A 57,756-nucleotide genomic window follows, 5' to 3' on the forward strand; every position below is an offset into this window, starting at 1 on the left:
CTGGTTATACAGCGACTCAGCTTCAACAGCATGGAAGATGTTTATTGAGTAAGCATCCTCCATATATCATGGCAAAAATGACAGTAGGATACTTATCTAAAGTCAAGTTCAGTATGCTTCAAGATAAAAGTCCTTAGAATCTCAGTTTCCTTCTTTTATTGGGGTGAATTCCAGTGCTTTCTGATGCTGGAAAAGCCTCTGAGATAAGTACCTCTAAACAGCATAAACTTTCTTTCAGGAGAGCAGGTTTGGAAGGGTATCAGCCAGAAGAAACACTTCTCATTGTGTGTTTGTGATTAAGCATAGGAATAACGGGAATGTGGATCAGTTACACAATATTTTTTAGGTTTAGTAGCATAAAAATTAAGCAAAACTGGGGATCAGGTAGACTAGTCTCACTGCTTAGAGACTCCAGCATATTCAGGTGCAATGGTCCCATCTCATACACCCATGGAGTCCATCAGGATGTGAGTAAAACATCTCTGGTATCAACACACAAAACAAGAAATAAGTAGAGGTAGCCATAAAATAATTCCATTCAAGGCAATTTATTAGATTTCAAGTTGTGATCATGTCCTATAGTGGAATAAAAAGCACCATGTTCCTAATACCCTTGTGAAAATGTACCTTGTCAAAATGTTCAAGTTCTGCTTGACAACTTCAGGCTTTCCTTTCTTAAGCTGCCTTTCTTGCTCCCTCTAAACCAAGCTTACAGTGACATGATCACAGCAGGATCAGACAAACCTTTCAGGTAAATTCCCTATAAAAATTAGCAAATTCTGGAACATTTCAGCTCTCGTGAAACTGCACTTCTGTGAAAACACATTTGTTAAAAGATTCATAACCAGGTGCTGCAGTTGAGTATTCTTTGGGATCACTCACACACTGAGAGAGCTGCTGTTACACAGGACCCTGACTTCTGAGCTCCTCACAGCTGAGAAGACCTTAGGGAGCTGTTCATAAAGGTTTGATACTCGGCAGCGCCAAGTGTAAGCATTCAGTGCCGAGCCCCAGAAAGGAATTTGTGATGCCAGATTAAGCACCGAAGTTTCCTGGGCAGTGCAGGAGTCTCGAGGTGGATTTCGCGCTGCCAGGCATGGCAGGGGCAAGGTGCCCGTGCTGCCCAGCGGGAAATGATGAGGAGAGGAATGCATCAGAGAGCCTCTCCTCCCAGAGGGCCCCTCTTAGGGCCACAGGCAGGGAGATGGGCTGGGAAACCCATCTCCATCCTTTTGAATCGAGACACATGGCTCATTCCTAGTAACCAGCAGGACGTGGCAGAGCATCATTTAGGTGTCTTGGTGGTTCAAAACTGCCTATCTGAGCTACCTTCCATAGAAAAGAAGGCATAAACCAGTGAAAATTTGATGTGGAATGCAACTTAGGAGCGATGGGAGCCTGACCTGGGAAGGTTTACCTGATGCACTCACTGGATAAGGAAGCACAGACAGAGCTCCAGGAGCAAGAACTGGATGTTCCTAATTCCAGTCCTGGAGTCAGGGCGCCTGCAGATAGGTGTGGTGAAGCTGAGCACTGCCACACCTAGGGCCACTCCTGGATCTGGCCCTCATTGCTCTGCGCACACACACTGACAACAGCATGCCCTAGATTAGCCACACTTGCTTCCACGTGGTGTAACTGAAAGGATTTTAAAATAATATGTGTTTTTCTTCACCTGTGCTGTTTGCTTGCTTACTTACCAGAATCAGACTGGAAAATTAAAGTAGTCAGGCAACTTTTTAGATGCCTATGCAGTCTAACCTTTTTTTAGATGTCTATGCAGTCATCACAGTCAGAATGTATAGCTTTACAGAAATTATATATTATTGTGTCTGTATGTGTATTTACATGTTTGAAATGGCTTCCCTTTTAATAAAAACGTTTAATAAAACAGAAACTTTTTCAATAGTTTTAGCTTATACAAGAGTTTTCATTTTATCTAAACTCAGAAGCCAGAGCAATTTTCAGTACTCAACAGGCTAGATTCTCTAGCAAACTCCCTATTTCTTGGTTATTAAAGTTTACAATATATTTGAGTGTATCATATTTGAACTCTGTTCTGATTCTGCTAACACCTAAATGCACACTTAAGACTAAGCATGCACCTTTAATGCTTAAGACATGTGCATCAGGATGCATGCCTGCTTAATGGCTGCAACACATTATTTCTGCAGCATGTAATGGTAGCAGACCAGGTTACTTGAGTCAAGGATCAGGCCCCCAGCTACAATGTTAGAGATGGCAGGAGGTGAGCACAAATTTTTGGTTTTTCAGAATCCTAATTACCTGATCACTAACCAAATTGTGACACAGTTTTTTTAAATGTCACAAGCAGAGGTTAAAAGTTTTAACTTCAATAAAAATATTTTATCAGAATGAGCATGATGGTGTTTTGTCAGAGTTCTGAATGAAACTGTAGCGTGGGTAAACTTACTTATTTTGTTCCCAGAACTTTATTCCTTACATTATCTTCTAGGTAAGAAGATACAAAGTTCACAATTTATAGAGACTTACTGGATTTTAAATAGCTATCTAGCATACCGTCACCTGATGGTCTTCACCCATTTCTCTGTTTGGGACATAGAACTTAACTAAAAACAGGACATACAAGCTGCACTAAACTCAGTGAAACTATGCAATGCAAATGTTTTCCACATGAGGGAAGAGGTGGCCTTCCCTACTCTTACAGCGCTGTCTTTTATATTTTTCTCGGGACGTAAGTGAATGGTGGAAAAGCAGAGTAAGGAGGAGGCATACTCTACCCTCATAAATATTTGCTTTTCATCGATCCGTTTTTCTGCTTTGAGACTGTCATTATACCCGGCGTTATTTTAAGAAAAAGAAGACCGCGCTCAAATGACAGCAGAGCGATCAAGAAAAAGTCAGTCATGCACCGGGTGAACTCCGCGGTTTACGGTCCTCGTAGCCCGGGGTTTACCCGTCTCTTTTCTCCTCAGCACCTTTCCTAACTGAGAGGACCCCGACTTCTTCCAGCCATATCCCGCCCGGGCATCCCGCTCCGCGGAGGAGCATCGGCCCCCTCCGTCCGCCCCGCGCCCCCCGCGCCGGGCACGGACCGCCCCAGCGCGGCTCTGCGCGCCGGCCCGGGCAGCGGCGGCCCGGCCAGGTACCGGCACGGAGGGAGGGTCGCCCACGGCCCCGCTCACCGATCTTGGCGAGGGAGGCCAGCAGGATCCAGAGGGTGATCTCGAAGGGGATTTGCACGTGGGGGTAGTCCAGGGTGAAGACGTGGAGCCGCGTCTCCTCGAAAGCGGTGCCGCTGGGGCTCGGAGGGGTGCCGGTGCCCATCGCCGCGGCGCCGGGCAGCTGCCCCTCCGAGGTGGCCCGCGCCTCCGCCGCGCCGGCCGCCAGCGCCGCCAGCACGGGCAGCAGCGCGGGCACCGGCAGCAGAGGCGCGGCGGGGCGCGGGGGGCCGCGGCCGCCCATGGAGTCCCGGCTGCGCTGCCCTACGGCCCCGCGCCGGCCGCCGCCACCATCCCCGCGCCGCGGGCACCTGCCGCCGCCGCCGCGGCCCCGCCTCCTCCCCGGTGACTGGGCGAGTCCCGGCCGGCGCCGCCAGCTGCCCGCGGCGCTCCGCTTCCCCCGGGCCGCCCCCGGGGCCGCCCCCGCGGGGCCAAGCTGCGGGGCGGCCCCGCCGCAGTCGCCCCCGCCGCCCCCGCCGCCCCCGGGTCCGGCCGGCCGCCGGCGGGGCAGCGCCCGGGCGGGACCCTGCCCCCGTGCCCCCGTGCCCCCGGTCCCAGCCGCGCCAGGCGCTGCGGCGTGAGCGGGGACCCCGGCACCGGCTCCTGCCCCCCAGCACCTGCGGGGATGAACGGGGCTGCGCAGGTGTAGGCAGAGCCGGGGCTGTTCCTCTAACTGCAGGTTACTCTAAGAGATGTATGAGCAGTCCTATAAATGCATACATATATAGTTACATAAACTAATCTGAAGTGTTAACACACTCTGTATGGATACGCCTGCGGATACACATAGAGTCTTTAAATATATGAATCTAAACGCAATTTAGGGACTTTATATGTATGCATGTACATCTGTTAACGTACGTGTAAATGTATACACATGTGTGTGTATATATATGCATATGAATGTTTTTATATATACATTAATGTTTACATATGTATGTGTGTATAAGCATATGTATTTTGCCATTACCAAACGCAGAAAAGGTGTTTCTACCACATATATGAAAGATAGCATATTGTTCAGAATTACTAATTAAAACTCTGTTAATTTGGAGAGTTAAAAGAATGCACACTGTATACACATATTATATATGTATATGCCTAATATAGAATATAGGTATTTTATATTATATATAATTAGTATATTATATATTCAATATATAAAATCATATATAGTACATTGTCCATATGTTTCCACCTCTCAAACATGTGATAGGCACAATCTGATTTCTGTTAATTAAGAGATACACATTCTATTAATTCAGGCAGTTAAAATTGCACACTGTATAGGCATATATAACTGCTCATACATATATTCTTATATATGTGTATATAAATATACGACTGATAATATATATGTGTGTGTCAGCGTGTGTTGTAAGTATTGAATGTGTGACTGCCAAAAGCCTGTTTCTAAAGGCACTACGATCTGATTCCATCAGATACTAAGCACCAGGTTTCTGTATTTCCTGAAAGAATGAATCTCACCCGTGATTTACTCATGACTTCACCACTTATGAGTAAGACGGTATTCCAAAGCTCAAACTCATAAAATCTTTAGAACACACCATTCTGCATGCCTCTATAGCAAAGCATGTCTTTCTTGGCTTCCAATAAAACTAAACCAGGAAGTAAGAGTTCTTTTTTTCCACAAATTTATCAGTGGCTACTGTTTCTCTAGGGTGTTAAAGTTCAGAATCAATTAGCTGAATATCTGTAATTGTCATTTACCCTCAGAACCTGAAAAACAGGCACTATGATTTTAATGACAAATTTTAAAACATGATATTAATAAAAAAATTTCTTTATTTATCTACAATTCAGTCAGGAAAACATGTTTTAATATCAAACCAGTATATACATCATCAAACTCTCTAGCTTGATGCAATATCTTCATATCTTCATTTATTTGTTTTATTAGATTCTCTGATAGAAGACAAAAACATAAACATTGCCAATTCTAAGGACATTTCCTTTATATGGAAAAGGAATATAAGAAGAAAATGGCCTTTCATTTTTGAATCTCCTTGTCCCAGTCAGACCATCCATAAGAAGAGAAGTCTAACCCTCAGGTGAAGGTGATAGCACTATTTATCATAAATAATAACTTGAATTCAGTCTAAAATTACAAGATCTGTAATGGTACTTGCATGTCTCATTTTATGACCTTTTCTGCAGATGAAGAAAACCTTTCTGAAAAATAAGGTTATGAAAGCATCAATACCTACTCTCCTAGGATCCCTTCTAGTTATCTGCCTGCAGGATGCTGCGCTGAACTGAGAATTTTCTTCAGCTCTGTCAAGTATTGAATAGAGCAAGCTGTCCCATCGAACCCTTTCTCTAATATCACCTCATAATTCTGATCTGCACTGGAATTCATATCCCATCCAATAAAACAGCCAAAATACACTCTAGAGCAGGGAACTGAGCTCCTGTGCAGCAGCCCTGCAGGTGCACCAGCCACCAGACCAATGTTTGGACATTTGTGAACGGCCTGAGGAATTTCACTTTGCCATAAGAGGGGAAGGAAGACTATGAGTGGGAAAAGTCTGAGTCATACAAAAGTGGAGGAAGGTCCCTTCTCATGGAAAATGTTCGTCATTGCTGCCCTGTTCATTACAGGCAGTGAGGGATGACAGAACACGGCTGCTGCATGCTGGCAGAGACACAGAGATGCCTCAGCACCCAGGTCATGTGCTTTTAGTCACAAAGTTTCATTCACACACGGGAAAATGGACCCTTCCTTGAGGCACCATCCAGATATTTGCCATTATTTGTCCTCTTGCTCTCCTCAACTCCAAAAATAAAAGGGCACAGACAGCAGAAATCCTTCTAGCTCTGGCACTGCTGTGGGTCTGGTTAATAGGCTAACTTTCTTTTTATATTAAGAAAATGAGAAGTTGGTAAATGGGAATAAAAAAAAAAATGAGGGAAAGATGTCATTAGCCTTGATGTCTCTTGAGCCTGGAGACTTACATGCCAGTAATAAAAAGGGAAATAAGGCATTGACACAGACCCCAAAACCCAGAGACAATAAAGAAAGTGGGAATTGAGATTAATTATGAGAGATGATAGTCTATTATTAAACCAAACTAATATATATTATGGATGGATTGTATAAATGAGACTATCCACCATTTGAACAGGAATTGCTCTTACAGAATAGAATGATGCAGCAGCGCAGTGGACCCTATTAGACTTGGGACCTAGATGAAATGGTTGCAGTGAAACTCAGCATGGTATGAGGTTCTGAAGCGCTTTTGAAGATTCTGTCAATATTTTGACACATGCCACTTTTCATTGCCACCAGCCCTGGTCCCACAGATGCTGAGGGTTTTGCCATGGGTGGAAGGTAGTTGAATCCAGGCAGAGCTTTGCCTAAGACAGCAGAATGGGGTATGATATTCCTATTAGCTCAGCCTCACCTAGGTAGGCTGTATGAGACAGCAGCAACAGCTTCACTTCCCTCCACTGCCCTTCACACCGTGCCCAGCCCTGCAGGTGTCTCTGCAAGAAGAAGCTTCTCCTGAAGCCATCTCCATACAGAAAAAAATATCCCTGAGCTTCATGCTGCCCAAGAAGGGGAGGGAGGGGGCTCAGGGAGGGCTATAGGGGAGACGTGAAGGTGTGTTCCTGGCGCCGCGGTGTCTCGTCATGGCTCTGCGCCTGACAGCTCAATGCATCTGCTTCCACTTGAGAACAATTTTCTGTCAGGTCGCTCCGCACCATTTCAGTGATAGCACAAACAGAGAGCACGTACGCCGCACTTGCCTGATTCCAGCTGATCCATAGAGGACCTTCCCACAGAGCCCCCAGCGCTGCCTCCCTGCCCGGCTGCGCCGCGCCATCTGCGCCCGGTGCGCTTTCATCTCTCTAATTCTGCTCGCAGGCACTGTCTGCTTTACCAGATACAGTGCTAACAGCATTTCACGTGACAAAGTGCATGTTATTTCATACATCAAGATGCTCACTCACATGATTCAGTTTGTTTACCTTTGAATCCTTTTATTGATTATTACTGGAAATTGCTACCAGAGCAAGGGACTGCCCAGGGTACCCACAGAGTGCTGTTTGGGAAAGGGAGGCATTGGCAAATACTCTGCACAGGTTTGCAGCAGCTTGAGTGGTTCATACAGGTGTTAGGACAGTTTTGCTTTACTTTTGTTGGAGTAGGCACTGGGACTTTCTCATTGTAAGCATGGCTTTGAGTTACAGGGTTGTATGTCATCTGTGTTTATTAATCCAGCTTTATCTCTTTAGTAGGGAAGATCAGTCTATTGCTATTATACTTTTTTTTTTCACAATGAAAAGTAAAATAAGTAATTTGAAAAAAATTATAATTTTGACTGTATCATAAATTTAGCTCCATATTTTAGGGATTCCCTAAAAATTATGAAGCCATATTTTTATACTTGTTGTTCTAACCTGTCTTGGTCATCAGAGAAGCATTCTGGAATGTTAATGTGACTATTTCACTCACTGGATCCTCTACAAGAAATGTTTTAGGTCTTCTCTTGTAATTACGATCAAAAATCAAAATGATTGGAGAGGAAATCATAAATATAATAACAAATGTTTGTCCATAATTTTCATTGCTGTTCTAGTTTGACAGAAAATTTCAGCAGATAAAAAAAATTTTAAAAGTTATATTCTATTGCTGATGTTTTATTTTGATGGAAATTAGCCCTGTGCAGAGAATTTTACTCTTGCATACTTCTTGAACTTTCCCTGACACAGTCCATATAGCAGTATTGTAAAATCTGTGCTCCTTGTTCAGAAGAAAAGTATAAATTTCACCATTCTTTCTAGTAAGTTCTCCAAAAGAGCCAAAAACTTTTTCCAGTTTTCCCCAAAAGCATTTTCCCCTAGTGCACAGGAGACAAACACAGACTACCTTTCTGAAATACATAAGTGTGGTACTAAAATAAATTTGTAAAAAAGTCTAGTATTTCCATTAGAAAAAGGAAGAAAGTTTCTGGGCTGTATCAGGCAGAGAGATGGCTCATCTTGACATCTGCAGCTGTATGGGAATCACAAGTCACAAGTCCATCAGCAGTCCATTGAGGATGGACAGACCTTTCCAGGACTGCTTAGCAACCACCCCCATAAACCAGGTCCACCAGAGGCATTATACTTTGCTCATGTGGACACTTTAATGGCAGCAATTTAGCTCTGCAGGCCTGAACTTTGGTTATCATTTTAAGGTCCTTGCTCTGTTAGCAGTTGTGTCCGCACATCTTGTTTGATTTAACTGGAAAGAGTGGAGAAAGGGGACAGGTACCATCAGCCATCTAATATTCCAGGACTCCAGGAATGGTAGAAGCAGCAGATTGCCTGGCTTTAGATGCAGAACATGAGGGAAGGAGCATAACTACTTTTTTATAACCTTAAAAAGCAGCCCCATAAATGAAGTGCTGAATTCAGAGAGATGAGCTCTGCTTTTCTGGGCTTTCCTTAGGGCACACTCAGCAGCAGCCACAGCACCAGTCACAGCTGTTCCAGCGTGAAGCCCTGAGGGAGCAACGTGTTGCTGCTTCTGTGGATTACAGGCAACCACCTCCCCAAAGCCAGGACTAATCTGGGTATCAGAGTAATTGCACCCATGTGAACACTCTCCTAAAGACTTTTCCTAAAGCTTTCCCCAGCCAGCAGGTGTGTACACAGCACTCTGCTCACCATGAGTAAGCATCTCCAGCAGATCCAGCCAGGAAGCTCTGGAGAGCCTTTTGTGCCTCACACCAAATAACAGAGGGGTTTTAGCAGTGCTGCAGGGCATCAGAATTAAATATCATCCCAAAGAACAAAAAAGGAACCTGTCATAAACTACTGCAGGAGGGCTAAGTGATGTTTCTAGCTCCAGAAGGACATATATAACCCAGGAAGACTAATAACCCATGAAGTTAATTTCTGCTATTGCTTCAAAGTGAAGTGCCCTTCTGTTCATAAGGCAGGCAAAATCAAGAAGAGTCGCCCAGAGAGTGATTGTACTGTTTTTCCTTTTATTACTTCTTTCCAGGAGATCTGGATATCACTGAAAAATTACATTGTTGGGCACATTTGCTGAAAGTCTAGAATTCAACATGACATGCTGGTCTCCTTCTCTTAAGTCTTAGAACAATCTAATTGCTTAATAGCTAAGCAACATGTTTAATGTTTAAACAGTAAATCCCCTCTTTAGCTCACTCTGCACCAGGACACTTAGTCATGGAATGATTTCTGAGGCTGTGTCCCCATGCTGGCTGTCAAAAGTAGCCACTGTTCTCAAGCTTAGCACCTGCCACGGCCATGAATACAGAAATACTAATTTAAATGTTTAACTTCAGGGGCAAAAAAAGTTAATGACTAAAAGAACACTTCCAGCGTTCTTACAATGCCATCAACAACAATGAGAATTTTCCTTTGAAAGCAGAGTTTGATAGATTATGGCAGATATGATAAACATATTTCTTAACTCTTTCCCATGAATTCAAGTTGGAGGGCTGAAATTGGAGGGTGAAGTGATTCCTTGAGTGCTATAATCCATATTTACAACTCTGACAACCTTTGAAGCATAGAGGTGTAGCCTCTGTTTGCAAAGGGCAAGGTAAAGACTGACCCAAAGCTACATTTCTGACTCACTCTTTGCCACGAGATTAATGGCACAAGTGTGCTGGCCAAGTGTGGCTTTCAAAATGCTGAGGCGTTCTGGATTTCTTCCCTGAAAAAGTTTCATTTAAAAATAAATGCTACAATGTTTCCCAAGCAGTTCTGAAGCACGCAAAAAATGTGTCCAGGCTGTGCTCAGTCTTGTAGCAAATCAACTACCATCTTATCCTCAGCACAGCCTAACCTCTGCTTCCCTTTCACCAACAATGAGCTGGCTTGAATAGGTATCGTAGGTCACATTTAGGCCCTTGATAAAGACTTCTCTAAGAAGACTCAGATCTCAAGCAGGAGTCTAGAAATGTCTCCTGGGATGCCTACAGAATACCACTCTGTAGCAGTGCTGAAGGTCAGTTGATAACAGTAGCTGGAACAGCATTAATATGTGGTATGGGGAGCTGTTCATCTCATGGCCCCTTTCTCATCTATACCTTGTTTCTGACATGTGCTTGTTTCTCCTCCTCACCCCTAAAACCCACCTGCAATATACAAATAAATGCACCCAGTGCTTCCTCTGGTCATCACTAGCTACAAGGAGCCATCCTATAGCAAAGGCATAAAAAACTGCCTTAGATTCTCTACAAACCTCAAAGCTGACTCTGTCTAGAGTGATGCTGTACATATCCCACTGAAGCCAGGGAAGTGTTCCTGACAGCTGAAGTAGCCCCAACACAAAGAAGGTGTTTTGAATTTTGAATTGGGCTGAAAAGTAGTTTGTGAATTGCTGCTAATGAATTAAGTGTCTGTACACTAATACTGTGTATGCAGGACTTAAATAGTGAGCATTTGTTGTCTAGAAAAAAAATTAACCTAGAATAGCTGGCAATTTTTATAGACTGTATGACTTTTCTGTTAGGATTCAGAAAGCTGCATTTCAAGAATTGATTCATTCTTCTTTTCATTGGCTTGTGTTTTGCTTATCTCTACTCAGTTTTCCCTTACTTATTTCTCTTTATCCAGCCTACCCCATGAAGCCATTTATCCATCTCTTATGTCACTATATTTTCACTGCAGAAGGTTCATAAACCCTTGCAGAATCTGTGAGTGCTTATCTCAGCTGCTTGGCTCTATGACCAATAGGCAGCTGGTGTGAACATAGGTTTTCCACTTGACTTGGTGGAGTTTGGCTTTAAGTTTTATACAGAATGTTATGTGTGGTTTGTTTTCAAGAAAAAATTAGTCCAGTTCATTGTTCCTATGATTCATGTGAAAAAATAAATCTTTTTCACCTCTTCACATAATCCTGTCCTTGGGAAAGTTAGCACAAAACAATCAGGTACAAAATTAAAGAGAATCATTCATTCATTCAAGAAGACATATCATGGGAAAATCCATCCTTCCCACCACTTTGTGAAGAGGAGGTGTGTTTGGGAGAATAGCCAATGAGTCTGTGAGAGTCAGAAGAAAGCCTCTGATTTGAAGACACCCTAAATTTAGAGTCAAGAGGACTACAGCTGTTAAATTCTAACTCTGCACGCCAGAGACAAAGGGTACAACATTCAGCTGCACGAGAAACCCTCCCCAGCCTACAGCCTGGATTTTAGCACTTGTGAAGTGGAATAGCATCAGCATGGGGTTAAGAGAGCAAAGCTGCAGTGCTTAGAGCACACAGCAGCCAGGCATCAAAATCTTTTTCTTTCCTAGAAAGAGCCTTCTCCTTATTTCAAAGATGGTATTATCGAACCCTATGACTCATTTAACATTCCAAAAGAGTATCAAGAAATAGGTACAACATTTTCATTATCAGAGTTTTCCAAATCAAAAAAAGAAAAGTGATAGCAAAAATTGCTGATATTCTGAAACTTCTCAAAGAATTTATATGGCATTTTAAACCGGGAAGATGCATAAAGGAGCTTTCAGGAATGGAAAATGTGGACACTTCTTTGGAAAGCTTTGAGAAGAGTGGAAATTTTTGTTAATAAACTAATGATCGCTCACTGGTATAGAAACAAATTGGATACATTGGCATAATGAGGAAGATGTCAGATTTTCTTTGTCTCAGTGAAATTATTTCAGTTAACTTTCTCAGCATTTGACAAACTTTTTAAATGCAAGATATACATAACATACCACTGAAAAGATCTGATGAATATTTTCAGTATTGACAATCCTTTGGTAATCACAGTATCACTGGTTCCCATACCCTCTTCATCTATCTATACCCTGCTTTTGATTGTACACAAATGCTAATAGTTTAGTAGAGAACAAATTTACTGCTTCTTCATTGACTAACAGACAGCCTCTTTTCCTTTTATATATATTTTGTATCTATATCAATACATTTACACACAAGCACACATGCACATATACTTGCACATATATATGAGTATGATTTAATTTATATTTTATATATCTTCCATGTAATTAGCTCTAATAAGGAGTCTTAAGTTTGAAATTATTTTTCCCCTTTTCCATGAAATAGAATCTGCTGCTGTATTTATAAATCATTTCAGCTAGGCATCGATACTTAAATGTTAAAGTTCTCAACTTCATTGCAAGCATTTAAAAGTGATAAAAAAGCAGTAGGATTTGATCCCACAATTAATTACACATGGGCACCAAAATGTAAACAAACTTTTTGATCAGAGAAAAGGCTGCGCAGGGAATAAAACAGCAAACAAGCAAACAAAAAAAAGCCTAGGAAGAAAAAAAATAAAAACAACAACAACAACAACAAAAAAAAAAAAAAAAAAAAAAAAAAAAAAAAAAAAACCAAACCAAAAAAACCCTGCACACTGAAGAAAACCATCCTAAGCACCCTAGCAGAAAAGTGCAGAGGAATGGTAAAATGTGCCCAATGCCAACAACAAACAAATCTGCTTGCAGAAGCCATGTTAGGATAGCATTACTTTATTGAAAAGATTGTATCCATTTCCTTGTAATTTAACCTGCCTCTGATTGCTTTCTTATGCAACAGTCTCTCCTGGAGCATTGCGTCATGGAAAAAAAAGGTGGAGCAGTTATATTCATAGTCATTAACTACCAGTATTTTTTTAACTCCTCCTGCCTGACACTCCATTTATACCTTCTGAGGAAGGAACAACCTGCCAAAATATAGAATTAGCAAAATATCTAACAGAATTTGCAACAAGGTTTCTCACTCCTCGATACATAGAAATAAGTAAATCCCCTTTTCCATTTGCAGGTGCCTTGGGAAATGCCAGTTCTGAGGGGAGGAGCAGAGGCTGTGTATCTGTCCTGTGTAATTAACATCTGCTTGTCCTGTGGTGAAGTTGGCATTTGGTTCTCATCTCAGCTAGACCAGCATGTTGGTGCCAGTCCTGTAATGGCAGCAAACACCATCCCACAGTGTTTGAAATAAACCAGAGGAGAGGAATCTGTCTGACCTGTGTTTTCTACTGCAGAAGTCAAATAGCTTGAAACTCAAAGCCGTATGAAGCCCAGTAGTGAAGAGCTAACAAATTTTTGTTCCTGCACGCAGTCCAGTCCCAGCAGCAGGATTCCCAGACTGGCTCAGTACCACACACTTGTGAGCAGATGCATTCTTAAGGCAGAATAGATGGGCTTCTTACATGAACATGGGCATGGAGCTCATGATACAGACGATGATACAGCTGCTCTGATTCTAGGTGCTGCTTTTTTAGAGCCCCTGCAATATCTTGGTACAGAACTAGACTAAAAAGTATCAGCATGTTTTTTAACAACTGCTCTCAAGTTCAGCCCTAGCATCACATAAAATGTGTTGAGATGCTGGTCTAAAAAAGACCAAAATCTCTTATACTCCCTTAAATTCCTCAAAAAAATGTAATCATAATTTTATTTTTAGGGTGCCCTCATCTGTCCTGTAGCGATGGCACCTTGGGATCTATTTAGGGCTCCTGGAAAGCAGCAGGCACTTCAAAAAAGCCTGCTTGTTGCTACCCAGACCCATCAATCACTGCCTGCAGATGCTGCCTTACAGAGCTGAGCACAAAAAACACCCCACCTTGATAAGCTGGGCACACATCTGAAGCCAAATGTGGTGGATTCAAATCCCACATTTGCCCACAGCTTCTATCAAAATGTCACAAGCTGGCCTAGGCAGGATGCCTCCTCCTTCATGGCTCATTGCAGGTGCCTCTTTTCCTGAAGCTTTTCTTGCAGTGCTGGGATGGAATATGAGTTTTGACCCTTGCTAAGAAACTTGTAGGTGTGTGCATTCTCCAGGTATTTTCCAATTTACAACTCACTAGAGGGGAGTCGTGGATGAGGGTTTGGAGTAGATGACCTCCAGAGGTCCCATCTCAGCCATCCCGTGATTCTGTGATGATAAGGGATTTACCTCTCACCTCTGTAGGGGTTGCCTCTCTCTGAGGATTAGATGAAGCCTTCTCTCCTGGGTTTGAGACTCAGGATTCTCTCACCTGTATCACACTAAAATAGGATGAACAGAGAGATGCAAATTGCCAAAATCACAAGGGTCAAAAGAATGGCAGGTTCAGAAGCAGTTTTTGGAAACGGACATAATTGTTATGATTCAGAGCTGGCACTGAGCAGAGAATTTGGCTTCCAGCTCAGAAGGTCACTCAAATTCTGGGTTTGAATTGTCCAGTTTACCCTGAGAAATCATACCCGAATGCTTCTGTGTAAGGCCAAAACCAAAAAGTATGTAAGTCTGCTCACTGCAGAAAATCAAGCAATTGACCAAACCAGCAATTACTGCAGGATCCAGATAATCTCTACATACAGAGAGGAGAAGTATGGGGCTTTTTGAAGAGAAAATCCTGCTTTTTTGAACTCAGTTGAGAGAAAAAATCCAAATCCAAATATGATTTCACCCTACATTATGCTATTGCCAATGTGGAGGTTTTTTGGTCATAGATAAGAATCAGCCAGGGTTTATTGCAAAGTTTATTTTGTAGTAAGCCTGTAGCAGCAATTAAAGTTCCAAAACAGTTTTCACATACTAGTAATTTAAAGAAAAGTACATCTCTGAAGATGTAATTTTCCATTTTTAATCTCTATCCAAAGATATTCATTAACTTTGAGCAAATTCCTGTCAAGCAGTTATAATTGTATGAAAAAGATACCTTTGCAGATATAAAAAAAGATGACTGCTGACTTTTTCCTTTCTCTTCTATAAGATAAGCCAAGAGAGATGACCTCTAAAGACTGGCACATAAATAACAGCTCAGAAACTTGTTCATAAATGCACTATAAAATTAAAATGGAAAATAACTAAATTATAAATCCTGACTGCTGGGTAATAAGAGTGCACAGTTGAAAGCACCAGTAAGATATTTTGATTCCTTTCAAGTCATAACCTCCTTCCTAAAATGATATCTGAGGTCACAAAACTAATACATGTGGAAATGGAGCTCAGTGTTAGCTTAGATGTCAGAACATAGGTGATTTCAGCTTCAGTACAAAGGTTGCAGCTATGTACAATATTACAATATTCCCTTTATATGTACAATATTCAAATATTCCTTTTATAATTATGTCAAGCAACATAAAAAAATTTCACACCACAAGGTAGGCTAACAATTAGCAGAAAAAAATCATTTTTTATATAGAAGGGTTCTATGTACTATTCTAACATAAAATTTATTTACTTAATATGTAAACTCTTCCAGGAATAGTCTTTTCTTGGTTTATATTTAGCATGTTGAGTGGGAATTTTGTGTCCTTTAACACAGTGAGGTCTGTGTAAGATGATAAAATATTGAGGAAAATAAATCTCTGATCTAACCTACCACCCTGCAATACCTCATATCCTCACCACTGTGAACAAAAAATTTGTCAGACTCATGCAGAGACAATATCCAGACATAATTTCCCAGCAGTCAATTAAGATGTTCACCAGGATAATTAATTATATATAGAAGACACATCAATACTTCCTTCATGCCTGGCAGCATGTAGTTCTCAAAGAGGCAGCTATAAATATTTGGCTTTACTCTGAAATTTATAAAGACACCATAATGTTTATGGCCTCTATAACAAATGCAAACTGGGATAGGTTTTAATTCTTTACACTTTTTGTATCTTGATATTCTTAGACTGACAGACCAAGTACACAATTATCTAGTTAATGATATCCTATCATAGTGTACTAATCTATTGTTTTGGGGGTTATATTTCTCTATATCAAAATAAGATATTTCATTATGTAGATTTTCTAGTATTTTTTATAAAAACCAGAATGAACTTGGTATTTTTCCCCCCTTACACTTGCAGGAATCATTCTCTACAAATCCTGAATGAGAATACCATAGTATATACTAGTAAAAAGTTATTAGCAATATCCATTTGTCTCTTGTGAGAAGGATGTTTTAGGCACAGCACTGGTTCTATAAAGTATACTAAAAAAAAAAAAACCAAAAAACTTCTCAGGCTTTGGTGGAGGCATTATCAAAGTGAAATACCTGAACTGGGAAGAATTCCCTCTCGGTGATGATGGTCAGACCTACCCTAACACCTGACACTGAGGGAAACCAATACCAATTTCTATCCCTGTGGCTCCTGGAAAAGACAAACAGTGTGGGCACCAATTGTTTACTGGGAAGTTTGAAAATGTAAAATAACTTCAAGAGCACCCAGCCCTGCCTCTCAGTTATGCCTCTGCTTAATACTGAGTAGTCCTTAGTAAAGGCCCAAGTCTGAAAAAATTAAGGACATACTACTCCTATTTCCACAAACTACTTAGCTCTTAATGGAAGCTTTCTTATTGATTTCCATAACTTTATTCATATGGGATGAACCCTTAAATGTTTGGCTCTAGTGAGACTCCTCCAAACCTTGAAGTTAAGCATTAAAGTCCAGATCCTTGTGGGTATTTACGTGTTTAATTATTTTCCTGTATCAGAACTAGCCCATAAAGACACGTTCCAAATTCTTGGTCATAAAGGCATGACAGTTCCTAGATATTTCTTTCTGCCACAGGCAGCCTGCCAACTGGGAAGCTTCTTTGCCTCAAAACTTCAAGAATACCGTGTGTCAGTCTGGCATGGGGAACTGGTCACTAAATTAAGATCATGCAATACATAGAGGCACGATGTTTTCTTTTGGTGATACAAACTCCTGGAATGCACTATAGCCCTGCAAAAACCCCACATCTCCCTTCTGTGTTACGCCCTCTGTCTTTATGCCAGTAGTTTTTAATCCCACACAAAACCAAAAAACCACTGAACAAATTTTCTAAAAATAATTTTTAAAAGGCGACTACTTTGAAAGGGTTTCTGACTTCAGTGGGCGTTAAGTGTGCACATCAATCTTTTTCATATTCAGCCTGAAAGTTGTTTCTTCTTAGCACAGTTGCTTTTTGTTCTATTGATTTACAGCAGAGGAGTTGAATGTGTCACCTTTCCTTTCTGGCTCTTTAAACACATTGCATAATTCCATCAACAGAGGTCACTGCAGCTCCTTTCCTCTTTGGTGAAAGTGTTCCTCTTCCCGCAGATAAAGCATCATTAATGCTGTCATCTAGCAGAAGTTTAGTTTATCCATTATTTTAGAGACAGAAAAATTACTACAGGAAAATTTGCACACAGTGGAAGGCTAAAGCCCGACAAAATCAAAACAAACTAAAACAAAACCCCACCAATAACAACAACAATAATAATAAAATGAGCTCGTTTGACTTTGAAACTTAACCTAATTCATGCAAACTTGTTTATATGAAGTTTTGTGCTTGGTCGCTACATCTATCCTTCTTTACATTACCCAGGAACAAGACATGTCAATCTGATCTTGGCACCAGCTGTTCTATCTGCTCTGCAGCTCTTGGTAAATCAGTATCAGGCATTTCTACACTATGGAAAAATAAGAAAAAAGGTCCTTTAAATTGCTAAGACTTCTGTCAGCAGTCATCACTTTCATTTGAATCTGTCTGCATACTTATGAAAATGATGACAAATGATTTTGGAATATTTATCATTAAGTGGAGTTCAAGCCAAAGGGTCCATCTGAAGCTGCAGTAATGTGAGCCTTGCAATTTTCTATCACTAAAGGCATTACAACTGAAAGAGCCAAACACACTTGCAGACAGAGAGTCTTTTAGAAATTAAGAGAATATGGGAGTTGCACACAGTGAGACACTGTTAAAGATATATATATATAGATGTAGATCTATACATATATATCTATGTATGTCTATATCTGTGTATATGTGCTCTATGTGTACATAGAGAAATAGCTTAATTTATTGAGGAGGAAAAGAAGATTTGTCTCAAAGATCAAGCAGTCATAATTCCTTTCTTTGAAAGGACACTTTTCTTTCATGAGTGCCAAAAGGATCAAGTCAGTGGAATACTAATTCAGGCACAGTGAGCTGCATTCATATGTTCACCCCTAAGGTGTCTGAGCAATCACTGGAGTCAGTGGAGGCAGGAGTCAGGTAGTGACCAGAGTAGCCATCCACATGTTCAATCTATTAATGCCCTGAATGCCTTTGGCTGCCTCGAGCAGATCTCCACCAAATTCAGCCCCAGGGATTCTGTCCAGCTGCCCTAAAGATGCCCAAAGGGGCCTCTCTAAGCTCTGGCTGCTGATCCAGGGAGCAAAGAGCTTCTGTGGTTCCTCTACCAAATGTGGCCAAAGATGGCTCGTGGCATCTGTATCTGCCTTAGCTCTGAGTGTCTTTAGCCCTAAGAGATTTGTCCTAGTTCTAACACCTGTGCAAACATCTCCAGCTCCCCATCCTTATCAGAGGAAAGGGAAGAGGAGCAGCTTCCAAGAGTTTCTGTTCCATTTTCCAAGAAAAAAGTCTGTTTGCCAGAGTATATTCACTTCCCACCCTGTCACCAGATTTTGGAACTAAGCAAAACATGCAGAACATATACGGTTTTTTGTAAAGAACAACAGGGAATGTACAAGGGAAAAATTAGTGGAAAATCATTTTTTTACATTACTCATATTTTCTACATGATTCTTTAGAATGGCAAAATTTTATGACATGTTTTAGGACATTGGGTGTTTGTAAGAAGCAATTCTTCATGTCTGGCTGGAAGCAGTGCATAAACAACTTCTGTGTGAATTGTTTCCTTTTTTGGGGTGTGAGATGAATGAAAAGCTTCAGCCTGTTCTTTTGTTCCGTTCTGTAGATTTCAGTCATCTGAAAACCAAAGGAAAGTAAAGACAGACTTGGAGCCAAGGAACCAAAGTCTCTTTTTTTAATTTTTTTTTTTTTTATTTTCACCCCTTATCACTGCTGATGATTCATTAGAGCAAGGAGCAAATGGTCCTAGGCTTAGTACCAAATAATGACTCTAAATTAATACCTGGCACAGGTGCCAGCAGTTTAATTTCAAGCATCTTTTATGATAATTTTATATTTAGCAGACAGGTTACTGACAAGAAACATTGAGCAGATATCTGATAATCTGACCTGTGTTTGCACGTGTAAAAGGGATGTTGCAGATGACTAATACCTGTGCCCATAGCTCACTGTGGCTATTCTTGACAGATCCTTCTTTTTTTCTATGTTTCTCCCACAAGGATGGTTGAAAAATAAGTAAGGTATGATGTTCAGTTTGGACGTCTACTCCTGTACACTGTTGGTGTGGCTGCAATCTGCCCTGCCAAAGAAAACTCTGAAAATCAGAACTTGACATTGTTTTCTTCACTCCATGTCACTTTTCTTATGATTGATATGTAGTCAAATTTTTCTTTAAGGATGGGTGGACTAGAAATAAACAAGAATCAATATTAGCTTTTGAAATTTAACACCTGTAAAACCAAAGAAGGAAAGAATTGTGATTAACACTGAGACAGATTCTCAGAAGGAAATTAACTAGGCAACTTAGCTCAATAGACTTCCAGTCATTTTAACTGGTTCTGAATATCACTCATAAGCCTAATATCTTTAATTTTAAGGTTCTTAAGAATAGCGAGTTAGGCTAAACAGTAAATATAATTCTCCTACCTAAAAAGCAAACAAAATATAGAGATAAGGTAATCTGCTTTTCCACTCTCAGTATTTGTGCTTTATGCACATATGTAAACAGAAAATTTTAAAAAGATTATATATGAAAAAAGGAAGCCTGAAAATATTTGTTGCTATTTTCCAGTCACCCTCAGGCTTTTAAATAGTTTCCACTCATATATGACCATAAAATGTGAGGTTTTGGGATGTAAGTTTTTGGGCTGCAGAAAAAACCTTGGAAGTGTTAGTTCTCAAAACTGACACACCAACAAGACAATAAGGAACATTTCACAACTGTTTCATCTTCTGTTACATATAAGGTGTATTTTGCATCCGCAGCCATTTGATGGTTTCCCCTACAGATATCACTGGTCCTCTTTCTATGACTACCTCTCTCATAAATATGAATTTTATCCTTCTCACATTAAACGAGATCATTATAAGCCTCTCCAGTCTTAAACTCTGACCTACTTTCCTGAATCTCACACAGCTTCCCTTTGCTGCTCTGAGCACATCTGAACTCTTGTCATTTAAGCCAGTGCACTTCCCTGGCATGCACAGAGCGCTGAATCAGTCCACCCAGAACTCCCACCAGGACATGGGCTATTTTCCTTCTGCTGCAGCTTCTTCTCTCTGGTTTCAATGGACACATGCCTGCTCCATGCACTGCAGTTTCCAGCTGTGCTACAAGGGGACTTGCCACCCCAGCCCGTGGTTCTGCACCCTTTGCCCGTGTCCTCCCCTGGTGTGACTCAGAAACTCTTTTGGGTCTTTCACAGCATCCTTCCCTATCCTGCTTGCTGGCATTATCCTGTAAGCAGCACTTTTCCCTGTGGGTGCTGTACAGATGGCAGCAGCCCTGACTGCTCAGGGGTGGGCACCACTGTCCCTTGAAGAGAGACCACTGCAATGCCTTCTTCCAGGGCACCCTGTTAACTTGGATGTAACATCCATCACAGCGTGGATGCTCCCTGCACAAGCTGCTATCTTGTCCTGCTTGCTGGCACTCCACTTGCTGTTGCATCCTTCTTGCTGAGTTCTCTAAGGGAGAGATTCTTCTTTTACTACACATTCTTACTTGCCAGGGATATTAATTGAAAAGCAATAGCAGCAGCAAGAGCAGCAAGACCTAACAGTTAATTACACTGTGCAATAAACATGAAAGTACTGCCAGCTCCTCGCAACATATCGCTGACCTCAATAAATCCCTCCCTTTTTCTGCAATCTTCTGTTTGAACATTGTTGCTTTTGCTCCTAAAATATGACCTCATTATGATTGTTCTTATTTTTCTCATTGATTAACAAGTTCTGTTCAGGTGTGAGGTCGTTTAGGCTGGGATAGAGTTAATTTTCTTCACAGTTGCTCATATGGGCCTGTATTTTTGATTTGTGCTGGCAACAGTGTCGATAACAGGACGTTTTTGTTATTGCTGAGCTGTGCTTACACAGAGCTCTGTGTGCACAGAACACAGACCTGTTCTGCCTTTTACCCCACCCCACCAATGAGCGGGCTGGGGGTGCCAAGACAGCTGACCAGGTGACCAGAGGGATATCCCACACCGTGTGGGGTCATGCTCAGCAACAAAGCTGGGGAAATAGGAAGGAAGGAGAGGACAGTCAGAGTGATGGTGTTTGCCTTCACAAGTCACTGTTATGTGTGTGGGAGCCTGGTTTTCCTGGAGATGTCTGAGCCCCTGCCTGTCCATTGGAAGTGGTGAATGAGTTTCTTGTTTTCTTTTGCTTGTGTGTGTGTGACTTTTGCTTTACTCACTAAACTGTCTTTATCTCAACCCACAAGGTTTTCCTCCACTTCTCTCCCTCATCCCACCACGGGGGAGTGAAGGAGTGACTGCTTGGGGTTGAGTTGCAAGCTGGGCTTAAACCACCACATTATCACACTGTCTCCTGTTTTCCCGACTGTGAAAGGCAAAGGCTATTAATTATTATTCCTTCCTGAAACTCACCTGTCCTGCCTAAAGGTGCCCAAAGGGGCCTTTAGGCAGGAAATAGTCTTAATTTTCTGAGCTCTTATTTCCTCTCTGGATTTTGAATAATATTCTTCTATTCTTCACCTTCTGGGCATGGGTTTCCTGTGCCAGTTTACCTTAAATACATGTGGAATATAAATTCCTGAGTAAATAGCACTCTACCAGACTAAAAAAAAAGAAAAATGAAGAAAAGAAAGAGGTCTTGAACTAACTCACCTTTGTAAATTATCAGCACAAGGTTCCTGGATGTGACCCAGGTTCAAGAGCTTAAGAATGCCCACACACTGGATTTAAATTCATGCCCTAAACCATTTCAGTTTTCTTTATGGTGAGGCCAGAAAGCCTATAGACATGGATTAAGTTACTTGTAATAAGATATTGCTGTAGTTATTGCTATTTAAAATACAAGTAATGTGCTTTTTTCAGGAGAACTGTTTTGTCCACAAGAAATAACTATGAAAAAAAAAAATAAAATGTGCAACATTATATTTTGGAACATATTTTATATAGGCATCTGCAGCATTGCTTCTTGGCTGATGGCCAGCAAAGCCATTAACAGCAACTAATGGCACAGAAGGAAATTTTCTTCCAGTACTGTTTACTAATTGCTAGGAATGAAAACTAAAAATAGACTTTACAAGTTTAGGAGCTAGACTGCAAAATCTGAGAGCGCTCTATCAACTTCTAGCTTCTCTACAGCTTTATACACTCTGAAGTTCTGGGTCACTGATTTCACCAACAAGAAGATTAGGAATGAATCAAAGGAGGGAGATTTGGCTCCATCTATGCACTAATTCTCTTAGTATTTTATTCTTTTTCTCTAGTTCTAATATAAGCCATTAGAAACTGAATGCTTTGCTCCCTACGTCTGATGGGTAATTATACAATGCTCCACAACTTGTACAATATTTAAGGAATTTAGGAGTCAATTTTGAGCATATCTGTGAAACATACACTGGCCAAAATGCACAGACTCCTCTTTTTCATGATGTATGCCTAGTCCCTTCCCACGCCATTCCTGACGTCCCATTAATCCTTGTCTCACAGAGTTTGTCTCTGTCCAGTTCCCCCAGACAATTCATTGATTAAATCTTCTTAAAGATGAACTGCTGAATTTGCAGCTCACAGTAATTCCTCCATTAAAGCTGTCTCTCGTGAGCCTCCCTTGGAAGATGAGACACTATCCCTTCTTCATCTTTCTTTCAGATTTCCACATTCTCTCTATCACCAATTATTGCCAGCAGTTCCTATCTTCCACCAGCCAGTTTTGGAGATCCTAATCCCACAACCCTGTAATGCAGAAGCAGGTTTCACATCTCTGTTGCCCTACTCCATGCACCTCTGTGGCCTAAGACCACATCATATGGGTACTTATTTTTCCCTCAATTAAATTTCATGAGGCAACCTTGTGGCTCACAGTGCAACTTAAGACCCGAGTTTGTATAATAACTCTTTCCCTTAATATCATGTTTTAATTTAGATTTATTATATGTCAATATAACTTGCTGCAGAACTGAGATCTGGTGCAAGGCTTTTATTTAAAAATTCTGTGGAGCACTTCCTCCTCTAGTGGAGCTGGGTTTATTTGTTGATTTTCAGGTACAGAACTGTATTTCATTGCTAGTTCGGTATTGGTACAGAAGGAAAATCCTACCCTGTTTTAATAATGTACCACTGTTTTCATAAAAGGAAGTCATATAATTTCTCTGGAACAATAAGGAAATACAAACAGAACTCAAGTTTCATAAAGCTTTGTACAGTTTCAGTAGAGATGATTCATTAGAACCTGCTAAGCATAAAAGCTGCAAACACGAGAAAATGGGGGAAAGGGCTTGTAGGGCTTTCTTCCTCTGGCAGTGCTTTTCAAGTTTGTTAGTTTAGATTCTACCTGAATCAGAACTCCTTTGTAAGAAATGTGAAATCATAACTTACAGAAATAAGTTCTTTTATGGACTGGGACATACAATCAATAGCAGCAATACAAAAAAGAGAAACATGCAAGTAGCATTACTATCTCTGACTCTCAGAGTAGCATTTACAGACCGTGAGCAAGATCTGAGTGAAGGAAACAGGAGGAAACTTAACAAAAACGTGACTGAACTTGGTACATTTCTTAACCATAGATTTGACTTCAGTGCAGCTGTAAGGGTGGGTTTATGGACTTTTGAATTCATCCCTTTGGATAAAATCAGCTCAACTACAATGCCGCGACACAGAAGACAGTGGCAATGCTGCTTCTATTTTACAGAAAAGAAACTTTTTCAGAGAAACTAGGTGTCTGGGACTTGACTAAAATTACTAAAGACCATACTTTTGCTTCTCCTGTTGCTAGGGAGACCCACCATTGAGAGTGGAGCATGGGCACATAGAGCAACTTGGAAGGGAGCTCCATAGAAAGTCTGGGAGTTCAAGTGCTGTAGTGCACATGCCTCTGGTTATTTCTGCTTTCTTTTAGAGAAAATCTCTGTACAATATATGGGAAGCAAACACAGGGCCTTTCTTTCCTGCTACACAGTAGGCTACAGGATTAGGCTCCCTCTACCTTTAATCCCAGTTTCTTGCTTCCTATCTGCATTGTTGGTCCAGCTGCAGTGTGAAAAATGGTGCATGCATTTGGGCACACAAGGTGGGAGTGGGGAATGGAGAAGTTGGATACTTTACAAGGAAGCCTCCCACTTGCTGAATCACAAAAATATTGTGTATGTTCTTGCCATTCCATGCTTACAAATAAAATCCTGATGGCACTCCTGCCTGAAAACTCCTCTGGATTTGTACATACAAGGACATCTCCTTTATTCATCCGAAACAACTGCAGGTGAGTGAGGGGAGCCTACATACTGAAACTGATTTAAGTAGCTGGAGCCATGGATCATCACAGTAGATGACTTTACACACTTTTGCAGAGCCAAAACCTGAGATACCAAGAGGTTCCCAAGTGCTTAAAATGTTCACTGAAAATCCTTTTGACTTAAGGTCTTGCTTAGGCATCTTCAGTGACATTTACATGCCCTAAAAAATGCCTTTCTGTTTTTAACTCTTTCCTGGAATGCAGCTGATTCTGATCTGAAATCAGAAGCTTTGTGCAAGTTGAGGTAACCAATCAGTGCATTCACATGTCAGAGATGCCTTTATACATTTCTGGATGCAGGCCATAGTATGAAACAAAGGCAGTATCAGCTTCCACCCACAGCACTTCATGCACCCAACTACTGCTGCTTAAATCCACGTCCAAACCCCTACAAATATAATGTTCTTCTCTTTCCTAGAGTGTTTTTTTGGAAAGAAAGCTTGATATTAGCACATAAGAATTTGAGTCTTCTCTGAGCCACTAAGTACCTTAATACAACTCTTGAATGTAATATGAGAGCAAGCGCACTGGTCCCCAGAGGAAAATCATAGTTTGGTTCATATAAAAGCTTTGTTATTTCTTTTGAAGCAGTGCACCAGGGGCCCTAGAGATGATGATCTCTGCTCCTCATATAACTAATGGCCTGGCTGGTGCCATTGTTTCTGTCTCTTCTTCTGACTCATACTCCTCCACTTCTCTGCCAGTGAAGCGAGCCTTTGGCATTGGAGCTGGATTGTGTGCTCTGGTGAAACGATGAGGCCTGATTGGGTTTCCTCTGTGAGCTGGCAGGTTGGATGGAGAGGCTCGTCTGTCCAGGTGTGCCATTGGAATCAGCTCCTGGCGCTGCTTTGCCTCCCGTGGCCGTGGTCGGGGCTGGGACCTCGATGTTAATGGCAACGCTGCATCAGAGCCACTCCTACGCTCATCTAAAGATAAATAGACAAATAATTCATTTTTTTAAAGAAGAGAAGAGAGAAATGCCATGGTATTGGAAAGGAGATATAAAGGGCATTCAGTACAATACCTTGGAACTGAAGCATTTTAAATAATTACTATAGAATAAGGAAGCCATCAAGAACTAAAAATAGCCCTAATTTTTAATTTTCATCTCAAAGCTGATGTTTAAAAAATTTTCCTTACCTCATCTCAGCTCTGAAACTCCAGAACATGAGCACATTCACCTACCTTCTGGTGTCCCACAGATCAGCCCAATGACTTCACTGCAAGGGTGAAGGGCAAGAGTGAAATGCAAGAGTTTTCCTTTATGTAATTTAGATTTTCCTAAAATTTCACAAGTGTACCTAGTACCATGGTTTAAAAGCATTTTTAAACCTACAGCACAAAACAAAAATGTGATAAAGGAGAAAATTTGGTCCATCAAAAATCAAGTTTGCTAGTGAACTGTGGCTAACGAGTGGGAAGAGAAGTTTCATCTGAAACCAGGGGTGCTTTGATTACTTTGGGTGTGTCAGATCTGCTCCTACCAGCTTGCTTTGCCACAAGTACATTGTAAAAATTTGCCTGCAAGTGGCCAATAACTGGCATTCTCATCCTGCTGAGTTTATAGAATATGCTTTTTCACTTTCCTAAAGCCACTGGTAGTCTAACTACACAGTAGGAACGTAGTTAATGTAAGAAACAACTCCTAACAATCTAAGCTAGGAGGTTCTGGGATATAAGGACAAAGGTCTATGAACAGTAAAATTAGTCCAAATCCTGCTACAATTAAAGTACACATGTACTGACTATGGTCACAGTTTCAAAATTTAAGAAATTATTGCAGATCTATAAAAATTACATTATTTTAAGCTAATGTTTATTTCACAGTTGGCACAGTAAAGCACTGCTGCTCATAGGCCACATGGACATACTACAGCCCAAGCAGGATAGGATTTCTCAGATTTCCAGGGCTTCTACTCAGCCCTTTGGGAGCATCACTGCTACAAAGTATGAATGATACATACTGCCAAATAAATAATTCATAAAATCATAGACTGCTTAGGGTTGGAAGGGACCTTTAAGATCCCTTACTTCAGCCCCCCTTCTATGAACAGGGAATCTTCCACTAGACTAACTAGGCTGGTCAGCCCCATCCACTTGCTCATGAACACCTTCAGGGATGGGGAGTCCATAATTTGTCTGGGCAGCAACAACCTCTCTGGTCAATTCATTTATATGAGTGGCAGAAAGAGCTGATAAGTGACTTAAGGATCTATTTAAGGTTATTTCTGAGCTTTATTTACTAAAATTTCTGCACATGCTAATATATAAGACCTAAATCAAGCTTGCTGGAAGGTGTTTTTTCCAGATCTTCCAGACATAGACAGAAGAGATGACATTTATCTCTGAAAATGCATGTGTGCATATATGAGGTTGTCACTCTAATTCCCTACATACTGAGTACTTCTCTTCTTAGTTTCCAAGTGCAATTCATCTCATCCCAACAGTTTATGAAAGGACTTTAGTGTGGCTTTTTCCTGCTGAAGACACTTAAAGTGGTGTTAATGCTGCACAACGGCCCTAAGGTGGGGCCAGAGGCTGAGCCAAAAAATGTTCTTATTTGGATAGATTACAAGGCAGGGCTTAAATTCAGCCTATCTAATAGAAAAAAATGTACTTGCATTCACTGCTTCAGGATTTAGCTCTCTTCCCACTAAAATAATACGCCTACCTCCTATAGCAGCATTTGGTTCCTTGGAAGTGTCTGCAGTGCTTTTGGGTCTGAGACTGCTGTGTGGAATTCTTTAAGTCTTTTAGACAGGGAAGACTGGCTGCCCAAGGCAGCTACTGGAGGGTCCTACAGTACATGAGGTAGGGTGTAAGACCAAGTCTCTGTGTGCATGTGTGTAGGTCTGTGTACCAGCAGCTGCTAGGGGGCTGTGTCCCCTAGTGCCCAAGGGCCACCAAATGTGCAGATGGAAGGTCCAGGGCCAGCTACTGAGCAGAGCCTGTATCTCAGGCCAGCTGAGATTCAGATAGCATGTATGTATTTATAACTTTTCCCTAACAGTCTATCAGTCTCATCAGCCAGAGAGGGAGCAAGGATGAGGCCATTGGTGCTGTTTGCATTTGTGTGAGCCCTGTGCCATGGCTGTGCTGCTCTCTGTGTCTGGCTGTGTGTACACATGCACTTAATTTTAGTGTGGGGCTGCCTGTTGGGAATATCTGCTCAGCCTTGGTACCTGCAGCACCTGGGGGCATGGAGCTCAGTCTCACCTGGGCTACAGGTTCAGAAAGTCATAATAATTTTGCATACAGCTCTGTCTGTGGGGCTTCAGGGAATGGCTAATTTGTGTTCTTGAGCTTGGCCAGGCAGAACTGAAGGGATCACAAGAATATTTGTTCAAGAGGGAAAAAGAGAAAAGCAGGAGGTGCTGGAACAAAACAGAAACTGCTGCAGTAATGATCATATAAACAACATAGATAAAACAGAAAGGACAGAAGGGTGCAGCTCATTTAAAGAGGCCATAGAATTCCATTGGACTGTACATGTAGTACCGTTAAATCCACCAAACTGGCCAAGTTTCTTTTGCTACTGGAGTAGGATACAGAGTAAAGCACTTCCATTACCTGTAAAAGTAACATGCCTGGCTTTTCTTCTAGTGGGCTGGCGTGGACCCTGAGGCAAGGAGAGGTAGCGTATTTCCGTGGTGTTAACCTGTGTAGGAGACAGAAGTGTGTCCAGTGCCTGTGATTGCCTCCACTTGGCACTTACTTTGTGAAACAGTGAAGAGTTATGGCAATATGCTGCACCTTTACAGCCAAATTTTGAGAGGTATGAATAAGATCAATGCTTGGTTTGGATGGTTGAACTCAACGTCAGCTCCAGTGAGAATGTCTGTCTGATATAACAGCCAAAGGGCTTTTACCATCACCAGAGAAAAACATGTTCCTCTAAGGTTCACCTTTCTTATTTCAGGTGAAAAATTTGAATACAACTAATCCATCCAACAAGAACTTATTTCTCTTCCTTAACCATGATTATGTCAGCTATAAATGTCTGTGCTGTTCAATGCCTCCCTTCAGTCAGACAAATCTCTTACTGATTGAGAACCCAAATCATCAGCGTGCCACAGGCTTTGCATCAGGCCATTTTGATTACACTATACTTGGCACATGCAAAATCAATGCAAGTTACGTTATTTTACTACATACATCCAGAGAAGCTGATTTCTGACCAATGTATAGAGATGGGACACGAAAACTTTGCTGCTCACATGCTAAGTGAAGCTCTTTCTTCGTAAGTGCTGCATGAGCATACCAGAAAATACCCATTTTAGTTACAGCAAAGAGCACATTAAAACTAGTGTCTTTCCATATTTACAGAGAAGCAGAGGATTTTTACATAAACAGTAGATGGATAACAGGTACCGGTCTACCCCAAGGCAAGCTGTTTCCCTTCCTGCGACTTTGCCTCAGGCTGTGTTCCCGACGGATGAGGATTTCTTGTGCTTGTTTCTCACTTGTCTCAGTAGGAAGATTGTGCCGGTTGTATGCTGGTGCCTGAAACAAAAAATGCAGCCGGCTCATTTTCAGTGCTTTTGCAATGTAAATCAGTCTGATCAATCACAGGGCCAAGGGGATCTGCCTCAGCTGGGTCACCGACCCAACACGGATCACTTTGGTATCACACGGCAAAATGCAGCCACGCACAAATCTCACTGTGCAGAGCAAGATGGGAGGAAGCTGAACACAGCTGTGAGTCTCAGGCCTCAAGGGCTGTGTTTTGATGCCATTTTTGATACACTCTTACCTGCTCAAAGTGCAGGTATATAAAACATACCGACCTAAGAAGGCTTATCATCTCTGGGCTTGTCCTGTCTTTGTCATCTCTTTTTTCATCTCATCAAGTGCAGTCAGGAGCTACAGATATGAGGCAGGTCCCAAGAAAGAGGTAACTGGTTAACTCAGCTGTGAGCTTTGGTACTAATATTACTGAGCCTGGAGCAAGCTTCAGATGCACTCGGGAACTAAGAATGTACCTTCAGAATGAGATGCACAACTGAGTTTCCTTTCCATATTTGGACAAACTACAAATTAATATTACCCTTAAACCGAGCATCATTTAAGACAAGCTTTTTAGTTTATCACATACATCTAGTGAAATGAAGGAAATAATTATCTGCCTTAAAGAGAAAAATTCACTGAAGTTTATAATCCCTCTTAAAAAGCAGAATCTCAGTTTCATTTGCAAGGGTCCTTGTAAAACTGGTCTGGGGAGCAAGAGCTTTCGAGAGCTGAAAAGGAGTATTAGAAGTGGCATTACTTTCCATCCAATCTTTCATTTCCAAAAGCACACCATTCTCAATACTACATAGGAAATGACTAGCACAAATAGTCATTACTGTAATTGATTTTGAAGAGAGAGAGTTCATTTCAGTAAGCTAAGAGATAACTATATATGCAAATTGTTGCTGGTAAGATAAGAAATTAATATCATAAGGATAATTAGCCACGGCAAATCAAACAACGTTAGGAATGAATAACATATTAATAATGCCACATTTAAATGAGCAGGCCCTAGCATTTTCTAGTACACGTGTGTTACATGAGTTGGCCTTGTTTATCGGCATAATTTCAAGGTTACTGTAATGTATTCTCTCCCACTCATTGCTGTGGGCGAGCTCTCAATTGTCTATTCAGCGCCCGAGACTGGATTAAGCAGATACCATACCCTGGGCTGCAGCGGGGTCACCGCAAATTTCTGCAAAACAAATCCCCGCTGCGGCATTATCACACCACTTTTACGGGGAAACAAACCACCTAAATGTGTAAAATGAAGCTCGCAGGACGCGGAAATTTTTTTCCTTTGTTTTTTTCCTCTTGTGGTACGGGTAGATGCCGCTCCCACGCAGGGCTGCGCGGTGTTTGCCCGCCCGCCCCCGCAGCGGAGTTTCGCTGCTGCTGCTGCCGGAGCCCTGCCAGCGCTCCCGGGAGCCCCGGCCGGGCGGATTCCCGGCCGCACAGCCCAGCGGCGAGGGAAGCCTGACCTCTACAGCTCAGTCACAGATTTTCCCTGGCTTTTCGCGCGGCCGTCAGGGTGAAAAGCTGATCGGGAAAAAAAAAAAAAAAAAAAAAAAAAAAAGGCGCAAACCCAGTTTTCCTTTATTCCACCCCGCTCCGAGCCCAAGCCCGCGGCTCTTCCCTCCTCGCCCTCCCTGCAGGTGCCGCGGTACGGGGCGGGCGAACGAGGGCTGCGGGTCCGCAGAGAGCGCGGCGGCGGCGGCGCGGCTCACGCACCCTTTGGCGCACTTGGTACAGGTTGTGTGCCAGGACATCTCTCATGGCCTCCACCTCTGCCGGGGACAGCCTGTGTGCGCAATGGCTCCTGCCGCTCCTGTAAATAAAAGGGGAAATTAAATATGATATTAATGAGCTGATTAAATACTAATCCCATTAAATAATGCACGGACTATTTTTAGTGCTAGAACAGAAGGCTATGTAGAGCCTTTGAGTGATCAGCAACGCCTGCAAATAATGCAAAGATGAATTAAAAAAGGTCAAATTTTGTTCTTTCATTGGTTTTATCCATATAGTGGGCAGTCAAATTGGGCCCCAAGCCCTCATACAGCTGGCAGCAGAAACTCTTCTTTCGTCAACCTCCAGAAGGAAGTTCCTATTTAAGGATTAGATTAGGCCATAACCCGCTCAGGAAAGCACTGCAAGTTTCCTCCTCTGTCTGAACAAAAACCTCAGCATGGTCTAGCAGTCTGGGCCTTGCCCTCTTACTGTTTTTCACTCCTCTGAGAAAGTGAAGAAAATCCTTAAGAGCAAAGGAGTATATTAATTATGAAGTCTGAGAGACCTGCCCTGTGGTGAGGAGAACAGATAGAGTTTCTTTGCTACTGAACCTGTTTCTCCATTTGAAATTAAAGAACCACCTAAAAGATAATCATCTTTGTGTCTTTAAAAAACTTTGACAAGCCCACAGTCACTGGTAGCTGCCTGGCTTTTTCACTAGCAAAACAGTGGAGGAGGGCTGCTGTGAAATGTTATCAGGTTTCACCACATCAGTCAATCACTGTGAGAGTAAGTGTTCAGATGAATTCCCAGGAAAAGAAAATAGATAGTGATCATTCAGGATGAATCAGTCTGAGTTTGTCTTGTTGTTTCTGAATTTTTCCTTTCTCCATTTTGCTTTCTTGGCTCATTAAAAAAAAAAAAAGGATTGCAAGTGGTGTTTTGCAACTGAATTATGTCCTTAAAGTGTTGTCTGTAAATTGTGCAATTAAAAAATCAATTATGATCTATGTACAGTATTGCCAGAGCTTTGTGTGCATCTATCTCACATTTCCTCAAAAATAAATTTAAAAATTTTAATGGCAAAGGACAATGCATTCAAGCTAAACTGTGATTATGATGTAAACATAGGAAAAAGGTTGGAATTTGCAGTTACATCTAGTTTAACAATATTACTTTTGTTTTGTTCTATAATCTACCATGAACATCTTGAAGGCTTGTAGGACCAACATGAACTGCCTGGATTCTATCTATATTTTACTGCTTCTTACCATAAAGTAGATCGTGATCCCTGGTACCCTGGCCCCTGTCCAAATCCCTGGAATATAAGATTTAATTCCTGATATAATTCAAGGTTTTGGGATGTGTTTTCATTCTGCTATCAGACTAAAACAGAGACTTGACTTTTTTTCTGTGAAATGAAGAGGGAAATTAGCAACAGGTTAAGGTATTAGAGTATTAAAGCATTAGAGCTAGGACTGGGACAAGCAGCAGGTTAAGGACCTCACTGAAGCATGAGTGACCCATGAGTCTGCCACTGAGGTGCTGGCAAGTAAGTGTGACAGAAAAGGGCTGCCTTTCTGGATTTGACCAGAAATCTGATCTTGTCCCTGATAAATCCTTCCCATCAAATGTATCATTGACATTCATCAATTCCCAACAGCTGCAATAACAACAAAGTTAGTTATTTACCATTAGGGAAAAAATACCTTTACCATCACCCAATTCCCGGGCTGAGTGGGTGGGAGCATTGGTTGGTTGGTTCCTTTTTCCCTTGCTTTCAGCTCTCAGAGATACACTGAGAGGATCTGGGGATGCTACCAATTTTTCAGGCTTGGCTGGCACTGCACCTTTACTCCCTACTGGGTGTGGTGTGTCTCAGACTGGGGCACAGCCCGTGTGTGCTGCCCTCCACACAGGGAAACCAGGCTCCTTGCTGTCAGCAGCCCCTCTCTGATGTCCCTTTGGACAACAGGGAGACCCTAGGGAGACCTAAGCACAAGCCCTGGGGACTGCCATCAAGTATTGGTCTCTAAAATACAGGCTTGGCTCATTTGTGTAATGCAAATGGAACTGGGATAGTTGCTGCAGGTGGCTTTGACATCACAGGGAAGAACTGCCTCCCTGCTTTGTGCTTCACTAAATGTGTCCACGGGGTCTTTATCCCTTACAGTTGGGGATAAACAGGGGAAAGCATCTAAACAGGGAAAAACTTGACTCCACAAGGGAGATTATCAGATTATCTCTACTTTTCCAGCTGCATACCTCCACATGCCAGCACAGAAGTATCCAGTTCTAAGTAGTTTAAAATCTTATTATTTTGCTCTTAAAGTGAATTAAATAGAGTAAATTAAACTGCTTGAGTCTCAGTTGAGCTGGGGTAGCAAGAGAAAAAACAGCATGAAGATAATCTATATTGTTCTGGACTGCAAATAAAAAACCGTCATTCTTTTCATGGGATTGGAAATTACCCTGCCCAACTGATAACAGTGCACGTACATGGGCATTCACATTTGCTTTCACATTTTGCAGTACCTTAAGAAAGGGCTTTCAAAACACCCCAAACATGTACAGTATGTTACCAAAGCCATAAAGTAATACTGAAACTCTTTCTTTGTTCTTATTGAAACTTCCAACATGTTACAACAAAAAACAGCACAGGATATGTATTTGTGAAGAAAAAGGTAATATTATGATATGCCATGAAAACTGTCTCTCTGTAATGACTGCCATGACATTATTTCTTTCTTCCTTAGATATGGAGATACTTGATACTTGATACATTGATACTTGCACAGTCTTTAATATTATATCTAAAATTTTGAACTTTGTAAACTCTCCATTAATCTTCACTCTTCCTGGTAATGAGTAAAATTATTGGGACACAACTTTCTCATAACTGTACCGCCACAAATGACAACACAACAGTTGGTTCTAATCTGTACTGTATTGGTATATTCTAAGATTTACCAAAGTCATTATTGCAGTAATATGAAGCCAGCATTAAGTAAACTCAGTACCAAACCATCTTTTTCTCTAATGGTCATATTTCCTACAAAAACCAGCCATAAACTCACAGTTTGATGGTATCTCCTAGACTCCACTTTTGCCATCTCCATCCTTATTTATCAGGCTTGTATTCTCCAAAATATCATAACCTAATGCTCTGTTTTCATTCCAGTGTGTATTCTTTGTTGCACAATCCACGGGCAAATTTTCTCACTCCACACTGAAAATACTTACTGTAAATTGGACACCTACTCCACCTGCAGGAATCACACCAGCATGAATGCAATTCTCTAATGCACAGCATTGGAGATCTGCTTTGATTCTTATAAAGGAAATCTCCTTGTGTGCATAAAGGCTGAAAAAACTGATCAGAAGTGTGAGCAAGAGTTTTCTCACTACTCTGGCACTGCTAATAATGATTTACATGACATACATTGGAATTTCCTTTCAAATCTCCTCTTGTTCATGGCCAGAGTTTTGTATCTTCACTGAAGATAGGGACTTTAGGCACAGGCTGAATCAATGATAGCAATCAGACAATTTATAAATACATTTAGAAACCTTTTACACAGGTTCATTTAATTGCTGTGGGGAAAGACAGCTGTATTGGCTCAGACCAAAGATCCACCAACTAGCTCAATATCCTGTCTCCTGCAGTCCTCAACAGCAGACACTTATCAATGAACAGAGGTGGGGAAACGTGTATTTTCCTAGAACACTCTCACAGCCTGCAAGATCATAATGGTTTTGAGCCACAGGCTGTTTTTCTGAAGTTGACACTTCATTTTTAAAAAGGCTTTCTCATCAGAGGATGATGCACAGCAAAATTCAATTATAGCCAGGGTAGAGATGGCAAAAATTAGTCCATCATATCAGCTGTTTATTAAAGAATATTTTTCAATCTGAATTCTCAGCTCAGGAGAAAATTTCTGAACTATGCTGGAGCAATTTGTCTTATTTTCTCAGTCCCTCAGGAAAAGAAGAGGGATGTGGTTTGATTGCCATGGATTGTCTATCAACCTTGCACATTTTCTCTTGGCTCAGAATGGTTAAGGGATTACAGCAGACAGAAAGGAGCCTGACATACATGCAGTCTTTTTTAATATCATCCATTCAACAAAGAATAATTTAGAGAGAAAAGGGCTGGGTCTTACACTGCATGCTGACATCAGTGCAAGAAAACAGATTGATCTTGACGTGATAAAGCCAGAGTCTCAAGCAAGATTTTAATTTAATATCCAGTTGATATTTGAATTTTCTGTTATTGGGAGTGATCATCATTCAAAAAAGGTTATATGTGCCGGACCCTACCAGGAGCTGCTGTAGAATGGAGAGTGGTTTAAGGATGCAACAGGAAAGAGCAGCAACAGTGGTCAGCAAGAAATTATGGAGGGGAGTGCCTGCAGCAGTACCTGTGCTCTGGACAGTGTGTTGCAAGGCAAGAATAAATACATGCATATCAATAATAGTATGCAGGACAGAAGATGTGTGAAACTTTTCTCCTAGAGGGCTGTTCCCTCAGTTCCCTCTGGAGATCACATCTCTTTTGTCCCCTGGTCTGTCTGATGCCGAGTTACTGTTTGATAGAATCATAGGATGCCTTGCAACTGGTTCCAAACCCCCCACAATGAGCAAGAGACATCCTCAGCTCTGTCAGGTTGCTCAGAGCCGCATCGCCCCCGACTTTGAATGTTTCCTGGGATGAGGCATCTGCCATCTCCCAGAGCAACCTGTTCCAGAGTTTCACCACCCGCATAATAAAGAAGTGCTTGTACCTAGTCTGAACCTACCTTCTCCCAGTCCTACTGCTACAAGTCTACTAAAAAGTCTGTCCCTATCTTTCTTGTAAGCCTTCTTTAAGCACTGAAAAGCTGCAAACAAGTGTTCCCAGAGCCTTCTCTGTCTCCTTGGAGAGGTGCTTCAGCCTTCTGATCATCTTTGTGGCACTCCTCTGGACCGGCTCTAACAGGTCCATGCCTTCCCTGTACTGAGGACCCCAGAGCTGGACACAGCACCCTAGGGTCTCACAAGGGCAGAGTGGCAGGGGACAATCCCCTCCACCAGCCTGCTGGCCATGCTGCTTTTGATGCAGGATATGGTTGTCTTTCTGGGCTGTGAGTGCACATTGACAGTTCATGTCCAGCACTTCCACCACAAGTATCCTCAAGTCATTCTTGGCAGGCTGCTCTCAGTGTTTAATTGCACAAATTTGTTTGTTTTGGAAATACTAAAATATGGCAAGGTGGTTTGAGGGGTTGCAAACTGGAGCAGCAAAAATTGAAAATGCTACAAAGAAATCTGCTCTCAGCAAAAATTCATGATTGGGATGATGGAGTCAGGACCTGTTTGCTAAACCATCCTGCAGGGACCTGGCAGGGATTAACAAAACCCACTGGCCAGGTAAGTGATAAGTGCATCTGTCTTGAGCCACTACTGCGATTTAAAGCAACAAGAGCGGCTTCTGTACGTGACTCATGATTCCTCTTCAGGACTGCCCATCATGGAAAAGAAACAGGAAAGTCCATTATTTTAATTATCGCTCTCTGAGCAAAGCGCAATTATGATGAACACCAAATTGCACCTTCTCTTTTCTTAACTGTCTTCTTTTTTCTTACATTTCAATTAAGTCATGGAATACCTTGGGTACTTCCTCATTTTTGTCCCTGTCCTCCTGTCCCTACTCTGCAAAGGGTCAGGAGGTTGGTACTCACTGTAAAGAAGTAGTGGATGGTTTTGAAATTTTCATGCCACTCTCAGCCATCTCGATGGCCAATTTTATCTCCATCTTTTTGTACAATGACACAAGGCTGGACTTGGGCTGGTGTTCCCGAATTAAAATTTTCTTCAAATACTTATTATCAAACTTCTTAAATCTGCAAAAGAGATACCAAAATCCAAGTGTTGAAAAGGAAGTATGTTTTCATTTCTGTGCTACAAGCTGACCTTCATTCAAATGCATATATCTACAATTCAGTGGTGGAAACTGAATACAAATTAGAGGCACCTGTGGACTCCTGAAGGCCTGGTGAGCAGAGACCTTTAGGGGGATATTTGGCATAGTCTACTGGTCCACAGAGATTGCAGAGCCCGCTAGACAAAAGAAAGAAACAAGCTGCAATCAGAGCAAAAAAGAGGGCTGCGTGTATGTTTGCATATTACACTGCCACATTTGTCAGAAAAGAATACGGCCAGTCTCCATGCTTTTGTACAAATGTTGCATTATAGAAGGACATAACAGCAGCAGCTGCTCTTACTGTAATCCTGGCCTATTCAGTCAGCCACCAATGAGGCTCTAAGTGGCCCAGCAGTTACAGTAGTTAGGGCCCATTACATTGCTGATAATTTTGAATCCTGACAATTAGAGCAGAGAAAATACATTTCTTTGTATTCTGAATAACAGAGAAATTGAAAGGACCCCAAAATACTGTGTGCTTGAATGCTGCAGATTGTCAAATATTGCTAATGTGTGACATAATTTGAATGTGAATGTGTGTGGGTGCCTTGGAACAGGTACATGCTTTCAGGCAGACATTTAGCACAACAACAGCAGATCTTCAGCAGAGCAACAGTTCTGTTTCTTTCAAAGGAACAGTTTACCACAGCAAGGTAAGGTAAGGTGCTCCACGATGCTGGGAAAAGCACTCCAGGGTTTGTATCTTTCTTTCCTTAGCAAAGGCCCTTTTTTATTCATTAATTGCAGAGGAAGGTACACAAATATTTGCCGGGCGATTACAGCTCTTTATGTTTTTCTGTGTAATAAAAAGCCTCCTAGATTTTCATTGCTTAAGTAATTAATTCTGTACACAACTTTAAAGCTGCATACAAAAGTTTAGGGAATACTTTTTAATTCAATCCTCTTATATTAAATGTCCTCAGACACAGTGTGGTTTTTTAATCTGTCCGTGAACCAAAACACTACATTTATGGCTAGTTCAGGGAAAATTCTCTTTTCAGACCTATCAGGTAGATATGGGACAAATGGATGGCATTTAATCACAGATATGTGTAAATGCAGCTATTTAAATGGATTTACTGCTCCAGCAGAGATTTATTCAGTTTGTTGACTGCCCAGACAGTGGTGTGGTCCCAGCAGATGGATGTCCTAAAGCTATCTCTGTACTCAGAACCAGGTAGACATTTTAGATTCTGGGTATGCCCTGGTACATTATATCATTACTTCCCATTGGGACAAGAATTGGATGCAAACTAGTCATCCTGTTCCCCCTCTGAATGTCTGGTTTCCATAGGGAAGGACTTGCCACTTGTCCCAACAGACACCCTTGGCTAGATTACTGGAGTCCAATGCTGAAAGGTCAGACAGGATTCCAGCACAAAAGCCTGGGCATAACTAGGGATAACTTTTAGCCCATGGCATCATAATAAGATGTTTGGAGAAAGAAAAATCAGTCTTTTCCCTACTTGCCTTCACATGCTGTGGTGGTGGCCAACATGTCCACAGGACTCCCTTAGGGAAAGGTAAAGGGAGCAGAAGATCTGTCTCTTCTGGGCAGAGTCTGGAAGAGCTGCAAAGCTTCACAAAACCACCTCATCCACTGTCCCTGGAAGGGACAATGTGGGTCCTGCATTTCTGAGTAAAGACTAGATCTGCTTATGCTACTGGCTGTTTAAATTCAAACACTCCCTTCAGCGCTCTTATTTTAGATGTTACTGATGCAAAGACCTGTAAGGACAGGTGACTAATTATTACTGATTCTCTACTACCAGCAAGGGATCCTTTTTGCTGTGGAGGCTCACAGCAAAAGCCAGCAAAGCACTGAGACCATGTGTAGCTTATGTTCTAAATCCAGAGTTACAGAAGTATTTCCTGGGATCTCAGATTTATACCAAGGCTGTGCACAGGCTGATGTCTGCAGCATGAGTTCCCATGCTATGTTTTTCTTTCTGAAAGCTTGTTTTTTCTGCTTGTGCAGATCCAATTTAGCAGGCAATGTATGAGCATTGCACTCTCAAAAGTTAATGGTTACTCAGGAGTCAGTTTCTAAAAAGAGATATAGCACATGACCCCAGCATTTTGATTTCCTCTTCTATTTACCTACTATATTTTACCTGATAGATAGGTTATTTTATTATATTGGACTGCAATAAGAGATGCTTACTTATCTCTCAGCTGATAATGACTCCAATGTCCACATATGTCTTCAATACCAGCCTTCAAGTGATCCATCAACTACAGAAAAAAACATGGAAACATTTTAAGTGGCCATTATGAAATGTCCATGTGTTCATTATGAAATGTTACCACAAATATGCACTTACTTACATGATTTTGAGATTTTTTTTAATTGGAGCATGTAAGTTAATTCTGAAAGCACTTACTTATCTCTAAAATCAAGGCAATGATACCACTGTGGCAGCTTGGCTGCAGTGGCAGTGTTTTGATGGAGGCAAAAAATTGTTGGGTCCTTTTTGTCTACTGAACCCAAAATATAAATTCTTGGTTCTGTTTCCCCTCCAGGTTTCCCCTCCTCATGTGTGGCCTTCCTGGGAGAGGCACAAGGCCATACCAACACCTTCACCTTGACAGGTAAATTCTCTGAGGATTTTGCAGAATGACGTGAGACTGGGCACTGCTACCTTCTGTTACTTTCAGTCTTTTTTTTTGCTTGTCCAGCACTACAGAGACAGAAAAAGGCCAATTCTTACAGACATATTGTCATAAGGGGTGGTATAAAATGCAAGTTCTCTTCAAGGTTCATTGTAAAGGTTCAGGTAGGAAAAATTAAATTCACTTTAATTCAAAATCAGTTCAGATGTTCTAATTTTGCAAATATCTCTTCAGTGTATGTCTCTGTGTGTTTTTCATTTTAAGACACAGTGTTTCTGTTGATTTCAAATGTATTCCCCATTGTGAAATGAAAGAATGTACATAGGTTTTCTGTAATGTTAAATTAGATTGAACAACTTCCTGCTGTTTTATATAATAGTTATTTGGGAACTGAAGTAAATATTTGAGAGGGTAAAAAATGACTACTCAGAATAAATTGAAACTAAGTTTGCAGTTCAATGGTTCAACTCAGTTCAATAAATCTGGATTAAAGACTTATAAGACTTCAGTGTCTGGAACTGGTCAAAAGATGTCAACAAGTGTTTCTGACTAATCCAGCTAGGAAGGACAATGAGAGCTTTGGCAAACATTACCTTGCTCTTTCTGTCCTCCCATGGTAAAAGTACCAATAAAAAAGGGACCTAATACACCCTGACACTTGCGGATGATAGTATAATATGATACTAAATATGAATAGAAATGAGATGCAGGATCTTAGAAAATCATGCCTAAGTTGCCTCCATACATTCTTAAAAGCATTGAGCATCCAAATGCACTGCCTGCCAGGTTTCCAATGCCTGCCTCTTTCCAGCTCTTTCAGAATACCTGTTCTTTTCTTTTTGGGATAGAGGTTACTGATACAAAAAACTTACTCGCACATGAATTTCTTCATTGATGGATTCCTTCTTGTTAGTCTTTTTAACATCCAGATATCTGACCAATGGTCCAATTGTGATTCCCTGTATTTGGAATAATGAGTTGAATTGTTAATTATCTTTTAGGCAAAAATAGAATGAAAACAAAAGGGGATAATTTTAATCAGTTAGGAAAGCTGTGTCTGAGCACAGAAATGAACCATTATTTGTATGGAGAGCTACAGAAGAGAATTTAAAATCAAAACCATTTTAAAAGGGGGTCTTCTAAGTGAGATTCTATTTATTGGCATATTCGAATAATGTAAAGTAACTGACTCATTGGCAATCATCTTCAAAAGAGAATTCATTTGAAAAGAAAATTATCTTTGGGAGGTCTTGAAGTCTTAAAACCATTTACTTCAACATTTTCAGAATTAAACATTCCAGGGGTTTTTCACTTAGAAACAGTTTTCAGTTTTTCCCATTTCTTTATTGGACTGCTACAGAAAACCATTTTAAAAGTGGAAATAGAAATAAATTGGTTTTTCTGAAACATTCTGGTGGAACCTAAGCACCTTACTTATCACAAGTGCACAGTGCCCCACTGGCACCCTAGAGGGTCTGAGACCTTGGTATTGGAAAATGCAAAATGTGGGATGCAGTGTTCTCTAGAAGTTTCAGTTCTTCCAGGCACAGCAGAAGCAAGGTAGAATAACTCAAATATTTAAGTAAACACCTATACTTACAAATGTACTTATTCACTTTATTTTTGCCAATATTCTTTGGCAAAGGATTTAAAAATATTTGTATTTGGTCTCCAAGACAAAGATAAAAGTATAAAATTCAAAATCTGTCACAGAACAGACATACTGTTTTCTGATCAGTTTGCAATACATCACTAATAAAGAATGAATCAGTACTGAAAAGTAAAGCTAAAAGACTTCTTAAACTGGAAGCACCAGGAAATATATGTGGAATGAAGATAAATAATTCTCAATACCAAGTGCCCTCTCCCCTGAATATTTTAAAAGATACATGTTTTCAATACAGAATTTTTGTATTACCTAAAACCTCTAAAAAAGGCTAATTACACAATATACATTGCTAAATCTGGCCCTAAAATGCAATAACTTGTCCTAGCCTAAGAGTGAATTGAATGCAATTTTCACTATGAAGCTTTCAGTCACCTCTAGTAGATGAAAGTTATCCATTAAGAAATATACATACTTGGATGAACACAGTGAAATATATAACCACAAGGGTCGCAGTGATGAATAGGTTTTTTCTGGGGAAAAGATTCACTGGAAGCAAGAATGCAAGAGAAAAGCTGCTGGCTCCTCGGAGGCCGCTGTAAGAAATAATGAGTTGGTCTTTGAAGGTGAAGGGATATGTTCGGAACTTGTTACTGATGTAGAAGAGAGCAAACACACCTAGGAAGGGGGAAAAAAAAAACCACAGCTATTATTAATCAAGGAGAAAAAGAAAATATTAAATATTAAAAGCAAAACAATTGTTGTTTTGGGGAACTGCTGACAGCCACTTTTTTCTCTTGTTTCTTGTAGCTTCTCTTTGACCAACTGCTAAATTTGGCTCGTGTGAAATATCTCCTATAAAATACTGTTGTTCCTAACAGCTTCAGGATTTAAATTCATTAACACAGTTTAGAAGAGAGATAAGGGGAAAATATTGACTTCCTATACTTATGTTGCATAGGTTCCTCCAAAGTGTTCTGGAGAAAAGAAAAACAAACTGGATGAGAGTTTTCTCTCTGCCTTCCCTTGCAATGTTTCCCGCTTTCTGCACAGTATCTGCCCAGAGTGTTTGAAGAGTGCTTTACCAACAAGTCCTGTGGAAAGGTTCACTGAAAGACAAAGAATAATAGCATTTTAAATTTTAATCCTCGGGCTCATTGTGTCTCTAATTCTTTGTTTATTTCTCAAACTTCATTTTATCTTAATAAAATTTAAAATTAATAAGATAATCTGTGGCTGTGTAAGGACTGCAACTTGTCTTTATAGTGCAATTTTAGCAATTTGTTTGATTTGCTTCTTCATCCTCCACAAGAAATATATATCCTCTGTTTTATGTGGAAACCATTAAATTACTGACATAAAAGCTGACAAGTGCTGATAAGGGCTGTTATTTTACACAGCTGTCACTGATACACTCGGATTATTAGAGGTAAAGCTAGTAACAGCATCCTCTTCTGTAGGTTGCTGGATATCACTTTATGCAAGACCTTTTTTGGCTCCTTATAATTATGCTAGGCATCAGGTACTCAGAGTGAAACAGCCTATGTGAGGTATCAACCTCAGGCCAGTTCTCTTTACTTTATTCAAGCTTCAGAGAAAATTATATAATCATTTTAACACACAAATTTAGCAGAAAATGTTTGGTCCCTCCTCTGGAAAGCTCTAGCACTCCCCTTGGTGTCTGAGAGAAGGATGGACATGTGGCTGGAAAACAGCTTTTCTACCAGGAGAGCATTGTTTCTATCTTAATTAGAAGCATATTTCAAAGTGCAGAGCAAGCCTTTAAAAATTTAGAGGCCACACTTGGTCCAGCTATAGCAAGAAAATGTGTAATTACTTCCTTTTTGCTACCACCTCCAGAACACCAACCACCAGCCTTCTTGTTCCTTCTCCCTTTTCAGCATTATTTTCAACCCATCCTGGACAGCAGGAGAAGATGAGAAACTGTGTCTCACAACTTGTCTGACATCATCTATAATGCCCATGCTGAGGAATCTGTCCCACAGGTCAGGGAGTAGGACACCTTTGCAGGAATGGGACATACCATGTGCAAAAATGGAGTAATTTCATATGGGCACTTCTTTTTAGCAGTTTAAAACTTTAGACTTGACTTGTGAGGAGCAGTAGCATAGTGCTGTTGGCCCACATGTGGTGTAAGTCCCTGTTCTGTTATCTATTAGTGCTAATTTTCAACTTTCCTCTTTTTCTATGCCTCCAGCACTCCCAACCCAGGACCTGTAGTGTTATAACACTGGAAGTGTGATGATATACATTACATAATTAATAAGTTAATGGCAGTGTGTTGTGAAATCATTATGAGGCCCACTTACCCAAGGGGCATATAGTAAATTAAGATATAAACATCTCTATAGGCATAATCATGACAATATTTTAATTTTGCTTTAAGAAAATCCATTTTCACCTAAATGTAAAGTCTGTGCTTGGAGACTGGCATTCAGATTTGTGTGGGGCTTTTTTCCCCTTTTTCTCTATGTGTAGAGCTGTGAAGTTTGCTTGTCAGTAATATAAACAAGTAAATTTGTTGTCAAACCAGTTGTGCCGTCCCCACAGACTTTTCTAACAAAATTTTGTGCCGAAGACTTTTTCTCATATATGCAGAGAAGGTTGTCTGCAAAAGTTGACTTACTCAGGGTCCTCCAAATGAGGCAGAAGAACAGAGTGAAGCAAATGAAGGCCCAGTTCCATTCATGGTTTTTCCCCACTGTAGACACTCCCATGAACACAAAAATCAGGGTCTCACTGATGCTGCTTAGCATCTTCATGAAATATTTTATTGTGGTATAAGAATTCTGGGAAACATTCTCCTCCACGTATTTTTTCATTGTCACTGCACATGCTGTCATCCTGTATCAAGCAAAACATGAGAAATCAGCCACAACCTGTTCTTCTTTTCAGTTAAGGACAACATCAGCCCTCGTTACCTGTACTCTCCACCACCAGGTTCTGACCTTCATCAAAGCAAGCATTTTATTTCTTCAGTGACATTAGCTATCTCATTAGATAGAAAAGGATCTTCATTCAGGATTACAAATCTGTTTTACTTATAGGATAAAGGAAGCAAACTAGTCAGTGTTTCTGACAAGGAAGGGAGGGTATCACATTCCAGCTCAAAGTCCATTTTATCCCGAATGCCTAACACGGAGCCACCAAGCACCAAATATTTGTCTCAAACAACAGGCAGGTCGGTTTTGTACCAGCCTACAGGTGGATCAGCTAGAGAGGCACAACCTGCCTCTTGGTGACGTTCTCCCTTGAGGTGGCAGTGCAGATCATGGCAGCCCCATGCCAGGGCCAGGCTGCCGTGGCTCCCTGGCAGCTGGCTGGCAGATCAGCAGTGCCAGGGCAAGCTTCAGGACTCTCCAGCCACAGCAGCCCATGGTGGCACAGCAGGAGAAAATTCAGTTATCCTACAGAGGTGTCCTCCTCCCCGGAGTTACCTGGGGTGTGTGGAATGTGCCGAAGGAAGCAAGGGGACGTTTTTCACTTCTTCTGATGCCTGTGTCAGAGGCATCAGCAGCTGCCCAGCACAGACTGGGTGACAATTCACATGGAGCAGCAGACTTTGATCAGCACTGCTGAAGGGGATTTCCTTTTCCCTTCTGCATTTTCCATAGGTAACACACAGATTGAGTGCTATGCTAGTAACATAATCCATCACCTATCTAGTTTCTACTGATATGATTTTAGTCTCTGGGGGCCTCTTGTAATGATATTTTTCCAAACTTGTGAATTCAGAGAATGATGACTGTTCATTAGATAACCTTCCTCTAGTTTCAGTTCATTTAATTTCCACTGAAGAAATCTCAAGGGTATCCTGGTGGAGCTGAGTCATTTAGCATGTCCAAGGACACTCCAAGACAAGGCCATTAGGCATTAATGATTAATACTGTTGACTTTCAGATACACATACATAATAGACTTTCATGATCCAAGTGAAAAATGAATGAATCCTCAATAATTCACCAAGGTGGCAATAAGTTTCCATCTCTAAAACAAGCAATAATTTCCTTAATGAAGCAGTAAGAATAATAAGTCCAAATTATATTACCATTCTTAAATTACTAATAATTTCAGAACTCTAATGAAAATAAGAAGTGAAAGAAATAAAGACCTATGAAGTCTTGTGCAAGGAGTAGGTGGAGAGGCAGTATTTTGGGCAGTAGGAAGAGATCCATATGGTTTTACTGTTCACTGCACAGTACATCTAATCCTGCTCAACTAAAGCTGCCAGTCAGCTCAATCTGAGCATATGTGTTGGGTATACAAAACATAGCACAAGACTCATCTGCTTTGTCTAATTGCTCAAGATAATCTATATACAGTCTAATCATTTATTAAATATGTTTAAATATTCAAATACTACTTCCCAGGACCATCCTGCAAAGGTTATTCTTATAAAGGCAATTCTGATCTGAAGCAGAATAACCCAGGGTTCTTCACCTGCAGAAGAGAAGGCTTCAGGAGCACCTTATTTCAATCTTTTGACATTTAAAAGAGGCCTATGAGAAAGACAGGGACAAACTTTTTAATAGCACCTATTGCAATATGACGGGGGATAATAGTTTTAGACTAAGAGATTTAGGTAGATTTAGACTAAATGTAAGGAAAAACTATTTTACAATGAGAGTGGTGAAGCACCGGAAGAGGTTGCTCAGAAGGGTGGCAGATATCCCACCTGTGAAAACATTAAAGGTCAGTTTGGATGGGGCTCTGAGCAACCTGATCTAGCTGAAGATGTCCCTGCTCATTGCCAGGGCATTGGACTAGATGGCCTTTAAATGTCCCTTCCAACCCAAACCATTCTGTGATTCTGTGAAATCAGAGCTTCACAAGTTGAGGTGAGTAAATGCCCCGGTCTGGGCATCAGCAGCCATATGCTTGTATTTGTTAAGTTAAACTGGTTTGTCCTCTATAAAGGGAAGCACTTTCCACAACACGAGGTCATCCAAGGCCCATCATGAAAGCTCAGAGCCAGCAGAGGCCATGCAAAGCTGCTGCTACCCATCAGCTGTGCACTGAGCCTGCGGCTGCCAGCAGCACCAGCTGGAGCATTTAGCAACAGGAGGTCTCCATCTCTTGGTGCTGCACCCCGCAGCTGGGCTGTTTTGGGTGGTATCCTTGCGAGTCACTTGCCAGCAGCTTTCTCCTTAAGTCTCTCACTTCCATCCCTCTTCCTTCCTTTCTCTTCCAGCTCCTTTCCTGCTGCCATCCTCTTTCCTTCCTACAATTCTCACCATTCCTGCATTTATTCCAATCAAGAGCCTAACAGCTTTCTCTCTGCAGCAGGCACCCATACCACCACATACTTTGAGGAACATGTCCCCAGCATTACAGCAGTATCAAGCTATCCTGACCACAAAAATAGAAGATTGCCAATATCCATATCCATGACTGGAAGAATGCATGTGTAGGGGATGTTCTCTTTCACCTAGTTTGTCTCCAGTTCCAGTCCCAGTGATGCTGTTCAAATGTAATACAATTCCAGTGAATTGTGTTAGGGAAAGAACTCAGATGTGCTTTCTTATATTTTCCATATCCATTGCTTTATGTCTCTCTTGGAATCTGATGGTGAAGCTGCTTAGAAATAAATACAGATAAACTGATGCAGTATCAAATCATTCTCTTCTGCTGATCTTGTCAGAGATAGAAGACAGGTGGTGGCAGCACTGGCCACTTTGCCCACAACTTGTCAATACCCTTCAGTAGAATATCTGTGCCTACACTGGCCATGGGCTTGCTTTTCCTAGTTACCACTGCATTTTACAGATCTCTAAGAAGCTGTGCACTGCCTCTCTAAGCCAGAGACTGAACGCCTGTGTTGCACCAACCTTGAGCAAACCACCACAAAACAACGCCAGTTCCCCCAAGAGATCATGCAAAAAGCCGTAAGGAATACTCACGCCAAAATGCCAGAGATGTAAAGGGTTTCAGCAGACAAGTAGGAGAGGTAGCTGAACATGAAGACCAGCAGGGGTTCAATTGAAGAGACGTTGCGGGTGAAGCGAGTCATGAATGCTGAGACAAATCCAAACACGATGCCAAACAAGACTCCACCCAGCCCCACCACGAAGAAGCGCGCAAAGCCAGCAAAGACGTCGATGGATTCGATTTCTTCGTACCTGTGCATCTGGGTGAAGGCAATGAAGATGTTGTATAAAACCTACATGTGAAAATAGGAAAACAGCAGTTAGGCATCTTTCTGAACCAGGCACCTATTTCATAGGCGAAGCAATGTGTGTGTGTTTAGTGTCTGTGTGTGCTGGAAATTGCTTTAGACAGATCAGCAAGGTAACAATTGACATTTCAGATGGTTCTTAAGTCTCAGAAATAAGAGCCCATTAAGTGTACTGAAAAAGAGCAAAAAAAAAAAAAAAAATAGAAGGGTAAGTGGCTGTACAATAGTAGTAAATTACTGAGGGACCACATGCCATTGAATAAAAAAATTACTTTTTTTTGGTTTGTTTGACAGTTAATTTAATTTTTGGTCTTTGCAGAAAAGGCTAGAAGCTCAGCTGGGTACCTTAAAAACCTCAGGCTTTACCCTCCATGTTCTCCTTCTGACTCAGGATGGGGCAGTGCAGGGACTAAGAGTCACATATCACATATTTGATTTAAATCCCATTTAATTTGTTTATAGGATCAGTCAGTAGACTTGACAAACTTCATCAGATGGACATGGGGATGCTGCATGTTTTTCAACAGCACTTGACACATAAAAATCATGAAACATCACTGGGAATGGGACTGGGAAAGGAAGACAGTAGCCTCAGTTTCATACTGTCTCTAGCTAGGTAAAAAAAGCCTCTCTATCATTATATATGTGGAATCTGATGCTACTTAACCACCTCCCCAGATTACCACCTCAAAGTATGAACCAAACACTGTGACTCTCTAAATGTCCTAAAGACCCTGCACATGCACACATTTTGACTAGAAAGCTTGAAATTGCAAAAATTAAAAGAAAATATCAGATTAGAAGAAAGATTCAATTTAATGCAAATTATAATTTTATATAATGTATTATATAATTTGCTCTGTAAAGATAATATCTTAGAGAAGAAAACGTTACCAAACTTCAATTATCAATAATTTCTATTCTTCAGAAACTGTTAATGAAAAATTTTCAGCATGTTCCACTTTCATTCATCTTTTAGGAGCTAATAGAAAATTTCCAGAGTGGTGAAGTAATAAAAAGGCCTTAGAGGTTGCTGACAATCAGTTAATATTAAATCCTGTCAGATCTGTTTACAGTGAGTGTGTAACACATGAAAGTCACCTTTCAGTTTTGAAGAGAATTTGGGAAATATCTAGACACCAGCTCTCCAAAGCTGTTGCTCTAAAGCATTAGTTCAAAAACAATAAATAGACCAAAGTCATTTGCATTTTATGGTTTTCTTTGGTCTTTCTTCTTCATCTAGTTAATTCCAGAAGGTTATTAAGAAGACTAAAGCAGGTATTTGCAGGTAGAAGAGTCAAGCTCATTAGGATAATAATTACTGCTCAGCTACTATCCAATCTTAAATTGCTGCTGGGGACATATAACCTTGAGCTGTCACACAGTCTGTTCTCCAGGAGGCTTACTGCTAATAGTTCTGGGAGACAGACAAAGCCTAACAAAATTTTTCTTTTAACAAAATACCCAGAACTTCTTTTTCCCAATGCCAGTGTATGAAATTTGTCACTTCAGCAGCAGATAAGGAAAAGAGGGTTCATGTTTTCACAGTAAGCAAACCTCACCCTACCTACCCTATAGCTTTTATTTCAGAGCCTGTTTTCTCTCTATTTCCCTTTCTTGTGGACTTTGACCTCTTCCTAAGACTTGTGATTCTTTATAAAAGATACCACAGCATGATTCTGTGATGACTTACAAAGAAAGATTCTCAGCAAATGACTTAATTTTTTTTTTCACTTTTCTAGTTTGTAAGTACCCATATGATTTAACTGATTTGGCATAAAAGTGAAATTTATGGAAATATGACATCATTTCTATATTTTTTTCTGTAACATGCTTTGTGGGAGTAAACTGGTTCTGTACCAGAAGCTACACTGTGTCATGTAAGTAAGGCTCAGCTAAGTTAAATTGCAGTGTTTATGCCAGTAAACGGATTACTAGAATTCTTTATATATTAGGAAAGCCTGAATCAGATTAGGAGGCTTTTGTTCACACAAAAAGAAGAGATGGGTTGATAGTGGTCTCATGTAGCAGCTCTGAGAACATCATGATTTGGGTTGCTTGGGGAGGATTTTGTACCACTGGGCAGCTCTCAGAACCACAGAGAGGAGCAGAGAGCATGACACTGCTGCCACAGGGGACTCCCCAGGGACTGCTCCATGCTCCAGGTGTCTGTGTACAATTACTGCACACACAGTCCACACCAGAAGCATTGGAAGAAGAGATTTTCAAGTGACTGCCTTAACCACCAACACAGGCTGTCTTGATAATTCTTTCTTACCACCCTGCTAATTCTTTCTGACTACTGTAGTGGGTTTTACTCTAATGGCAGTGGAACAACTTTTACAGCAAGAGAAGAGAATATATCTGTCCTCCTATCTAGCATCCAAACTAGTGATCAAGGTCTTTCTCAGTGACATCAGAGGAAGTTTCAAATCTCCTCAAAAAAAAAAAAGTAATTTTACTTAGGTCTTCAACATGTATTAGATTTAACTGGTCTGCTGCTTACAAAGAAAAGAGGGTTCCATCAGAGAATACAGCCAGTGCCCCTCATTTTGAGTACAGCATGGCACATAGGTGTTCTCAGGATTTCTAAAAACAAGCCTCAGAGATTAAGCAGTCAGGGAATATTCCCTTTCCTGATTCATACCAGTAGCTCGGCTCCTGTTTAGAAACAAATTGTCTGTGTATATGTGGGAGCAGAGCTTCAGATAGCTGAAACACTTCACAGCAAAATCAGGTATTCCTCCTAAGTTCAGTCTTGAATAAGATCTGCACTGGATTTACAATACTCTTTTTGAACAGGGCTTTGAAATTCCACTAATGTATGATGTATCCTGCGTCCAGCCCTGATGCTGTCTGAACTATTTTGATGCTAACAGCCCACTCAGAAATAACGGGGGAAAGAAGTAATTAACAGGACTTGGAACCTTCTTTTTTCCATCCACAAACATGGCCTTACTGAGGAAAAAAAGAAAAGGTACCAATGGGTAAAATGAGTAAATCATCCACTTTTCTCCCACCCCCTCAAGGCAAAGTCATTACTTCTAGATTATAATTCTAATTCTAGAGTCTGTTATTTTATAATATTTTTTTTTATATACCAGTATTGAACTAAATATATATCATATTGAACTGAATATAGGAGACAGAGCTATGTTGCCCCATATGTATTACACAAGTTGAACAAAACTCATACCAGTTTTTCCTGCTGGTGAAAAAAATGTTCAAGCTGATAAGCAGGCTGGAGAGTACCAGGGGATATTTGTATTTAAACAATAAAAAATATGTATGCTTAATATATCTTGGTGATATTATCTTTTTTAAACACTTAGAGTTAACTCAAATAAAACTGTTAAGAGAAAGAAAGAAGGAAAAGGTAGGAGAAGACACCTGAGATAAGTAGTTTTAAAGTTTGGTAAAAAGTAAGTGGGATAGAGAGGAGACAGTCACCTGCTGGACTCCATTCAAGTGACAAATACTTCAGTCTTCTCGAGCATGAAGCCAGGCAGAGATTTTGGAAGCTCAAATGGCCAGAAAGGGGGTGAATGGTGGCTGATGCAGAGGTGCAGTAGCAGGGGCTGACAAAGTGATGGCAACACAGCTGCTCTGACACGAGCCCCAGAGATAGGAGTGTGGGGCAATGGGAACTCTCAGTGGTGCACCCAGCATGCAGCCCTCTCATCTTGTTACTAACACACCCAGGGCTGCTGAGAGTGCCTCAATCCACTGTTTTAACAGGCTATCTGTCGCTGCACACTTCACTGTAACAGGATCCCGACTGCAAGCTCAGGTGAATACCATCAGGAGTTGGACCCACATGATAAATAGCTGGGAGAAAAGGAAAAGCAAAGGCAAGGTAGCGAGCCCATCAAGAAAAGCATGGAACAAGCTCTTGCAGTGTGTAAAGGAGGTATTACATTTTTGAGGTCAGTATTTGAAGGAACCAAAAAGACAAGTGGAAGAGATAGACCCATGGGGATTTTTCTGTTACAACTGTAGCACCCAAGTATTTTGAACATAAATGAAATAACACTTGTCCCCGAGTTCTACATCAGCCCCCTATCTCTGATCACCAAGAGGAAGGATTTATGATCCTTGGGCTGTGCCTGCAAGAAGTTACTTTTTTCCTTTTTTCTCTTCTCAGTACTGGTAAACTGCACTTCCCCCATGAAGCCTTTCAGGAGTGAACTCTGTACAGATTTTACAAGTCCGAGTTGGGCTGTACCTCATGTATAGCAGTATCTGAATAGTTTTTATGTGTTTTAAATTCCTGTGATTTAAATTCTGTAAAGATCTTATCTAGTGAAACTCCTTAACCTGCTGTTAACTTGTACCACATGAGCAGTCCTGTTGGTTTCTGAGCAATAAACTTCCTGCTTGAAATTTCTTCCTTGAAAAACATGTATTTTAAATGCTCTTGTCACTTCTGCTTACAGCTAGAATTTCAGGTTGTTCCAATTTTAGCAGAACTAATGAGATAAGGGGAAAAATATTGGCAAAAGGTGCTGTGTAAAAGCACTCTTCTATTAAAAACAAAAAATCAACAACAACAACAAAGAGCAACAAGAAAAACATAGCCAACCAAACAAATCTCTTTTATTCAGGAAATATTGTTTCTGGATATTTATGACAAGAAAGCTGAAAAATTTAAACATTTGTCAGATGTCAATATTTTTTCCTGATAGAAACAGAGTTATGCAAAATTCTTAGTGGCATTTGGAATTCCTGTCTAAGGTCTCCGGTAAAATTTCTGGAAGGGGCTAGAGGACAGAGTGTGGTCTCCCAAGGTTATCCATATCTGGTTTGCCAGAGGACCCTCTCAAGTATATGACAAAGCAGGTTCTCCTGTATTTCTACCCTTGCTGCCTTCAGTCTTTATGCAGCACAATTTTCTGTTTATTTGCTTGTACAATGTCAAGAACATTCCAAGGTCCTACACGGATCCGACCAGAAAAATCAGCTGTAGCTTATTCATTCACATCAGAGAATGCAAGAGAACATCTCACATGCATGTGGATGTTTCCCTCTTCCAGCAGCTCTAAAATACATGCTTTGAAAAGAGGTAATCTAAGATGTAATTTTTGCATGTATTAAAATCCCTTGTGTGTAATTGAGTGGAGTATTCATAAAATAAATAATGTATTAGGATCTCCTGTGTTCTTGTCCTGTGCCCTGTAACCCTACAAGCCAAAAGAGTCCAAAGAGGGGAAGACAAGGAGCAGAAACAAACTCACCACAGTTATGCCATCATTTAGGAGTGACTCTCCAAAGATCATCATGTAAAGCTGCTCATTAACGGAGGCTTCTTCAAAAACTACCAGAGCTGCCACGGGGTCCACTGCTGAAATCATGCTGCCAAAGAGCAAGTTCTGCAGCAGGCTCAGGTCACTCAGGCCGAAGGCTTCGATCTGGCAGACTCCATAGAGGGAGAGGCCAATCCCAAATGAGCTCAGCAGAGATCCCAGAACAGACCACCACAGAATGGATCCAAAGTTTTCAAAAAACGGTCGAGTTGGCATGAAATAGCCCTCCTCCAGAATAATGGGTGGGAGGAGATACAAGAAGTAAATACTACTGTTCATCACTGGTGGAGATTTGTGATGGGAAGCAAAGATGATTGCTCCTACTAGTGCTCCAATGGCAATCAGGATGCAGCTTTCAGGCATAAGTCTTGGTAATCGGTGAAAGATGTGGAAACCTTGAATAAAACATTAGGGGATTATTCAAGTTTAAATTAACCTCATCTCAGAAAATTGTCCTGCCTGTGTTTGGACACTTTGTCTTCAGACAGCCAGCTTTTGCTCTAAGGATTATGAAGGTAAAAATAGGCAGTACTGTGCCCTTCAAAACTAAACATTCCCACACTTGTATCACTAAAGCAGGGCAAGGGTTTGACCATGAATTTCTTCTCTTCCTGCTGCCCAGCTCCTGACTGCTGAGCAAGCATGTCTGAGTTTAAGCTCCAGCTCTGGGGAAGCTTCTTTGAAATGATCCTCCACAATTTGGAAAGGAAATGTTCTTCAAGAATCCTTACTGCTCACCTGCTACTGGCTTGGCTAGTCACTATACAAGGAACTGTGTGATCATAATGTGAATGGGATGTGCCTCTACTAAAAATGTCAGGATTTTTTTAAATTTTCAAGAATGAGACTGAGGCAGACTAAGAAACCTTTAAATCCAATGTCTGTGACTCCATACTTGAAGCTAGGTCAGCTTTCATCTTGCAACTCCAGAAGGCTCTGCCATGACAGTATTTCTGTGACCCTTGAATTATCAGTCTTCAAAAGCAAAGGAACATAATATTTTTTGAAAGTTTCAATAATTTTTTAGGACACTACTTTTTTTTTTATACCAATATGTATGTTTATATCATAACTCTTCTCATCTACTTTTTAATTTAAAAATAATTTTCAACTCCTCTTCCAGTCTTACAGGTAAGGGGATTGTTTTGCCTTTCAAGATCTTGGAATTGTTTCCCACCAGTACATCTTGAAATCCAGAAAGAAGACCATACCTGAAAAAAACACTGAAAACTCTAACAGTATGGAAATCTTCCCCAGGTAACCAGATTATTCAGACTAACTCTTTCTTCCGAATATATTTATAATTAACATCTCCACACTTTTCATCAAAAATAATGTTATTTGAAAACTCACAGTAAAAGTAACAGCTCTGCCTAGGAGGCATCACACAGTTCTTCTAAAGTATCTATTTCATGTTCAAAACAAGAATATTGTGTAGAAGTGCCATATGTCAAGTCCTGCGCTTTATGGATGATAAATAAAGAATTTGGTCAATATGTTTAATATTAACATACTCAGCTGATACCATAACAAGTTTTATTTGTGAAAATTTTGAGTGTTGTATTACCAGTGAAGACATTTGTAAGAACCAGATTGAGGGCATCAGTTATAATGAAACTAGCAAATCATGGATGGTGGTAATGATTTTTGTCAGCTGGGTAACTATGACAGGAAAAATGTTTGTCTTCAGGCCACCTCCAGAAAAACATCAGTCTCACCTACCAGCTTGTGCTAAGGAAGAGTTTGAAAATCCCACAAAAAGTTCAAAAGAAAAGAGATATTTGATGTGTGCAACTCTTCACATCATTACCATCTTCTTCATTTATTTGATATTGCTGCATTAATTCTAAATGGTCAAAATAAATGTGTAAGACATGATGAGCCTTTTTTTGCAATATTGATTACAGTTCCTGCAATTACTGCTCCCTGAGTTGCCTTTCCCCTTTCAGATACCCACATGGAGCTCTAATAGAAGCTGGATGCATTGCTATGTATCCAAAAGATACTTAGCCTACACCTCTGATGATCCACACCCTCAGAGACTCTCATTCTCTCTCCCCAGTATTACTTTTCACACCAACTTCAAGGAGAAAATACGTAAAACAAAGACTCAGAGGGGAATGTTTCCTTTATTCATACAAAGGAAGAATGCTTTACACTTTCTCCCCAAAATTCAACACACTTGAAGTCTCAGTCTGGTGTAACTGATTTCTACAGCTGTGTCAGGTTGCAAATTCCGGTATCTTGTGATCTATAAGGACTAGAAAAATGAATGGACAGCACTGTTCCAGGGAGCTCTGGTTCTATTTGCTACTCACAGCCCAAGAGACCTGAAGATTAGAGGTCCTATGTTAAGGAAGATGGAATCATTCTAAGGTGGAATTTTGGCACTGCCATGGTAGCGAACACGGCTGTTCTTTTGAGGACAGACACTGTAAAATCAATCCCAGCTACAAAATGAATGAAAGTTACTTGGTTATATTGTATTTTTTTAACTTCTTTCCAAGTTAGGAGGACCCAAGATCCCATTCTCTACTTACCTATTTTTGCAAAAGAGGCAAGGAGGATCCAAAGGGTAACTTCATAAGGAATCTGCACAGAGTCATAGTCCAGAGTGAAAACGTGCAGCCTCGTGTCTTCAGAAGAGTCAACAGCACCACTGGATTCATGTTCATAGTGCAGCAAGGACCTCTTGCCCAGGCTGGGCTCACCCCCACGAGCAGCAGCAGAACAGGATACCGTGCTCAACAGCAGCAGCAGCACGTTGGAAAGCTGTGCATGTGTGAGCGTGGCAAAGCCCATGTCTGGGGCTGTGACAATTTTATTACAGATTTAGCATATAGCGGGTGCATGAAGGTGTGCACAGCCACTTGTGGGGATTCACACTGCCCACAGCCACTTCTTCCTCAGGGCTCTTTCATTTGCCTGTTAGAGGTCATTTTATAGTCCTTATGTGCCTGTCCCATTCCTTGTGCTGCAGACAGACCTGGAGTTTGTGTGAGGATACCGGTTGTGCAGGTTCCACTGACCCAGAAAAACCTTGGCCACAGCATTACCCTGTTGAGGAATAAAAGGACTTTTCCAGCTACACAATTTATGCAGCCTCCCTGATTTTTCCACTGTCACAATTAAAAAAAAAAAAAAATCAAGCAAAAAAGCTTTCAATGCTCACCATTCAGGCAGCAAGCACAGCAAGAGGGAATTGCATCGGCTGGGAGAGGTGGTGGCAGCCTGGGCAGGCAGGAGAGCCAGCTTCGTGCCTTCCTCTCTTGCCCTCGCTCCCCATCTGCCTCCCCGGCACAAGTGGCACCCCGGGCACCACACCTGGCACGACTCCCCGGTCCTGTCACACCTGGTAACAAAACTGCTCCGTGTGTCAATAAAGGGACTGTGCAGGGCTCCCGGGAGGGACATCTGGTGGGGGACCGCGCAAATGACAGCCGCGCTTGGAAAGGGGCTCCCTCCCTTAAACACGTGTATGTAATTAGCAGGTAATATCAGCATAATGAGGAAGGGCTGAGTCACACCACCTGCCTGAAATTGGACCTTGGGTTGTCTTATATTTGGTATTTGTTTTACTCATACCAGTAAGGCACCTACTGGGCAAATACATTATCCTCCTCCCACTGCTCTTATGGATCATTATTTTAAAATGCCAGCATAGTTTCTCCTCCACAAAAACTACCGTGTTTAGTGTAAGGATAACAGGGTGTGCAAACATAGTGCTGTTAATTAGAAGCTTCTAAAACCTGTATTACTTATCTTAGAACCGAATGCATTTGATTTACTGACAAATTATTCAAATTATTCAATGATTTGACTGTGTTAGATAGGGCAGTGCAGATAGGGCAGATGGCAAGAACAGATGTGATACCCCAAAACAAGTAGTTCTGAGGACCCTGAAATCACAATGCATGTGCTTGGGAGGGGATTCTTTCAAAGCAATTGGCCTCACTGACTGAATGTCCCTTCATGGGTAGAGAATATCTTCCACTCGACTTTCTGTGGAAGGACCCACTGTGTGCAACTGTGACGGTCTATAATGCAAAGCAAAAGGTGATGTGGTGACAAGTGGGAAATTTGCATCAAAATGATAATTATCTGTACCCAGTCTCCAATACAGGTGGAACTGCAATGTCAAAATTCTCTGTGGTACAGTGTTAGAACCCTAGTTACTGAGAATTTTAGACTTTCTGTGCTGACAGGCACTGACCCCCAAAAGAACGCTACATTTAATCTGAAGCTTTCAAAATTAAATGATAGCACTAAAATTATAAGTGTGTAATTTGAAAAGAAGTGTGTAATTTCACATAATAGAAAACTTAGAGTTTACAATTTTAGAATGTAGTAACATATATAAAACAAAATAAAAGTTTTAGAGCAGAAACTAATCCTTCTTCTTCACCTTCTTCTTCATGGGTTTGGGTGGTATTGTGTAATTAAATGAAAAAGTCCACATTATGAGCCATGAGTAGTTAGTTATTAAGTTAAAAGTAAAAATAATTTGTCATTTCTTAATTAGGCAGTTCATCCTTAAAAAACCTTGTGAAGTGAGAGATATGGCTCCATTTTTAAGTTTGTTTAAGTACTGTAAAACTCCCAGTTTATGAGACTGTAATATAAATAAAAACTAGTAAACATCTGAATTCAAACAAAAAGTACCATCTCACACATTAATCCCAACCCTAACAAAAAAGAAGTTAAAACTCCACGGTACAGTCAGTGATGCCCTTTGATGTTCTACTTCTCCATGAAGCAGTATTTTCTGTCAGCCTCACAGCACCATCAGTCCTCCCACGAAAGCTTTGAACCCAATACAGCATTAGATAGATAATGCTCAGCCTGCTTGCAAAAGAGTTCTTTTTGCCAGTATACTGATCCTGTTAACAGTAGTATTCCTTAGAATCCCTTTCCAACAAGGAATCTGGCAGATGAGATATGCAATTAGCATTATAAAACAAGGATTTGTTCCCTTGAAGGCCAAAGGAAGTAAGCAGAACAGAGAAGAGGCCATACCACTCAGATTGCTTAGTACTGATCCTTGCATTTCACTCAGCTACAGACACACACACAGACTGCAAGATGGTGTGAGAGTAAGTGGAATGAGCTCTGGAGAGTTGGCAGCCAGAGGACTGCAAGGGAAAGATTTAGAGACCCTGGAGGTCTACTCCTTGTCACAATCAGGGCTTTGATCTACACCTGCAACACACCCATAGTGCCACCAGGTTCAGTGGGCACTGAGTGACCAGCACCAGGCAGGATCAGCAATGATCAGGTTCAGGTGTGCCCG

The 57,756-nt window shown here is 41.0% G+C and overlaps 2 protein-coding genes across 2 annotated transcripts in view; both read right to left on the bottom strand.

Annotated features, from left to right (window-relative positions):
• The window catches only part of SLC9A2 (solute carrier family 9 member A2), a gene marked incomplete at both ends in the record, with an annotated part of 31,725 nt that extends 28,278 nt beyond the window's left edge, over window positions 1-3,447 (bottom strand). Inside the window, one exon of the mRNA XM_084226130.1 lies at window positions 3,168-3,447. Coding sequence (XP_084082256.1) covers window positions 3,168-3,447 — 280 coding nt within the window. The remainder of the gene's footprint in view (window positions 1-3,167) is intronic.
• A 21,726-nt stretch (window positions 3,448-25,173) lies between these two features.
• Window positions 25,174-55,277, bottom strand: SLC9A4 (solute carrier family 9 member A4; the record flags this gene model as incomplete). Its single annotated transcript, XM_084227015.1, has 12 exons — window positions 55,007-55,277; window positions 52,398-52,861; window positions 46,889-47,148; window positions 43,615-43,832; window positions 41,443-41,645; window positions 40,234-40,320; window positions 38,913-38,983; window positions 36,507-36,668; window positions 30,787-30,883; window positions 28,918-29,049; window positions 28,117-28,204; window positions 25,174-25,472 (listed from the first exon to the last, which is right to left on the bottom strand). Exons 1-12 carry the CDS (start codon window positions 55,266-55,268, stop codon window positions 25,174-25,176), a joined length of 2,343 nt encoding a protein of 780 aa, XP_084083141.1. The 5' UTR covers window positions 55,269-55,277.
• Between the last annotated feature and the right edge of the window lie 2,479 nt (window positions 55,278-57,756).

This window comes from Fringilla coelebs (assembly GCF_963513975.1).
Source record: "Fringilla coelebs genome assembly, chromosome: 2".
NCBI lineage: Eukaryota > Metazoa > Chordata > Aves > Passeriformes > Fringillidae > Fringilla > Fringilla coelebs.